This window comes from Diadema setosum, chromosome 9, assembly GCF_964275005.1.
Source record: "Diadema setosum chromosome 9, eeDiaSeto1, whole genome shotgun sequence".
Lineage (NCBI taxonomy): Eukaryota > Metazoa > Echinodermata > Echinoidea > Diadematoida > Diadematidae > Diadema > Diadema setosum.
Genome location: NC_092693.1, coordinates 28,693,678 through 28,765,766, shown reverse-complemented (window position 1 = coordinate 28,765,766; position 72,089 = coordinate 28,693,678). Strand labels below are relative to the sequence as shown.

Below are 72,089 nucleotides of genomic sequence, written 5' to 3'. Positions count from 1 at the left end.
GTTTACAACATCACATAATAGTTGATATATATGCACCGACATAGCAGTGCACCTGACTCATTGCATTAACCATTGAATCATCTTGTCTACTTATTTTGGAAGCCCCCCAGTTGTGGCAGGCATAAGTTACAGTATTCTAAACCCAAATAGGTCTGTACAGTCTAGCATATACTAGTAGTGTTTTATGACGCTGCCAGAGTCATCAGCACGTTTGCTGTAGAAGATTTTTGATCATAGGAAGCATCAGCTCTACCTGCCTGCATTGTAACTAATGAATACCAGGTACCACTTCCAATGGTGTTGTAATAGTAAATAGTATGCACCTTGCCATGCTGTGCAGTTGTGTGTGTGTGTGTGTGTTTGTGCGTTGCCAAGTATGTGTAAGAACCTTGGCCCAAATTCTCGAAGGTGGTACAATTGAAACCATGGTTTAAACTATGGGTAAATACGGTAGTTTTTTATGGGGCGCCAAGTGTCGCATGGCCTATTTCATTACAAAATCAGTTATTTCGTCGACAAAATGACCATTTCGTAACAAAATGTAGCTTTTCGTATCAAAATTAACATTTCATAGACGAAATGACTTATTTCATTACGAAATAGGCCTTGCGACACTTGGCGCCCCTTCAAAAAACTACGGTCTTTGTCCATGGTTTAAACCATGGTTTCAATTGTACCACCTTCGTGAATTCAGGCCCTAAAGTTCCATCAGAGATGACCCCTTTCAGAAGTCGACACCTGCCACCACTGGACAGACACTCGGCAGAGATGTCCACTAGTCAGATGTGACCCATTGTCATGTTACCGCAACAATGTCATCATATTTTTCAGCCGAGGATATATTGCAGAATGATGATGATTTGGCTGTAGAGTAAAGAGCTTAATATTCACTTTGATAGCATGAAAACAAGAGCGTGATACTGATTTATCTGTATCTTGACTACCTCTTGTTTGAATGTCAAAGTATAGTGATATATTGACAGTTGAAATTTGTCAGTTTCTTGTGAAGCACAATAATTACAGAGAGCTGAATAGACCTACTTTATATCATGTTTAACCTGTTGAGGACGGTTTGATTTTGCTACAACACACATTTCCCATAGACACCTGCCCGAGTAAACTCGGGACTCGTCCTCAACGGGTTAAAAACTTGAATAATCTACTGCTTCGGGCAAGATATTCTATAGATTTAAATCTGATTTCATATTTCTTTTTTCTCAAGTCTGTACACATTTTGCTATTTTCATGTATCAAAATCATCTGAAAATTTTGATTTCCTATTTTGTCAAAAAAACTCAATATCATCCGTGTGCTTACTGACTGACATCAAAGCTAATTTTTGTTGAAACAGTGCTCATACAGTTGATGGTTTCTTACCATTTCTGCGGGAGCTGTGTGAAAATAAAGCAACATTGTAAGATGGAGAGGTGTTATTAGCTCCAGAGTACCATGAAAGGCAGAAAAATGATATGAAGGGGTCAGCATGTTGAATTGATTACTGGTAGCTTGATCCATGCTGTGGGTAGTTTACCTTGCTTGCTGGAGTATGAAATTAACTTCCTGTTTTACACTGTGTGTTGCTGGGGCTTAACATTACCCCATATTTGATTGATTACAGGCAGGGTTCGTTGTGTGATTTGTGTTTACCTCTGTGTGTTATGTGCTGTGTGTGTGTGTGTGTGTGTGTATTGAAAGTTTTTATGTTCATGCATGCATATTGTGTGCAATATTGCAGTGTGGAAGTGGATGAGGGGAAACAATGTACTGTATACACCATATATTTCGCGAGTCTAAATTTTCGCTAATCGGGACTTCCCGACAATTTCGCGAGTGTTAGATTCGCGATAGAGTCCTGTACTGACGGAGAAATGTACACATTCATATTGGCATTAGAGTCAATATTTTCATGTGTTTTTAGTTCTGCGAATAGCGGCTGACTCGCGAAATTCGCAAAAATAAAAACCTTGCGAAATATTTGGCGTATACAGTAGTATGTTCACTTGCTTGTTTGAAGTTTTCCTGCTGCACTTATGAAATGATCAATGCACAATGTAATGTTTCTACATTCACTGAATATGAACATGAAATGAAGTAAAAGGACCTTGATGCATGTCTACATTCATATATTTTACATTTCCAAGAAATGAATGATTTATGTTAATAAAGAAATCAGCAACTAAAAGTGGCATATGATCTAATACAGATGATTAACTTTTGCAGTGTGTTTTCACAGACCTCTGTATACACTGTACATGAAAGAGTGTACCATGGTATGTTTGAGTATTGGTATGTACTTTATGTCTGTCCTTTGATATGATCAAACATTGTGGGAGTGAGTGGAAAGGAAGTGAGGACTTAAAGGGATGGTATAGTTTTGGTTGAGAAGGGGATTAAAAAGTTTTGGTACCTCAAAAGTTTCCCTGAATTTCCGTGTTTCGGGTTAAAGTACCTTTCAAATAACTAACACTGTGAGACTTACTCGCCCCAAAGTGCTCTCATTTCTTAGTAATCATGCAATTAACTGCGACCAGCAGCCCCATACGCATAGCGTAATGGGGCTTCGCATAGTAGCATTCAGGATCATGACAGATTTAGTATCGCGGGTAAATATCAACTTAAAATCCAATAAATTCTTCAATTTGAAGACTTACAAATTAAGTTGAAGTCTTGAAAACAGGCTTTGGGCAACGTTTGGTTCTGTCAATAGTCCCTTTCTGTTCGAATTGATGACTGAATGTGACTGTCGAGAGGACCTTGGGAGAGCTACATACACTGATTACTACGGCCAGCGCATACGCACACATCACATGCGAACAAATTTCAAATCCACGAACGGATAAGATGTTTGTGTGCGCATGTGCTGGCCGTCAATTCAGTGTAGCTCTCCCAAGGTCCTCTCGACCGAGTCACATTCAGTCATCAATTCGAACAGAAAGGGACTATTGGCAGAACCAAACGTTGCCCGAAGCCTGTTTTCAAGACTTCAACTTAATTGGTAAGTCTTCAAATTGAAGAATTTTTTGGATTTTAAGTTGATATTTACCCGTGATACTAAATCTGTCATGATCCTGTAAGCTACAATGCGAAGCCCCATTTAACTATGCGTATGGGGCTGCTGGTCGCAGTTAGCTACTCAGTATGCACATGGGGCTGCACGCTGCTGGTCGCAGTTATCATGCAATAATGGTTTCGTACAATACGTGTACTACCTCGCCGCCGTACGGCGGCGGCTCTGGTACGAAACCATTATTGCATGATTACTAAGACATGAGAGCACTTTGGGGCGAGTAAGTCTCACAGTGTTACTTATATGAAAGGTACTTTAACCTGAAACACAAACTAAGACAAGGAAATTCAGGGAAATTTTTTAGGTAATACCAAACCTTTATATTATCTTTAACTTTTGCAAGATAATGAAAAACCAAAAACCACTTTAATACTGGTATATGAAATATTAAAGGAGCATGCAATTTTCAGAGGAATTACTTTATTTGATGAAATGGGTTTTGAAATGGCTGAGATATCCATAAACAAAGTAAAACAAAGTGGTCCTAATAAAAGGTAGGACCCACCTGTGAGGAAAATTGATTTTGAAATGGCCAAGATTTTCATATCAACTTTTAATTCCTCTTAAAATTGTATGCTCTTTAATATTTCATAAAAGTGGTGTCTAATTATCTCGCAAAAAGTTTGAACCCGAGTCCCCATCCCAACCAAACCCATACCATCCCTTTAAAAGTGTAATGCTGCTCCAGGTTGATTGTACTAGACAGAGCAGAATGAGACAAACAGAAAGCTAGAAGTGTATGAAAGTCAAGACACGATGTGAGAAAGTCGATGGTGATATGAATTGCAACCAAATACAATGTATATACAAATTAAAGGTGATGATGTTCATTGCCTCAAATCTGTACTAAATTTTTTCGGTGATAATCTAATCAAGAATATAATATTGTGTTCATAATAAATCACTACTATGTTTTTCTTACCTAGTAAGGGACTCTTATACCTATCACACTCACACAGTGCAAACCCACATTTCCACTTGTGCTGTCAAAATCTCCAATTAAATTTCCCAGTTAGTTCCGACTACGACGTAGATGGGCCAAATGTGGCAATACTCTGCAAGCTCTTTGTGTGATCTCAACAGACATGACACACTCTATTCACTGAATATTTTACGAGTCGCGAATTTCGTGAATCGGGGGCTACTGTACGTGAATTTAAAAACATGCGAAAATATCAACTCTCGTCCCGACATGAATGTGATGTACACGCACACATCTCCGTTCAGTACTGTACTCACAATCACAAATTAAACCACTCGCAAATTTGTTGGGAAGTCGTAATTTGCAAAAAAAAAACAAAACAGTAAAAAACAAAAATCATTTAAAATGACTCGCTACAAATATGGCGTATACAGTATATCAGGCTGGATAAGGCTGCTTTTTTTTTGGGGGGGGGGGGGGTGTGCCTAAGACCCCGTTTACAGTGCGAGGCTCGGCCGCGGCTCGGCCGCGGCCGAGTCCAGCCCCGCTTCAGTGTAAACGCGCAAAAGGCCAAATGCGAGGCCAAAATTGGCCTCGCATTTGGCCTCGCTCTGGAGGTGGTCTCGGCCGCGGCCGAGCCGCGGCCGAGCCTGGCCTTTTCTTGGTGTAAACGCAAACTGGGCCAAATGCGCGGCCAATTGCGCGGCCAGTTTTAGTCTGGCTTCCAAACCCTCTGCCTGTATCTTTCGCTGTTCAGGATATTAACCCCCTCAATGTCGAAAACTAGTATAGTTTAAGATGGTTTTGTCCTGCAAAGGATTTTTTCCTTCGGCAAAGGCCTTTGCCCGAACGGCGACTTCGTCGCCACGGAATTCAGTTGGCAAAGGGTCTGAAACCAGACAATACCAAATTGCGTTAGTTTACAAGCAGAGCGCCACTACGACCAAATAATGAAAGGTTTGAATCGAAAGCGCGGCCGAGCCCAGCACTGTAAACGGACAAAATTGCGAGGCTCGGCCGCGCAATTGAGGCCGGGCTCGGCCGCGGCCGAGCCGCGGCCGAGCCCGGCCCCGCACTGTAAACGTGGTCTAAGTATCTGATTCAGCAGAATGGAGAATCCTGATAACTTTTTGTAATCTCATCAGGTCTAGATAAGAATATCTAAAAATCTCCCTGGTACAGGAATGATTTTGCCCATGCACTCAGACAAGTCGAGTCTCCATGATTGCTTTTGGGAATTTACCTGATTGAGAATTTACCTGATTATGATAGGTGAATGTTTGCAATCCTGAGGAATACTGTATACGCCATATTTTTCGCAAGTCTGAATTTTCGCGAATTGGGAATTCCCGAGTGGTTAAATTCGCGAGCGTGGAGTCCTGCAGTGAGCGGAGAAATGTACACGTGTAAGTAACATTCACATCAGGGATCAGAGTCAATATTTTTGGGTGTCTTTAATTTCGCGAATAGCACCCGACTTGCAAAATTCGCGAAAATAAAAACCTCGCGAAATATTGGCGTATAACTTGTACTCTGTTTCTAAGTCATTATGATATACTATTAATGTGCATTATTTTTTCCCCCACTTTTTAAATGGAATAAACTGGAAAAGAGAAAGACTGCCATAGGTGACTGTGGCCCCTAAAGTGGTATCAAGCATTCAATACAGTACTGTGACAGTACTTTTCAATTTTTTTTTTCTTTCTAGGGTATGTCTGTATTACAGAACACACCTACTACATGTAGGCCTATAGTGAAGTACAGTAGTCACAGACAAACTATGGGTGTTACTGTGCGGCACTAGTCTTCAAGGTTATTGGAGAACTGTTCATATTGATGAGAGCATCACACACGCAATGAATAACCTATGTAAACACGCAGACATATAATGTACAATTCATTCCAAACATATTATGTTTCTCTTCTTTGGTTATGGCATTGTTGTATCAATAAGTAATTCTGTGCAAACTTGAATGACAACCTATATCCAGCAACAAAACAAACATGTGATATTGATTGGAAGCAGGTGCAACCTAGACAAATATATTACATTACTATTGTACCATCAATTACTCTGCTACTCCGTCCTTCCTCCCTACACATTTAAACATAATTTTTTTAATTCATAATTAATCTACACACTTGAATGGAAAATTTCTCCACCAAATATATGTTTGAGTGAATGCAGCAGTATAAGTGGAACATAGTGAAGTATAAAGAAAATTGGACAATCAGTTCAAAACTGACAACTTTTTAAAGGAATTATGCTATGCAAATGCATGTTGACATCTATTGATCCATATCAATACCCTAATCATCACTTATGAAGCCAAAAGAATATCTAAATGTGCATGGTGTGTGACAAAGTGAGTGAACGCCGAGCAATTTCTATTTAAACACGTTGAAATGTGAAGCCACTGCCCATGCAGAGATGCTCTGTGACTGTTTGATCTGCTATGTATATTTTTGCAAGTAATCCACATTTCACTGTAACAGAGCATGTTTCTTTTGGTTGTTTTTGTCAATGGAGCTCAGAAATTAAACATTACGCTAAAACGGTGTTCGTTGTTACCAAATTATGTAGGCGTTAAAGGAACGCTAAAGTATTGGTGGAGATGAGGATTGGGCTTTTAACATTTTTTGTTTGTTTTTTTTTTTCTGTGTGAGATACAAAGAAATCACTTATGAAATAGTACAGAGCATACCATTCTAAGAGGAATTCAAAGTTTACTAGATGAAAATCGGTTTTGGAATGGCCAAGACAGCCAAAAACAAAGTAAAAGAAAACAATCGTAATAAAAGGTGGGTCCCACCATTCATTAGGATCACTCTACAACTATTTTGGATCTCTCGACCATTTCAAAACCAATTTTCATTAAATAAACATTGAATTCCTCTCGGAATTACATTCTCTTTCACATTTCGTCAGACATTTCTCATTACCTCACCAAAAATTTTAGAAACCTGAATGAAGGTCTTAACCAAAACTATAAAATCCCTTTAATAATTACTTATATTATGGATCAGCTAACTATTATATATTTCCAGAATAGTGTCTACCACACACCCCCTCACAAAAAACAAAACAAAAAAAAACAGACAAAACAAACACAATCAAAACACTGTGCTTTGAATGAAATAGTGAACATTTATTAATATAATCTATTTCAATATCACATATTGCTTGATTATCTTACATGTAGCTCTACATCAGTATGCACATAACATTACATTTGGTATGTTTCATAATCAATCAACCTATTTTAGACTACGTTTTGTAACATGTGCATCTCCAAACCACTCTAAAGACAACACCGGTGCAAAAATTTCAAAGACAGAGGCTCAATGGCATAAAGCCCGACAGGGTTGTAGCACATGTGAATAGTCATGTATGCTGTATATTCCCCATGTGCTTCTTGCTGCATTCGTTCACCATGTGTGCTGATGACGGGCCAGAACAACAAATTCATGTAGCGTGCGGGGTTCTGTATACAGATGTACAAAGTCAAATACAGATGTGCGTGCGGGGTTCTGTATACAGATGTACAAAGTCAAATATTTTTGTAAGAGCAGCCCTCATTGGCACAATATCTTACAAGTGGGCCACCTCAAGGAGGCAACATATAAATAATTAAGAGGAATAAACAGATAAGTAGATAAACCAAAAAAAAAAAAAAAAATTCATATCAACAAACAAAATAAACTAATAAATGAATAATAAGTATACACATGATTTTAAAAAATTGTAATTTGAACAGACAAAGAAATACACAATTAACAAACCATTTAAAAGTAATGCCTGGCATTGAAAATATCAATGGCACCTCAATTGGAAAATTAATTGATGTTTTCATACTCGGAATAAAATTGTTAGTAATCAGCAGACATCGAAGATCTTCGTGTCAAGTCAAAAACAATATGCCCTTTAAACAGATTTGGAACATGTAAAATGATACACAATATTTACTCCCTTTTCAATGAAGACATGCAAAAGTAGTTTTGTGTAGTCTGGAAATTTGACCGATCCTTTCTTGATTCTAGATGACATCATTCAGAAAGAATGTAGGAGAAGGCGCTATCACCTTTATTATTCGACACTCTGCAAAGCTTAGCTGGTGATGCAAATTTTTTCTTGCTTTCAAGATGCTGTCATCTGTACAACTACATTTTTCAAATATGTTTATTTAAAATGCAGATATATCACTTGTATATCTTTTGATCAAACAAACCAGGATGGTAGCATGTAAGTTAATCATCACACAAAAAGTGAACTTCTGAAGACATAATCACACAAGCTCACAACCCAGCCTTTCTTGAAATAAATCTAATTGTCACAGCATGGGTAAGGACTCGTCCACAATATTTAGTGTACCGCACTGGAAACCAGTGTGCTTACCCAGTATATTGTGCACTGGGTAAGCAGTTTCGGTGCTTAAGTCCATACTGTTTCTTGTACACCACTGACCACTGCTTTAAAAGTTCACAAATGGACAGAATGCACAAAATCTACACTGAAAATCCACCACCACGTTGATTTCTAATATAGCTTAACTCCACAGAACATGGCATTGCATCTTTTCAAATCAGAAAATTTTTGTATATTCTTCGCCAATTTTCATCATTTACATTTCACTCACAGTAGCCTATTCTTACGAACACTCAGTTAACTCATAGATGATATGATTGAACGCCTTTATTGCTTTCAATAGCAAAGGAGCCCAACACTTTGTCCTATCTCCATCATATTGCATGGGGTACCCTGTGATACACTTTACAAATGAAATTGGAAGCTGGACAATACATTCATAACTACATTTCATATTTTCCTTACCTGTACAGCTTCCTTCCATTTCCTCTTGACACATCTGGATTGAAGCATTTGATTGATGAAACAAGACACAATCCAACTTTTAAATGAATCGACTATCATACCTACATTTTCACCGAATTCAAGTGAATGGATCCTATGCTGCAATGAGCCTCAATTACAGTGAAAAAATTTTATCCAAAGTCAAATGCATTGATAATTCATGGCACATAGACATCCAAATTCAAAATGCAGTGAATGTACATGTAGTTGCAGTAGTAGTAGGACGTGTAACAGCAGTATGGGTATATGAGCAATCACTAGAGCTTTGCTTATGGTATCTCTGTCTCTTGGTGAGGGGAAACACCATTATCAGCAGCATGAATTTGGCACAAAATTACAGGAATGAGGCATATGTAGGGCAATGATTATCACCTATTGGTATAATGGAGAAAAAAAAAGCAATTTCTCTGGCTGAATGCAAGTAGTCTGCTGAAATCCTAAATCCATTGAATTTCATAATTCCACCATTTCTTTCCTTTTTATACTTTTGCTTTGTTTTGTGCAAGGAGAGAAGGGACTGATAGTTTCCAATGTCTGAGCATTCTCTCCTTTTTCTCTGAACCCTTCCATGGAGGCAATGAGATCTTTCTGATGTGATAAGACCAAAGTGAACAATCCCATATTATACCACAGGACAGTCTGTTGTTGTACATCTACTTATTGTCTGATTGTCCAACAGAAACCAAAACTATGGTGTCAAATTGATAAATGCCCTTCCAAACGTTCAAACACTATCTTATACAGAAGCTCAAAACAAACTCTTTAGAACTCCTCTTTCCTATAACTACGTGGTCATGGGCACACATCCTTATGCAGAAAAATGTGACCTTGAGCAATATGAATACCATTAATTGAGATCAATAATTCTGAAATACTAGTAATGCCACACAGTCAATATGCTGAAGCTCCACCGAATTCTTCATTTACAAAATCATATCATGTCATCGGTGTATTTGTACAGCCAGCATTCACATCAGCTTGGACGCAAGCTACAGCTCAAACACATTTTGCCCTGCTCTCTATATTGGCAAAGCATTTATGACAAATGTGAGTGACCATTTTTCTGATTTTTCAATTTACAGTACATGCTGATGATAAAATATAGTTGCATCTTCATATACATACATCTCAGTGTGAACAAACTTTCTAATCGTGTGAATCAATACAGAGGTAACATGATGAGTAAATAGTAAGGAAGAAAATAATGTACAGAGTTTGAATATGGAACATATAATTCGGCATCCTGTTGAATGCATGTACAATAAACATGCCGAAGTGGATATAACATGACTTGGTTTACCTCAACATTTATGCCATATCAAGTGTCGATAAAATTTGACAGTGAGTAAAATAAAGCGCAATAAAGAAGTTTAACTCACACAAACACTCACACAAATAAGGTGACATGGTCCAAATACTGAGAGTTGTTATGCCTAACCTACTTTATCCCCAGTATCTGACGGGCTGATTTCAGATTTACATTTCTAAATACAGTTTCTTACAAATCTACTCGCGATTCTGACATATATTGGCTAACCAGAACTAGAATTGATTCTCTGTGGTTTTAAGCAACTGTTCTGGTACAAGAACTTTGCAAAATATATATAAATATAAAAACAAAGGCCAAAAGAAAACCCCATATCACAATACAAAACCCACATCACACAAATTAAATGTATAATACATACTTCTCATTGCATGGCTGTAATGAAAGTAAAAATCATGATCACAATGAATGTAAATAAAAACTTAATATAACCTCATCTGATATGCATAATCAAGTCATTTCATTATCAATATATACACACACTGGTAGATAGATACTCAATGTCAATGGCAGATATGTCATCATTGGAGATGTAATGATCTCTGGCTATTTACAACTTCATTCACAAACAATACGAGGAAACTTAGTCGCACATTATTCAAATTTGCAGTTAGGTGTACTGTATAAGCTGTTATTTTCCGATGGTTTAACTTTAGCCAATTTCACAGAATCACTGACAGACCACAACTTAAATGAGCGAAAATATCGCCAGGTGCTGGGGTAGTAGTACACTTACGACAGCCTTGGTGTTAACTCACGAAAACAACATCTCGCGAAAATGTCCGAGACCTCCTCACTCATGAAAATATCTGTAAGCGAAAATAACAGCTTATACATCTGGTGGGTGGGGGGTTGGCAGAGAAAGACATCACATGAAATCTAATTTATGAGTTGTCCAACTGAACTCAGACAAACATGAGAGTGAGAGAGTAGAATAGGAGAACATGGGTTACATGCGGCAGTTGGAACAGCATGGCACTCCCATCTACTGTACAGTAAAAAGATCACTGTCTCGCTAGTAATGATGATGCATACTGTACAACATGAAATATAAATATATCAATGTGTGTTTGCTTGTTTGTTTTCTTTTTTTTTTTTCTTTCTCACAAGTTTCCTGCATCAGTAAACTCAATCAGGATATCATCAAAATGATCAGTATCATGAATGACCTTGGGACCAAATCCAGCATAACAAAGGTCATACATGTTTCTGCCCGTCCCTCACTGCATTGATCACTTGGCTTATAATTGTGTGCCACAGCCAACAGACAGACAGACAGACAGACAGACATGCAGACAGACAGACAGACAGGACGAATAACTTAAAAAATACAACACCTTTAACTCGGCCTCCAGGTTGAGGCACAGACATGAATACAATCTCACTTCACCATCACAACATCTTAAACATCTTAAACATCTTCAACATCATCAAATTTGAATAGATACACAAACTCACTACACAGTAATAAATTTCTGGATCACGTAGGAAGTTGCAGTATTTTCTCAGCATAAATTGTCCAATTTGATTAAATCCTCACTGTGTGATCTTAAGAGTCTTACAGAGAAACTAGTGAACCAAAAAATGACATCACAAGTCAACAACAGGATATCTTACCATTAAAGAGAGAGAGAGAGGTTTATGAAACAAGCAACAGAAAAAAGTCCTCACAATTTGATGCACACACTATCTCTCCTCCTTTCATTTTTCCATACAGCGTGCTAACATGCCTTCGCCGACTATCTTTGACTGTGTACATGTGGAGCACAGCCCAAACACAAACATATGTACCCCTGCATTTGACATTTATTTTGCATTTGATTGATGTGTAGTGCATAATTCACAACTATTCACTGATGCATATATAATACATATTTTTCTACATCAAATGCATAAAATTGAGCAGAACGTACGTCAGGAAAAAAGGAGCAACAACCCCAAAAACTCAAACAAACATACACAAAGAGTTTAGCAGTAGGTGTAAATTCGCAGCAAAGCACTCTGCAAATTGGCAATACTCCATTATGAATACATAATTGACTAGTACACATGAATCGGCCTTCATCTCAGGCAGGGTAGGAGTTGATCTCACAGAGAAGTGGTCGGGCCTTCAAGTCTGGTACTGAAGGTTCAACTACAGTGTGTGCAAGGACACACACACACATGTGATTGCAAGAATACGAATGTGCATATAGCTTTTAAAAAAATTATTCGAAAAGGAGCGAGGGGGGAGGGGGGAACCAGTAAATGGCTCTCCAAAGAGTCAAAGATCTATCTGGAATGTGACAGACACCAATGTATGAAGTTCCATTTTTACACACAGTACTACCATTGTATGAACATAAACAAAAGGGAGGGGGTGTGTACAGCAAAGGGAAGATCATTAATTCTGTACTTTTTTTTTATGGGGGGGGGGAGGGGAGAGGAGGAGGCATGTCACAGTATGAATATTATATGTTGCTCAGCTGGTTGCTTGGCAACCCTCAAACGACAACGGTTACACCATCACTGGCTCTGGGGCTCCTGTCTTGCTTGTTGGGGCTGGGGGTTCCATGCTCCTGGCTGGGTGGTTGACTCGCACCTTTAGCACTGGAGAAAAAAAAGAACCCAGGGATAAGGGAGCAATGAGGAACATGGCTTCAGTCACAGAGATAACAAAGCTGGGTACTCTTGCATGAAAAGATACAATCAAACGTAAGTCAGAAAATCAAACATAATTCAGGTATCAGCCAATCAGAATTGAGTATTCAGAGACTTAAGTTTGATTCTGACTTACCATGGTATGTCTGATCTCAACTTTTATGCAACAGTGCCCTGAAGTAATTAAGTCTAAAAGCAACTATACAAACAACTTAGGCTGGGAAATAGTATCTATTCTTTTCTTCCTTCGAAGAGACATCTCCACGAAAAGAAAGCACCAATATCATCAGCTGGCCCAGTCTCATTTTCCTGGTTTCTCTGACTGACTTTGTAATCCAAACAATCTGCCTTACATATTGCTAAATTTGCATAGATTAAGCTGTATTCCCTACCAAAGAAAGAACAAGAAGGGAAAAAACAACACACCTACCCATAACTAGGCTAAAAATATATACTCTCATAAACCTTTTGAATCTTTGAAAGTACACCTGGCTTGAGCGTACTCTTTTGGAAAAATAAAATTATTATCTCATCTTTATTAAATTGCTCCGAAATGTGCAACTATTACATTGCAATTTATTAATTTATGTCTTATCATTTTCCTGAAGGGGAACCCTGAACCAGTTAAAAGTAACTCTGAAAAAAAGAGTACTATTTTATAAGCACAGAAGTGAACATTTGATCCAAATCAGAAAAAGAAAAAATAGGAAAATTATGAAATTGTGAAGTTTTGCTAATGTTTGCCACACAGTTCTTAATTGATATGAATATGCATAAGAGTGAGCTGATGATGTTATCACCTGAGAATTTTCCTGTTTTGATTGTATCCAAAAAAATGACAAAAATTCAATTTCTCTACCATAAAAGTGTAAAAAATACATTATTTCTTGCTGATTAAGTTCAAAATAATCATCAGTCAGTCACATCAGGATCTGAGACTGGGACATAAAAAAGAAAAAAAAAACTAGAAATGTCGCTACGGCGACTGATGCCTCCGCCATAATGCATGATTCTCCCAATAGGTGTATAGTACAATGTCTTGACAATGTGTGATGACAGTTTCACATAACTGGCAAAATATCGAAATAACAGTTTTGTCAGAAATATCTTGAATGTTCACTTTCCACGAACTGGGTTTGCTATAATTGTCTATTAAAGAGTGCAGGTACACATATTTGGGGAATTGAAAATTTTTACTTGACTTCTGACCGACCTTATTATAAGTTTATGCATTGAGTATAATTTTCAAGGTATGACGAAAGAGTGTAATTACAGTACAAAATATTTTTTTTTCATTTAAACCTGACCTTTAACCCTTCACCTTTGACCTTTGACCTTCTGGCTGGAAATTTCCAAGAGAATCTCCATCAAGTAATACATGTACATATATTAAACACTTTTAAAACTAATAATGCAATCATTGCATATACTAGTATGCATGTATGAGGGAAATACAGTAGTAACATTTTGAGGAGTTGACCTTGACCTTTGAACCCCTGACTATTGACCCATGACCCCTAAATTCCCTAGATAATCCCTGCCAGTCAGTACATGCATATGTACCATGCTCCATGAAGATACATTGAACCATTTGCGAGAAAAGTGATATCTTGTATTGCAACATTTTCACCTAACCTTTGACCTTTTGACCTTTGACCTTATGACATGAAACTCTCTCTGGAGAATCCTTATGCAGTAGTACATGTCTACACTAAGTTTCAAGAAAATAACTGCGGGCATTGCATAGATATGGGGGAAATAGCAACATTTTTAGCATTTGACCTTGACCTTTTGACCTTTGACCTCTTGTCAATGTCACTAGAATCTACTCAACTAATTGTCCCATCATATATCATCCTTGGACCAAGTTTGGTGAAAGCTGCTTCATCCAGTTTTGAGTTATCACATAAACAGATAAATTTTAGGATTTGACCTTGATCTTTGACCTTTGACCTCTGTCCGATTTCACTGAAAAACTAATCAAGTAATTGTCCCATCATACATCATCCTCCAACAAAGTTTGGTGAAATTTGCTCCATACAGTCTTGAGTTATCGCGTAAACGGATACAATTTCATGATTTGACCTTGACCTTTGACCTTTGACCTTTAGCCGATTTCACCCAAAATCTTATCAAATCGTTGCCCCATCATACTTCATACTTGGACCAAGTTTGGTAAAATTCCAGTAAATATTACTCAAGTTATCGCGTAAACGAAAGCGGACGGACGTACGGACGTACGTACGGACGGACGGACAACCCGAAAACATAATGCCTCCGGCACCACTTCGTGGCGGAGGCATAAAAACCCTGAAATTTTAAGATTTTTAGTACAAAACTATATGGCAAGCTATATGGGGCAATCATATCATCAATTCATTCAATCGCATATTCATATTGAATTCTCAAGAAGTGTTTTGAATTCAAAATTTTGTCAGCTTTTGATCTAATGTTCATTGCTGTGCTTATAAAATTTTCCTCTTTCCTACCACATCAACTTTAAATTGGTCTGGAATTCTCCTTTCATACATGTACATCCTATCAATATTCCAATGATTAGTGATAGTTATCGATATAACCACAAGTTGTTATACTCTATGTTCTCATGCTCCGCAATGCAGCGAGTGTAAGTGATGCATGTTTGCTAATGGTAAAATGGCTGTCAGTAGAATTCTTCTCTCAATTCTTAGGCAGTTGCCGAGTAGCTATCCACTTATGTGTAAAGATGAAACTGAAAGGGATCATATTTCAGTTCTACGAAAAGAAACAATCCCACAAAAACTCATACTGGGCCACTTGAAGAGGGATTGGCTTGGCCTAACAATTAAATGAGCACATGCTCATCCTTGTAAAGTCTACAGAAATACTATTAAAAAAAAAAGGGAAAAAAAAGAAAGATTGACACTAACTCTAAGCATGACTAAAGAAACTATGCAATGAAAATGCATGTTGACTTGTGCTGATTCATGATAATATGGTCAGCATCACTTACGTGGCCAAATGAATATCTGGATTTGTGCCATATATTTAATTATATGTCTTCTACTATTTTTCTTCAGATTATTCCCACAAAACAAAAGCTTTCAAACCAAGATTCTGTGTATTACATCATCTGTCAAACATCGCTTTAGTACTAACATGATCCATAATAAAAGACATTGGAATGCATCTTTCCCTAAACTGTGTGTTTTGTGTGTTTCCATGTTACTAAGAATATGATTAACAAAATACAATGCTTAGCAACATGCAAATCATGCTCAGTCTAAGGCAAGAAGCAATCCAATGTCTTCCATTATTCGTATTAGTTCTTTACCAGTGATTGACAGATGACGTCATTGACAGAATCTTAGTTTGGAAGGGATTTTTTTTTTTTTTTTTTTTTTTTTTTTTGTCGTCATATCCGAGTAATTTGAAGTAAAATAGTACAGAAATTTATAAGACATATGGCACATACTTCGATATTGTTTTAGTCACATAAGTGAACATACCATGAATCAATACAAAAATCAAAATGCATTTGTATAGCATAGTCCCTTTAAGAGCCGCTATGCATACTTTCTTGAGAAGTAATGCTTCCTTGCATTAGACCCTGAATCTGAGAGCAAGACACTTGTCTCATTGGGAATGCTTTCTACTCCAAACTTGGCAAAACAAAATTTATCACCGGTAGAGAGTAGCAATGACGTGTTTTGCACAAAAGGATTGCGGAAACTGGACAAATGCTGTGAGAGCCACAAGACCGTGAATGCCAGGGACCGAGAAAAAACATTTTGGTCACATGAGCTTGAAATGACGTGCAAAGAATTTGAGTCCTCAGCCTCACGAATAAGGGCTCTGAATTTGTACACGCAAGCACAGGCTGCTTCTCAGGAGCCTTGGCCTTATATTGTCTATTCCTCTCGTCATGATTTGTATTGCATTAAATTTTGCCAAATAAATGAAATCAAAAATTACTTTTGCATTTATGTTCTGTAATGTAAATGGAAAAAAAAAAACCTGATTTGTCTTAAACTTGTACAACAGAACCAACATCTTCTGTCTTCGAGGATGACTAGCATGTGTCATAAAGTAAATATACATCTATGACAAATTTTGAAACCAACAACATCTTTGAAGAAAAAGAACAAGACTAGAAATGTCGCTATGGCAACTGATACGCCTCCACCATATCATATTATTCTCCCTTAGGTCTGTAGCACACATTGACTGTGTGAGACAACATCGGGTGATACTTCATGGTGGAGGCATTACAAAAAAAAAAAAAAAAATTAAACAAAGACAGAAATCAGTCATAAAACAAATATAGTCCAATGTTCCCATGGCATGCCATTTTTCAATGATTCATCTATTCTATATCAGCTATCAAATATCTTTGTCCAATTTCCTTCAATCCTTATATTGCTTCATTACTTTTGTTCCACTATGGAACACACAGGCTCTTTTAGCGTACACATTCTCCACTCAGCATGAAGTTATAATTATGTGAATAGATGCTTACATCTTTATTGCACTGCAATATCCTACCACACGGGTGGATTTTGAATAGCTTTAAAGGGGATGGCTAGTAACTGATCAGTGGGAATCAGTGGGAATGCTGGGGGATGATTGTTCCAATCCTTGTGGGATTCATTTAAGAGTACATTATATATCTATTGTTGTGTGAAAATTATCTGCTTCAGAATGGTCTCATATTCAAGTAATGGGCAGTTTAATGTTTCCAGGGCCCGTTAACGATCACCGTCACTGTACAGGCATGCTAACCTGGAAACATTGAACTGCACATTACTTGAATATGAGACCATTCTGAAGCAAATGATTTTCACGCAACAATAGATATATAATGTACTCTTAAATGAATCCCACAAGGATTGGAACAATCATCCCCCAGCATTCCCACTGATTCCCACTGATCAGTTACTAGCCATCCCCTTTAAAACTCTGTTGCACATAAGACTATATTCTACATTATGATAAGTGTCTACTGATACTACAAGTTAAAATACATGTATTAGTATACTAATAACAATGTATAGATATCATGTATCAAGTAATGCAGCACTAAATAGCTTGCAATCTATATGTAATGCAGTCAGCATATAATCAAAAACAGCATCACAGTCAACAGGCAATAAACAAAAAAAAGAAAGAAAAATGAAACGTGACAAACATACATGTACATGGAAATGACAGTAAAAAAACAAAACATGCACAACTTAAAATGCAGTACATTCTGAAGAAGGCAAACAATCATTGATGCATTAGCAAGATACTATGAGCATGCTAATATAAAAAACAAAACAAACACAAAACAAACCCAATAATTCACAAGGGAAGAAATCATTCCAAGGTTAAATCAACATGCAAAAAAAAAAAAGCTTCTTAAAGTGAATTATATAAATAATAAATAACCATAATAAATATATGGAAAAATTCTGTGATGGAATTTTGATACGCATCGATAAAAGTATACATTATAACTACTCAAGTAGCTTCATACGGCTGATAAGCATTGCATGAATGGTCAATGATCAACTGTTTCTTGGTGCCTCATTTGAAGAGAGGCCTGGAAGACACTTTTAACCTGCAAATAATATCTTTTCCTTAGTTCTTTTTTTTTTTTTCATTACCCTTACATCCAAATTTTAACCCAAAAGAATTCCAGTCTGAAATTTTATGCATGCTTGGCATACTTTTACATATACTCTATATGTGTGTATAAATTTTTAGTTCTTTCTGATACTTACAGACTCCACTGTCTTTACATCTTAATCAAGTGCAACATGGAAAGAGTGCATTGGAAGCCTCTAACTTGTATCACCAAAAGTTTGTATACATATCCTAAATCAGCCCCTACTTTTTGGAGTCATTATGCTGGACAAAGGGGGATAATAGCAAGAAGTGCAACCCAATTTACACTGTATGATTTTTTTTTTTCTTTAAGAAATATAAGTGCCAAACACTAAAGGTATTTGAGTGCTACTTGCTTATTCCTGTACATTCTCCTGCTGATCTATCAATAATGCAAGTCACCGCACAATGCTCATTTGTACAGCACTCCACACTTATTACAGTGTGTCTTTAAGTGTCCATTTTTACCAAAAGGCAATATCTTGTTTGTTTGCTTTTTCTAGTGTCATTCTATTTATGATATTGGTAATATCATGTGTTGTTTGAAAGTTTTTTAATCTCTGTAAATGAGAGAAGTATTTAGGGAGCTTTTTAAAAACCTCCGATATTCAGTACACATAATATGCAGACCATTATGACATGTACGCACGTCTCTGTTTGTTGTTGTTTTTTTTTCTTATCAGTGGCAGATCCAGGAGGAGGCGCAAGGAGCGCATGCCCCCCTTTTATCTTTTATTTTTTGTTGAAACAAAAAAATTAAAAGGAAAAAAGGGGGACATATGCGCCCTCTTTAATAAGGCACCCCACTTCACAGAATTCCTGGATCCACCCCTGCTAATGATTCCCACCAGGTTATCTCTCTATGTTGGTATATTATAAAGTTAATTTTGGATCAAGCATGGGTACAAATCACCAACAGGGGGAACTATTCCAACTCTATGGTTCCTACTTTAAAGGAAGGAGGGAAATCACAAAAATGAGGAAATTTCACTTTTAAATATGATGTACCCATACATCAGAACAACATTGAAGTCTACTTTATATCTGTTAACTTGTGCACATATAACTACAATCTATCAAACTACAGGAGAACACTGGGAATGTGTAACAGATGTGGTTTCAATATGGTCATAAATAACACAATATCAATAAAGCATGCCATGAAAGTTTCATTGGGTAAACTCAATGCAAAAAAAAAAAAAAAAAAAGTTAAGTTTTGTTTTTGTTTTCTTTTTGTTTTCTTTTAAATGCAAAAAGTTAAGTCAACTTAATCAACGGAGTGTTAAATAAGAGTGAAAGAAACAAAATAATAGCTGGCAAAGCCATTCAATGTCATGACAGAAATCAGGCAAAAATAAAGTGTTCACTTACGATCAACTACACAATACCACAATCAGTACCAACCATCAAGATTTTTTAAAACAAGGAAGAAAAAGAGAATGAGAGATGGCCAGAAGATTATTTGACTATGATCTACTAGATGTGAACATCATGTGATCTACATTCTCTCAAAGTTCATTCAGTCATGCTAGTTCTCTTGACAACATGCAAGAAGCCATGACTGTATCACTTCAAACAGTCTACAGACACAGAAAACTAAATACATGTTGTATCATCTTCCTGTCCTTTGCATTTGTTTCAGAACATCTTTCAGACATGTCCGTCATATCAAGTGACCTTTCAAAACTGTGAAAGTTTGCTTGGAAGATTCAGTGCACTCAGGCCATTTTAGTGTCTGCAAATACAAGTCTGCCACACCCATTTTTAAAATGTGCAGAGTGTTGCTGTAATTCATAGTCCCATATCAGCGTATTTGTGTATGGTAAACTCATATTTTTCACATACAGGTAAAATTAGCAGATATGAGTACAGATCAAAGAGATATTGGCAAAATTGAAATACTTTAGAAATGTGTAATTATTGCTTGTTCCTTTTTAACAATCTTGAGAGAAAATTTTAGACACCTATTTGTTTTTTCCTTCTTTTTGGTATATTCCACTGTTATGACGAAATGTTCCAATAATACAGATAAAACAATGATTTAGAAAGGATCTCAATCTTTAGTTACTTTACTAGAAGACATAAACATTCTTAATACTGATCTCCAACTGATTTATAAACATCATGAAATTTCATTACTGATGGAAAATGCACAGGAATAATGACACCAAATAGATGGAAGATGATTTTACATACAAAATATGAAGATAGAAAAAACAAATCCCACCTGAAATGCAGGATTTCTACTTTTGCCCACTGAATATATGATATATGTTGAGGGAATACGTCATTATTTTATCCCTTAAGGATACATCAAATGGTCTAGTTCAAGTCACATACTTTTTTTTTAAGCAAAAGCATGTATCAACCTAGCAACCTGTATGGGTCATGTGACCATCATAATTTTATGCAGCATTGTTCTGTGGCACACATATGACTAGACGTGTTTACACAACAGACAGACATTATTGTACAAACATGGCACAAACAAGAAAGAAGCGTTTCACATAATGGCAGACACAAACAGACAGTGAAAGAGAAAGTTTAAAAAATCACAATTTTCATACAAAGAATTCTAGTATTGAACAGAGATAAAAGTGAAGGAACTTCTGATTTGAAGAGTAATTTCTACCGCTGCAAAATGCACATGAAATCTCAACTAAAACTTTAATGGCAACAAAATATCTGTATGCACGTGTTTGACATATTCACACATTCTATAGTATCAGGTGCCTAATATTGTCTTGTTTAGTTGTGTCTTTTCTTTTTTGTAAAACTTTTGTTGAAGAAGTGCTTGACACATCTCACTAGAGTGCTATATGTATCCATGGAGGGTGTGGTAGGTCTATTCCAACTGGTTCAGGACTACACTGTACAAATTGTAGGTGACAGCTAATGATTGTAAAAGGGATAATCATATTACTCTCACTTTCCATAAAAGGAAATGTGCATAAATCAATATTCATACGCACAGTTCTGTTTGTTTGTTGTTGGTTGGTTTTTTTTTTTTGTTTTTTTTTTTTTTTTGGGGGGGGGTGTCAAAAAGTAGTATTTGTTGCATCCTTGAAATTTTCATCTGATTGGAAAACTAATGCATTGTGAGGAATTCTTTAATATCATTCAACAATTACAAATTTGATGCACATGATAGATACTGACAAGAAAGTTTTAGCCAGAAAGATACAGCTTTCAGAAGATGCCTCAACAGGAAACACAAAAAAAACAAAGGTTAATAGTCCTGAACAGTTTGATATGACTTCTGAATGACATATGTGATGCAGTTTGTATGTGCAGAGGAGTATATTTTTGGGGAATATAACAAGGAATTCATATGTCCTTGACTCCTGAACTTACCAGAGGAGATAACTTAAATCAATGAAAGTCGGCCGGTGAATGAATATTGGGTACTGTATGTGATGTCACATGTGAATTGTCGTAAAAGGAAGTGCAGTTAAGTGACAAAAAGGGGTGATAACTACATTTGATATTCATTTCATATGGAATTTATAGACCACACTAATACTCAGTAGGTATTAGGGTCAGGTATGTATTTGCAGAACACTATTACAGTCTGTTTTTTTTTGTTTTTTGTTTTGTTGTTGTTGCATTTTTCGGGGTATAAAGTATAATCAACTAAAGGAAAGGATATCAAGCTACAATCAACCTCTAATTTCATTCCATTCTGCTAAAGAAAAAAAAAGTGGAAAAAAAAATGCATGCAAGTTGGATTTTTTTATCTCCAGCTAGACTATTGGAAAAGTATACATATAGATATGATGATGATGACGTATTTACGATTTCACCCAAGGCACTGTTTAAACAGATCCCATGCATTCCGAGAGAGAGGCCGTGAACGTAAAAAGAGATGACATGATTTCATGAATAAAAGTCTGAATGGCGGGGGATAAAGCTAGATGGGGAGGGAATTTGAAGATGCTGCAATTCAAAAGGACAACTGAACATGTTAAAGTACTCTCTTCTAAAGCATCTACTACTGAAGACAGCTGGCAACAGAAACCTTTGAATTCACCTCCTACAAAACCACCAAGAAGTCACTCAGCTAAAATATTGGCCAATGTATTAATTTAAGAATGAAAGAGAAAGAGAGATACACAAAATATTCTTATGTTTAAAAATATCTTATTATTTCCATGAATGCAGAACATTTGCTTTGGGTTTGACTATTTTTTTCTATCATTTTTGTTTTGTTTTATTTTGTTTTTGTTTAATGAAACTTCTCAACATTCCATCACATTTTGAGATTGTCTCATTAATCCAGTCTTGCATATTGCCGTAATTCTCTTCAATATTTTTGTCAACATTTTTTTTTTCATACCATAACAAAGAAAGTTAAAGGCTTCAATACACAAGCAGCATCATGCTGCATTGCAGAGCTAACACCTTTTCAAACTGATTTAACAGTGAAGAAAACACTCTCTGGAGGGACTTCTTGGCAGTTTTGAGGCAGGTAGTCATACATGTTAGTAAAGTGGGAAGAGAATCATGAGGAAAGACACACAGACAACCCTAAGTCTACATGGTTCCAAATATTTGGTGCAGAATTTCATGAGAGTGCAATTGTTTCATGATTTCATGATGTTTTTTCCCCCATACCTTCCAGCATGATGGATGGCCCCACACAAAGATCAAGACACACATTTCTTCACAGATAACAGCATTTATAATATGAGCATATAGCATTTACAATATATATTTCACAGCCAGCCTTAACTGAGCCCCCTGAGAATAAATTCCTTGTTTTCCTCCGTTTGGAACATGCATATGTGCCAAACTCATTTCACAACAACACTGTCAAACAAAACTCTTTTCTTTTCATTTACTGCCCAAAACCCATTTAAAATTCAAAACTCATGCCAAATATCACATCTGCCTTGGACTGTGTTTCTGCTTTTCTTGTCTTGAAATATCAAGATTTAGCAGATAATTTTTACCATACCACCATAAACAATCCTCCACTGTTTTTGATTATCATTGTTATTATTATAATGTTCTCTTTTTTTAAGGGGGGGGGCGTTCTATTTTCAAGATAGAACATTTGGGTGCATCATAACCCCACAGCAGACATAATGGGGAGAAAAAGGGCTGGGCTAACATGTACGCTTTGGGCATGAATGATGCATTTACACAAACAGCTGAGAAACATACTTTGAAAAGCAAAGCATACACTCCTTTTTTTAAAGAAAAAAGGGCTTTATGAGGTCCCAATAACACAAAATTTTTGTGCACACCAAACTACATTGAAAAAATGCTGTGTACTATACTACAGTATGAAAGTAGCCAGATGTTTGTTGCCATTTTTTTTTTTCTTTGCTGTTGTGACACAAAAACAATTCAATAAAGATATTAATGAGAATAATATCAATAAAAAAAGATTGATTGATTAATATAACCAAAGGTATGCATATCTTGGGGCAAGTTATAATATTGTAATATAGATCAATAACCTCATATGTATGACAGCGGTGGATATGCATGATTAGCACATAAATCAAAAGACAGATAAATGGTACTAGACAGGTAGCTTCCTCCCCACACTGCTACAACTTCTCCCAATTCTGTGAGCCACTTGTGGTACAATGCTCATTTAGATATGGCATTTCAGTATCACAAATGTAACATTTACTCGATCAGTTCTACATTCTTTTACACGTGCATACCAGATGATCAGAGAAAATGAAAAGAAATGTGTTTCCTCACTGCTTACTCAAGAGTTAGAACTACAACATTGTTGTTGTTGCTGTTTTGATTAAAGATCAGTTTAAAAAAAGGAAATTGCTACATATATAGCAAAGGCTTAGAAAGACTTTTACCCCCATAGTTTAAAGAATATGTTAGATGTTTGTTCAAAGAAGGAGATGTCCCAATTACAATACCTTCCTGTACAATTTTGTTTGACAATCAAAAATTCTTTCATTTCCAGATAAGCTGCTAAGAACAGGAACCATTCACAATAACATGTGCATTTAGCAAAAGAAACATTGCACGCCAGTTTGTTGTGCTCTTTATGAAACAATAATTGCTATGCTCTTTTATAAGTGATAATGATTTGATTATCTCAGTACAAGGCTTTGTTCTCAAAGTCTTATTATTGTTATTATTCTTATTTCTACACCTTAATTTCCCAGAGTTTGCCTGCATCTCCTATGACAGAATTGTACATCAAACACGAAAATCTCTTGTATCCCTTTTCAGCAGTACTTACAGAGTACTTGAAATGGTTTGAAATTCCCTAAGGCACTCATTCATAGAATACTCCTGCAAACCAAAATTTCATCTCCCCTACCCTCCCTCGTCCCCCTCCCCCAACCCTATCACTATCGTATTCCCCGCAGAGTGTTACAGCCCACATGCCTGCTTGCTACAGACAACTAAATCTTATTCTCTGGCACAAGTAAAATGATTGGGCACTTGCTTGCTCTATAGGTATGGGCACAATGTTTCTTTTATAATACAGGACTCTTGACACCCCCCCCCCCCCAAAAAAAAAAAAATAGATATATTTGCTTGCTTTAGGAGGTACGGGCAACAACGTCTGTTTTAGTATTTTATGTACAGGGCTCTTGCCCCCCCCCCCCCCCCCAAAAAAAAAAAAATGGAAAAAAAAAACTGGGTAGGCAAGTGAAAAATTTTCTGGTCTACCCCGCCTCTTGCTTGGCATGACAAAGACACAGGACCCGGGTCTCCAGGGTTGACTTACCATATCCCTGTCCCTGGAGGAAGAGTCTGATGGACTCGGCCAGCTTGGCAGGCTGCTCCTCTAGGATCATTCCTCCACAGTCGGCTACCTTCATCCACTGGGTGCGGCTGGGGTCCATTCGACCATTCATCTCAACCTGCCGGGGGGGGGGGGGGGGGGGGGGGGGGGAATACAGGAGAAATTACTCTCTCTCTCATTTGAATGTGTCTCTGTGAGAGGCAGATGACAAAATATGCAGATTGTGTAATGATATCAAAAAGTCTATGAATAATTCAAATATTATTACATTATCATTAACAATGATGATTATAATTACGATTAATATCACTGTTTATTGAATTATGAGTTTATATCTTTATCATTACAACTGCTGACAGTAATTCAGATGTATATCAGTAATAGTATTGTTCATAATCACATTAATCACAATAATGACATTGAAGGAAGAAATAGCTCCTGCAAAACACATTCACTTCTCATTTTGATAAAAGCCCAGTACATCCTTCAAATTTCAGTCTAAATAGTTAAAGCCGCTTATATAATGAATATGAATATGCAGCAGTATGTGGCCCCTGTATGTTTTCCATTGCCATCTATGGCAAAGTTCTAGCAGAGATAGACACTTGGCTATTTTGCTACAGCCTCTCATGGCAGAAGAATGGCATGACGTTGTTTTTTTCTTCTCAACTTTCAGTTAATCTACTCTCTTCACCCCATGACTCTACGATTCCTTTCAGAATTCTCTGCTACAAAGCTCTATACCACTTTCTCTAAATCTGTTCTGCTTACAGCTACTCTACAGCCATAAAAATGTTCCTTTTTCTCCACCTTATCATTTATCACTTTTCACCTCTCACTTTTTCTCTCAGAAGCTCTCGGCTACTTTTTCTTGTCGTTCAATTTGGAACTAATCTACAGCAAAAGAATCCCCCTTTCCCCTCTACTTCCTACCCACCTTCCCTGTTATTCTTATACTCCTTTTAAGGACTATACCACAAAGTGTTGCGTAACACCCTCCATCTGCAGAACGTCTTCTTTGTACTCACCGAATCATTGACATGCGGTGAATTTGCCCCTACTATGAGAATGGAGTGGGCCTTGATGAAGCGAGTGTTCTTCTGCTTGTTCTTGTCCAGTTCGCGCTTGATGTTCAGATCTGATCGTCTACATTGTTCATTGAAAAAAGAAAAGAAAAGAACAAGGAGTCAGAGGCTACCTGTTTGGAAATCTTTGTTTCTTGTCACACAAATTCAAATTCTCCATCAAACAAGAAGTAGCTGTTTGGTTTTGGGCTTTGTTTGTTTTTGCTGGCTTTTTATCGTTTATTTCATTTTTTTTCTTTAGTCACATACTAATTCCTTGTACCGAGGGAAATCTCTTGGTTAAAATGACTTCTTTCCCACTGGCTCTTCCAGCAATACACCTGCCTCGTTCACCCAACACTTTTTAATAATCAAAGAAGGCAGATGGTGTCATAAATGTTTACTGAAATGACCGTGCACACATTTCCTTCCATACATATGTATATTCAGCAGAACAAATGGGTGAGCCCCCTCCCCCCCGGCATTCCTACAAAACAGAACTAAAAGTGTTTTAGCGTGGTCACGCAGTAGTGTGGTCATTTAGATTCCCTTTTACAATTTTACCACACTGTCTTCGACATTTTCTACTGCAGCAATTCTACAGAAAACTAGACCAGAATGCCCAGAACTAAAACCTGCCTGAGGCTGTATCGGAATGAGAAATAAGCCTCATTCAAGCACTAACAAGCATACTGAACTAAATCAAACCATACCGCACCATACATCATCTATACAGGACATTTTAGCGGCGCATTAAAAACGCGTACTGTCTGCTCAATTTTTACCGTTCAATATCAGAGCATTTTGAACGAAACGCATTAGGCCAACATATTAAAGATAATAAAAAGTTTTGGTACCTCAAAAGTTTCCCTGAATTTCCGTGTTTAAGGTTAAAGTATCTATCATATAACTAACACTGTGAGACTTACTCGCCCCAAAGTGCTCTCATTTCTTAGTAATCATGTAATTAACTGCGACCAGCAGCCCCATACGCATAGCGTAATGGGGCTTCGCATTGTAGCATTCAGGATCATGACAGATTTAGTATCGCGGGTAAATATCAACTTAAAATCCACAAAATTCTTCAATTTGAAGACTTACCAATTAAGTTGAAGTCTTGAAAACAGGCTTCGAGCAACGTTTGGTTCTGCCAATAGTCCCTTTCTGTTCGAATTGATGACTGAATGTGACTCTGTCGAGAGGACCTTGGGAGAGCTGCATACACTGATTACTACGGCCAGCGCATACGCACACATCACATGCGAACAAATTTCAAATCCATGAACGGATAAGATGTTTGTGTGCGCATGCGCTGGCCTTCAATTCAGTGTAGCTCTCCCAAGGTCCTCACATTCAGTCATCAATTCGAACAGAAAGGGACTATTGGCAAAACCAAACGTTGCCCAAAGCCTGTTTTCAATACTTCAACTTAACTGGTAAGTCTTCAAATTGAAGAAATTTTTGGATTTTAAGTTGATATTTACCCGCGATACTAAATCTGTCATGATCCTGAAAGCTACAATGCGAAGCCCCATTTAGCTATGCATATGGGGCTGCTGGTCGCAGTTAGCTACACAGTATGCGTATGGGGCTGCACGCTGCTGGTCGCAGTTATCATGCAATAATGGTTTCGCACAATACGTGTACTACCTGTACGGTGGCGGCTCTGGTACAAAACCATTATTGCATGATTACTAAGACATGAGAGCACTTTGGGGCGAGTAAGTCTCACAGTGTTAGTTATATGAAAGGTACTTTAACCTGAAACACAAACTAAGACAAGGAAATTCAGGGAAACTTTTGAGGTAATACCAAAACTTTATATTATCTTTAATTCCCCATAGGCTACCGTTCTTACTTGCCGTTCAAGATCACACCATATTCAATTCTGTCTCATCTGTTGCGCGAGCGTTTGCTGAGTGTGCAAACGCTTGATACTACTAGTGCACGTCATTTTGTTGCAATTCACAAACGCGCAAACATCTTGCTAGTAGTTGCTTGCTTCATACGCAGTTTTAGGGGCTTCCCCTTTTCAGCGCTGGGATGTGACTGCCGAGTCAACTTCAAAGCCAAGTAGAAGCCCGGTATTTTGGGGCAGTTTATGCTTGCTCTACTTTGATTGTAGATGATAATAATTACATTGGATGACATTGATTCATGGAATACCAGGGAATATTGCACTCGTTAGGGTCAATATTGCACTCATCTTCGATTCGTGCAATATTGGCCTAACTTGTGCAATATTCCCTGGAATCCCATTCATAGCCATCCAATATAATATACATGTAATACCACGCCAGATTGGGAGTGTTTGAGTGCTCTGTGGAAATAGCGAACCACGACTGTGAGCAATTTTTTGAGTCAAGTCAATGGCTTCACACTTTTTGCAGCAACCAACACATTCACCACATGTGCCTATGCCAGATATAGGTTTTCCTAACAAAAGAGAATCAACTTTTTGCATTATGCTGTAGGGCTTGTTATGCACATTCTTCTAATGTCAACAGGTATTTTTTTATCACTTTGTGTTTGAGCCCTCTATAGGCCAGCATGGTACAGTGTGACATGCTTTTGGAGCACAGTGGGAGGAGGTTCACTTTTGGCTCAGTGCGGTACCGTACACCCTTTAGGAGAGCAAGCGCTTGAATGCACCCATACTTACTTGATGTAGGAGTTGACAAAGAGTGAGAGATTGAAGGCGTTGACATTCTTGGCCAGGTTTTCTCTGAACAGAGACACCAGCTCATGATGTGTTTCCATCGTCCGCTGACATACAAAGAAAAAGAGAAGGCAACAATTTCAAACTTACTATCATTAGCTGATTGTAACTTAAACACTGTAAGCCCCCTGGGACTGGTTAAACATTTCTTCCTCCTTTAAATTCATTCCTGTCTTGGAAATAAACCCTGATAGTAAAAAGAAAAAAAAATGAAAGACAAGGACCCTGTTTTCATTGTGAACAAGTGCTGCCCACATATTAGGATACAAAAAATGTATACACTGCAGCTCTCTTCAGTAGTAAAATCAAGGAAGACATTTACTTGGGGTTGTGGGCCAGGATATGAAAGGATTCCATTACTAAACTGAACAAAAAAGTACCCACAACACAAAAAACATACAACAAAACAAACTTTATTGCACAATATGAACATACCTTCCCAAAGTAGTGCCAGAGAAGGTATTCCTGTGTGTAGCTGGTCATTCCATTCTTCTTGAGATAGTATGCTGATACCTGCAGATAGAGACAGCAAGCAAACAAAAGAATTATCTACACTGAAGTCTTCACCTCAACATATCATACATACTTTTCATTGTACTTACTTGCCACTGGAATGTTTTGAAGAAATCAATGCCATGGCAATCAGAACTCAACAAAAACTATAGAGCAGTCTGTCCAGAGATTCATGGAAATGAGACAGGCTTAATCAATAGTTACGTTCAGACGACAAGCCCTAACCTCGAGGTTAAGCACTTGCCCCCTAACTTCAACGTGCGTCCACACAACGAAGCTTAACCTCAAGGTTACGAAACCTTGAGGTTAAATTCCTGCCCCTTTGAGTGCGTTGATTTTTGTGTCCACACGGTGCTTAACTACGAGTGGGGACCTCCCATGGCTTGTGGTTAGAGCGCTAACCCTAAGATATCACGTGGCTCTTAACATCGAGCTAACCTCGAGGTTAGCTAACTACAAGTGCATCTACACGGTCCCTGACTACAAGCTTAACCTCGAGGTTAAGGCTTGTTGTCTGAACGTAACTAATGACACACAATTCACAAAACTGTGTGACTAGATAAATTTGTGATAAAAATTGTGATAAAAAAACAAAACAAAACAACATTGCGACAGAATGAGAAGTGATTATCAACCCTCATAAGGAAGTAAAGGCAATGATAATCTATCTTGGAGAGGAACTACATTTTATTTACACTTAGGAAGGTAATATTTCTGCTTTGCTGATAATTTGCAAGTACTGCCACTGAAGCCAGCAAGGGAAATCAGCTCATTTGTAAGGAAAGCCCTCAAAAGGGTTAATTATTCTTTGTGTGTCTATGTTGTGTATGTGTTTGTGTATGTTTATATGTGTTTGTACTGACATCCTAACAATGCTGAAAACTTTTTTTTTTTTTTTTTTTTTTTTTTAGCGGGACAGAAATACATGTACTTACCTTTTGCTGAAACCATTCTGACCATGTTGACTGAGTTGACACACAGTTTACTAGAATGAGGGCCTCAACGTACTCTGGGTGACTCAGCTGGAAAATTACAGATGAAGAACAACACATATATTGCTGATTAAATTCCACAGGAAATCCACGGCAAACAAGTCATTTCGCTGGCATATGCTTGAGAATAGCAAACCTTGCTTTATTAATTCTTACAAGAAAATAGTGGAACTAACAAAATAATATCTCTAGAAACCTACGGTAGGACATAACTACTTATTGCTACCAGAGGGTGTTTCATAAAGCTGTTCTGAAGTTACGAATGACTGAAGAACAACTGGTGATCAGATATTGTGCTGAATTATTGAAATTCTGATAAGTATAGCACATCAGAACTGATCACCAGTTGTTTGAAAGTCGTTTGTAACTTTAAAAACAGCTTTATGAAACACACACCCCCTGGAGTCATTCCTTATTGCTTTGCTCACCAAGAGCACATTTTGGATCATCCACTCATCCATCCAGGTGTAACTTTAAAGGGATGGTACAGTATTGGTGGAGATGAGAATTGGGATTTTAACTTTTTTTGAGATACCAAGAAAACACTTATGATATAGTACAGAGCATACCATTTTAAGAGGAATTCAAAGTTTACTTGATGAAAATCGGGTTTGGAATGACTGAAACATCCAAAAACAAAGTAAGACAAAACAATCATAATAAAGTGTGGGTCCCACACTTTATTAGAATCGCTCTTTTTTGGATATCTCAGCCATGTCAAAACCAATTTTCATCAAATAAATGTTGAATTTCTCATAGAATTATATGCTCTTTCATATTTCATAAGAGAATTCTCATTACCTTACCAAAAAATGTTAGAAACCTGAAATTAGGCCCCAACCAAAACTATACAATCCCTTTAACGCATGAATTGGAGAACAAGGCAAAAATACCAGGTAGAGTTTTCTTCTGCTACATTGTAAACACACAAATGAAGCACAGGATAAGTCCACCTTCATATACATGTGGATTGAGCGAATGCAGCAATATTAGTAGAACACATCAGTGAAAGTTTGGGGAAAATCAGACAATCTGTTCAACAGAAATGAATTTTTGAAGTTTCCGCTCAGTCACTGCTGGATGAGAAGACTACTACAACCTGTGATGTCATATGCGTAGAACGATATAAGGAAAATATAAAGAAAATTCAACATATTTTCACTTTTCTTGCATGATAAAAGAACACCTGACTTGCCTCTTTCACAAAGGGGAATATTACCCTCAACATCCGACAGTGACAAATCAAGGAAATGTGCACTTTTTTTCAAGAAATAAAATTTTGTGAAATTCCCTTTACATTTTCCTTATATCGTTCTACGTAGTGACATCATACACTGTGGTAGTTTTCTCAACCAGCAGTGACTGCCCAGATACTACTTAAACAAGAGACCCGGGGGTCACGCGCTCACCTGAGTATCGCAAGTTCACCTTCCATGCATTCTTGCAGACTCTTACCTGAGAACACTGGAAACTTATGGTAGGGGTAGCTTTGAGAATGAGGGCATGGTGTCCATTTACATATTCTATCACACTGGTAAAAATACCTGCCAAGTACACTGTACTTTATAGAACGTTGGATTATGCAGCTCAGAAAAAAAGACTTTAAGCCCTATCACTTTTGATTAGAACTAGAGAAAAATATTATTTAATATTCATTAATTTAGGAGGTTTGGACCCCCTGGGGCCCACAAGGAAGCATGGTGCCCATTCAAACACTTTGAGATCTTATCCCTATGGGAATGCTACTTGACAAGTTTGGTGAAAATCCATTATTTTGTTTTCAGCAAGAAGATGAAAATTTAGGCATGCATTTAGACCCCCCCCCCCCCCCATCCCATCCTGCTTCCTTGGGTCCCAAGGGGATGGGGGGGGGGGAGGGCACCCCTGATTCTCCCATGAACAAACTTGAAACAACAGTCATCAATATACTGACTCATTGTATTAACTTAGCTCAATCACTTCCAGTTCTAGAGAAAATCTGTAAAGATTCCTTACAGGAGGGGGGGGGGGTGGGTGGGACCCCTTGGGCCCCCAGGTGGGGCATGGTGCCCATTTGATGAAATTGAGATTCTATCCGCCTAGGGATGTTACCTGCCAAGTTTGGTGAAAATTAGTGATAGGGTGCTAAAAAGATGAAAATTTACAATTTCGGTCCAAATTTAGGCCCCCTGGGGCCCCCCAGGTGGGACATGGTGCCCATTTGATGGGAGTGAGATTCTTTCCCCCTAGGGATGCTACCTGCCAACTTTGGTGAAAATTCATAATGGCATTTTCAGGAAAAAGATGAAAATGTACAATTTGGGCCCCATTAGGAACCCTCCCCACCCCCCTCCTCTGGGTCCCAAGGGGGGCACCCCTGATTCTGCCATGAACAAACTTGAAACTACCATCATCAATGTACTAATTCATAGTATTAACTTAGCTCTATCACTTCTGGTTCTAGAGAAGAAGATTCTTTAAGATTCCTTAATTTTTTTTATTTATTTATTTTATTTTTTTTTGGGGGGGGGGGGGTTGGGGCCCCTCTGGGGGCCCCCCAGGCGGGGTATGGTGCCCACTTGAACAAATTGAGATCCTATCCACCTAGGGATGCTACCTGCCAAGTTTGGTGAAAATCGGTCAAGGGGTTCTCAAGAAGAAGATGAAAATGTAAAAGTTTACGCACGACGGACGACGCACGCCGGACGCCGGACGGCTCAGGTGAGCTAAAAATGTACAACTTTACAATGGAATGTCAGATTTTCCCCACACTTTCACTGATGTATTCTACTAATAATGCTGCATTCACTCAATGAGCATGTATATGAAGGTGGACTTGTCCTCTAATGGCCTAGCCAGCCTTTGAATGGGCTATTGTTTTCTCCACTCAATAAGTTTTGAGAAAGCATAGCACTCCAGAAGGATCCCCCCCCCCCTTTTAGTACATCCACAATACTCTGTAACTGAAGAGTTTGTTTGGAAAAACCGATAAGTCCATATTTGCCAAACAGAGATATTTGCGATTAAAGGTCAAGAAAAATACAGAGAATAATAAGAAAATTTTTGCTTCTTTTGACCATAACTTCAAAAATGTACCTTTATATGCAGTGACCAATATATCATTTTAAAGGTATTATTTTGTACTTTATGACAGAGACCGTACTTCAAAATCTTCAAAAATGGACTTATCGGTTTTTGCAAACAAACTCTTACAAACTATACATAATCTCATGCTATACCCTTGAGAGAGTCCAGATATTGGAAACCCACCTACCACTGACCTAGAAACTTCAAAACAGCACACAAAGAGATGCTTTGTGTTGCATTATATGTTTGCTGATGCCTATGAAGTTTAATCTGGTAGTCTTGGGATAGCAGTGTTCAGCGTGCATCGTTTGACAGGAATTTTCACTCACTTCAAATCTTCCGAGAATATTTGCACCAGCTCCAACTCCAAAGCCAATGAACTTTTTAATTCTATTGAGCAAACACAAATAAGAAGAATTCAATGAATCAATTATTTCAACCTTTATTAAAGATAGAATACTAACAATTGGGATATTATGAAGTGCAGGCATTTTTTTTTTTGAATTATGACTTTTAATTTGAAATGGAAAAAACAAATGAATTTGAGTGTCTGGGTAAAGACTAAATAGAAAGAAAGTTTCTTTAAATGCACAAGTTAACCTGTATCACATTTATTTCATAGCAAAAGAGGGTCCTGTATAAATCTGCATACCTATCAGATTTCTCAGGTAAATTTCTTCAAGGAAAGTTGCACTATGTGTTCAAGTTGATCACAGAATCACAGTACAATCAAATAAATAGATCAGCAAATCTTTGTAAAATCAAACAAAATTGAGGTCAATTTCAAAGTTACGCATATCAACAACAAACAGAACAAAACAAAACAATGCAGTGATGCTGGTCATGCTCTGCAATATAAATCACATTTAAGGTAATGACGTTACTCCTTCACATTTCTTCAGAAAGTGTAAATATCTCTACAAATATTCTTATCACCCACTTCAGCTATCTGTTCACAAAAACATTCACTGCTATACAAATTATACGCCATATATTTAGCAAGTCTAAATTTTCGCGATTCGGGACTGCCTGACAATTTCGCGAGTGGTTAAATTCGCGATAATCAAGTACTGAACGGAGAAATGTATATGTGTGCGTCACATTCATATCGGGATCAGAGCTATTATTTCTTAGTGTCTTTAATTTCGCAAAATTCACAAAAATAAAAACATCGCGAAATATTCGGCAAACACAGTACTCTGCAATAATTTGAGAAGAGGGGTATTTCTGCTTCTTGTAATTCATTACACAGAAATTAACTGCTGACAACATATCTGCCCTATAGCCATCAATACTAAATTACGGGCCTTCACTGAATGGAGAAACTGTCTCTGAATGGAGTATTATTCACTGCATGCATTTACCATAAACTCAATTAAGCATGTGATACTGAGCAGCTCACCTGAAGTGGTTCAACACACTGATGAGGGTTTCTGCTAAGCAATCCATGTCAGGGTACTCAAACCTGGAATGAGAGGGTAGTGCAACATATTGATAAAACAATCATGTCAATATCCAACTTTAAAAAGTAACAGAGTAGCTAAACATATCCAGTGAAATACCTTTTATAGGATTACTTGTTGATAATAATATCCCTTCAATACCTCTGAAAGGGAAAGAGGGGTGAAAAAGGTTTGCAGCAGGGCCCCATTTCATAAAAGATGTTAGGATAGCAACTTATGCTGGAATGGCAACTTCCAATAGCAACAGCCAATCAGGAAGCTGGATTCTTGTCGTTATCATGATAATTGCCACTCTAGTAGGAGTTGCTATCATATCAAATTTTTATGAAATGGGGCCCAGGTGTCTTGTACTGATGAGGGATATTTGATAGCTAGTTTGTACATGCTGGTACGTCTAAGTAGACATTCACACCACTAACATGCACCTGGTGTGTAATCCTCTTCTCTAGTTCTATGTAAGAAAAGTCACTCAGTGCACTCCTGTTTTAACTCACACATTTATAATAAATTCTCATTACAACAAAGTAAAAATTCAGGTCCCAAAATCATCATCTATACCTCTTTACATACTTTAATATTTGGACATAGTCAAATTTCAAAATAATGAAAGAAAACTGCCGGTCCTCTGGCTTTGTTATAACGGGAGTTGCCTGTCTGTGTTTATTAATCACATACTGCTCTCCATACCTCAGTATCATCATAAATGTAATTACCTCCGCCAAGGGAGGAGGTTATGTTTTCGTTACCGTTGGTTTGTGTGTTTGTTCGTTAGTTAGTTTGTTTGTTTGTTTGTATGTGTGCAAAATAACTCAAAAAGTAGTGAACGGATTTATATGAAACCTGCAAGAAAGGTTTAGAATGACACAAGTAACAAACGATTAACTTTTGGTAGTGATCCGAGAATATTTGGGGAATTTATGAAGGTTTTTTTATATTTTGGTAGGTAGGGTCATTGAACTTGGGAGTTCAGGCTGCGCGTATTTGAGGTTTGCATGCGCGCACTAAAGTGTGTGCTCTAGTTTCTGTTGGGGCAAGGCGCGCCTTGCAGCTGAGGGTTTACGACGTAACAAAGGCTTCTATATTGGGAAATCGGGGGACTTTCAGCACACAATGCTATAAGTACGTATGGGTGGAAATCACTGATATCTCTATCGAAGAACAAGTTCAGTGAAGGAAAATCAGCTGCATGCTTGGCGGAGGTCTGCGCTCTCAGAGTGCTTTTCTAGTTTCAATATGATATACTAAATGCCAAGATGAATGTCAGTGTGTCAACAGGTGCACAGACTCCCCCCCCCAAAAGGGGAAAACTGAGGTAACACCAAGTAACCATGGAGATGATCTTGGTAATGATGCAAACATTTCTCACCCTTCAGGGAGCTGAGCAGCCCCCTGCTCCTGGCCAGGGGCGTTGATGTGAAAAACACAGAAGTGCTTGAGGATCGGCTGCATGTCTGGGAAGTTGAAGAAGCCCTGGAAGCAGGACACGTCTGCAGCGATGCAATGCAAACAGAACAAAACATGGAACGAACTATTTCATATGGTAAATACGGCACACTGATAATGACAAATAAGGCTTAAAATCAGGAACATCGTGATATTACTGATAGCTGTACATATGTACAATGTAGCACTACAGTGTACTCCTATCATAATGAACATGGTTATAAAGAAATTCTCGTTACACCAAAGTAAAAATTCAGGTCCCAAAACTATCATCTATTATATCTATACTATACTGTTCAGCTAAGACAACTTCTGGATATACATGTAACAAAAGAAAACTGCTGGTCGTGAGGACTTTGTTATGACAGGAGTCGCCTGTACTGGGAGCATTAACCCCAGACCTTGATGATGCGTAGCTGTACAATGTAGTTCTCATTGGTAAATCACAAATGGGGATTTAATATTACACAGAAGGCCAATACTGCATCCTAAAATTGAAACATTCTTTAGCTGTTGCTACATGATATCAAGAACTCACTGAAGATGCATTTCTTCCTACACACAAAGGAGTGGTGCCATGGAAAGTTTTTATGCATTTATGTTCCTATATGTATAGGGTGCCAGAAGCATAGTCTTTTAGGATCATCCGTCAGTCGTTCGTCCCAGCTCTTGTTATCATGACTGCGACATGAAATGTGGCTGTGCCAATCAGATTTGAGGCAACATCCTTCACAGTCGCATGTCAAAAATCATTCGCTAAAATGACATTTTTCACCAGGCAATAATTTTGGCATGATTAATTGCACCTTGGGTGCTTTGAATACAACTACTACTACCCTAGAATAGATGCATCAATACACCTGGTGATTCCTACTTTGCACCAGAAAGCCACATTCATTCTTCTTCTTTCTTTTTTATTCTACAACTACATGGTACACCAAAACATCACAACCTTCATTTCGTAAGCATTAAATGAAGTCAGACAAGCTTTTGGAAAAACCTCTAAGTACCCTAGCATGGTATAAAGCATCAGCTCAGCACATTATGAAGGCCATGTTGAGTCGAAATAGCTCCGATTACCTTTTCTTGGAAGCATTATTTGAAAATACCAGACTCTCTCTAGACTGGATAGTAATGCCCATCATAGCTCCAATTACCTTTTTCATGGAAGAGCTACCATGGGTATTTGAAAAATACAATGGACTCTCTCTAGATTGGATAGTAATGCCCATCACAGACAGGTGACCACAACAAACAGGATTCTCATTTGCACAAACTATCTTGGGTATGTACAAGTACGTACATACAATGTACAGGGGCAGATCCAGGAATTCTGTAAAGGGGGAGCAACTAATATTTCTGGTGCCACTTCTGGGTTTCATTTCATTTTTTTTCTTTTCTTTTTAACGAAAAATGAAGGGGGGGGGGCGTGCACCGGTTGCGCCCCCTCTGGATCTGCCACTGACGTATTACCTCAGTGGTCATAAGGGCAGGTGGGTGTCATAAACATTATATGACCACTTACACATACAACTTTGTAGGACATTGTATTAAGTTTGACTGCATTCAGGAATGATCTCATTTTCATATGTTTATTGGCCCGAATTCACGAAGGTGGTACAAATGAAACCATGGTTTAAACCATGGACAAAAACCATGGAGCGCCGAGTGTCGCATGGAATATTTCGTTGATGATATGATTCTTTTGTAACAAAATGACAACATTTTGTAACTTAATGAACATTTCGTTAACACAACAGTCATTGTGTCAATGAAATGACCAATTTCGTAACGAAATATTCCGTGCGACACTTGGCGCTCCATGGTTTTTGTCCATGGTTTAAACCATGGTTTCATTTGTACCACCTTCGTGAATTTGGGCCATTATGTCTGGCATATCATCACTGAGTCTGATGTTTGCATAGAGATCATCTCAGATTTTGAGATATTACATGCAGACCATACAGAATACAGCTTGTATTTTGCTTTATTTGCTCCTCTTAGACAAAACCTTATTATTACAATGCCATTTAGAGTAAACAATTGAAGGAATTCTTAAAAGCCTATCATTTTACTTGAAGCACAATTGTATGGTACATTAATACCTGCACTTCATAGTATATTGGAACTGTTCACTAAAGTGAGCAACACAGCATTTTCACATAGGATGCCATCAATTTCAAAATGTTAAAAATTATATGATCATTTATTTAACATGTCACCTACCAATACATTTGTAAACATTTGTGGAATCCTACATTGTATCATTACAGTGATACATTGTAAAATAATATTGCCTGGTTTTCAAAACACTTGTTATTCTGAGAACTGGCATGCATGTTCATTTACTGCCCATTTTCAGCATATTAAATGTTTTCAGCACAGAGAACCTACACTACATTACAGGTAAGCTTTGCTCACATTGACAAATAATAACACTATCAGACTTGCTACCAAGATGATTTTCTTTTTGTGCCAATACATCTATTAGAATATTGAAAGGGATCATGAAGTACATCATGTCAAAAGTTATTATGCACTGTCTGAAAATGTCAGTTTGGGTCTTTGCCTAGTACCTTAAGTTAATAACATCATACATGTACATTGTATATACCAGCTCTTCAAAAAATTCACTCGAAGCAACATGAGTCATACATGGTGTATTACATATGAGTGAAGCCAATACAACAAGAGTACCACAAAGGACTAGTGTTCTATGGCTTGCAGCTTACAGTGAAATGGGAAAACAAAAAGTGTCTGCTGAAACAATTACTGCCTGATAGAGCTGAACATCCTCTAAGTTGTAATAGATCCATCCTGGCTTATCAGTTTATGACACTGCATGTAATTAGCACATTACATCACCCTGTTCACACTTGCTTCATACACAGCAGAAGCACGCTATTGGTTGTTCTTTAATAGTTGATTGCACAATTTCAATCTGATTCTTGTCGAAAGGCAACTTGAATTTGTTTCGAAAAATACAGAGAAATAGAATAACCAGGCCTGCAGCGATATACAACTGCACCATTATACATTCTACATGTACACATCAGATGAACACAATTCATAACCAAACAGGATAGATAACATAAATACTTCCAATCATTATGAACTTATATTGTATCTCAACAATTGCTTTTCGTATAGTGGTAGAAAGGTCATGACCCATGGTTCTTTGAGAGGCATGAAGGTAAATTTATTGAGGGAAAGTTGAGAAGCATTTTCACTAAATACTGCCAAACACAACCCTACAATGTAGGTCCCTAGTTCCCACTTGGGTTTGAAAAAATGGAATCATGAAAGTGAATGCCATATATTCACTGTAATGAATCATGGCAGAAAACTGAAGCGCCTTCTCACATGACAGTTACATCCATCTTGAAAGGCAAGGTAGTGTTACAAGATTCTTGGGGGCTACGGCTGGGGTACTCACGATTTAGTCCAATGTCATGGTATGTGAGGATGGCGGGCTTCGTGCGATCTCCCTGGATGGCTACCAGAATGTTGCCCCATTCTGTCTCCACAAAGTCGAGCTAGGCACGTGCACAGACAAAATACAACAATCATGTTTATTGACATAGAGATGTTACATTAAAGGACAACTCTTCATGTGTAAATGTCATGTGTTGTGAATAAAGAGTAACATAAGTTTATGATGATGCATTTATAGTGTCTTGTTTTGTTTATTTCAGAGGGACTTTGTAACAACATCCAAGAGCAAAATGCATCAGGAGCACAATACTGCATGTACATGTATCACTACTCACAGGCATTTAATAATAGCTATGTAAACTCCAGTAGCTCTAACAGGAGGAACAATTGTCTATAAAGCATCGAGTATTGTATCACACATTTTGCAACTTTTGTTTTTTTTTCTTTCTTTTTTTAAATAATGGAATTGCAAACCAGTAAACAAAACGTGAAATCATAACACTGACAAAAGCAGAATTATATTCCCCTAATGTTAAATTATATAAATCCATAAGAGAGTGACAAATTATGTCAGTCATATTCAGGTATTTCACACAAAAAGCATCATAAATCTTGACTACAACCTTGTACCACAGGCTGAACAACAGGATTACAAATATGTGGTCAACCAGAGTATCAAATCTGTGTCTCTCACACTCTGGTGCAAAACGTGTCACTGCATACAATGTAAACCCATCTTTTCAAGCGCACCACACAGCTCTAACAGAAATACACAGTACAAATTTGGGGGCGATGAGGGAGGAATAGACTTAAAATTGCAGACCTTTAAAGGGTGTGTACAATTCTGGTCGAGGTGAGGATTTAGCATTTTACGTTTTGCGAGATTTTCAGAAACCACTCTATGAGATGTCAAAGAGCATGCAATTCTAAGGGGTATCAAAAGTTTACTTAGTATTTGATGAAAATCGGTTTTGGAATGGCCGAGATATCCAAAAACAAGGTGAAACAAAGAGATCCTAATAAAAGGTGTGGCCTGTCGCCTTTTATTATTATCACTTTTTTTGATATCTCAGCCATTTGAAAACCAATTTTCATAAAATAAATGTTGAATCCTTCTTGAAATTACATGCTCTTTCATATTTCTTATTAAAGAGGTTTCTCATTATCTCACTTAGGAATGTTCAAAACATGAATCCCCATCTCAACCAGTACTGTACAGTCCCTTTATGCATTTATTCATCAATTTGTCTGCAGACAGCAAGATTTGACAAATTTAAGCTGTGGAATGTCTAGGCAATCACAGAGAGGGATTGAATTATGAGTCTTGCTGTATATGCATAGCTACTTTGTAAATACATTGTACAGTGTACAGTCAAACCTTTCTTATGTGAGCTTAAAAGCAAGCCACTGATTTTTCCTTACACTACTCAGTCCTTCATAATGCTTGGAGATAGTAAATTCCTGGGAATTCACCTTTTAAGTGGCAAGTAATCTCTATTATTTTCTTATACACTAAGGTAGCTTTTTGGCACTTTACTGGTAATGCTCAATAAGTTCAAGTTTTGTACAATACCTTGTGCTTTGGGGAATTAATAATCTACACACAGAATGCATACACAGACATTTATACATGTTGATATACAGTTGCAAGCTGGATTTCAAAACTACAAGCAATTAACAGGTTTATAAAGGTTTTCTGCAGATGGAGAGTGTGCATCTTGGAAAATTTACATTGTAAGGTCCCCTAAAATGACATCAACATCATTTACATGTACATACTGAAATCTGAACAATGGTATAATTTAAATCAATGGATTGTTATTGTCCTTTTTATTTAAATCTGAAGAAAGCTGAATTCAATTCTTGAATAACATTTGTATTCCTGTGTTACTTTCATATTATTTTGGGGCCGACAGATAAATCTACACAATCACACAATATTTCATTCATCAATATTGTAATCCATCCCCCCTCCAAAAAAAGGAATAAAAGGCAACATACAAACATTTATATGATGTGTAAACAATAAATACTTCAACACTGTCTCTACTGCATGATGATACATGTATGAGCTCATTTTTTATTTCCTCATCAGGACTAGATGAGGTGTCACTGGATAAATACCCCTGATTGACTGCGTTTTAATACAGTTTGATAGCAGATTGCCATCATTTGGAATGGCACCACACATCCTTGAATTCTAATGTTCATTGTGTGAAACACAGGTGTCTCATCATTGAAGCCTGCCAATGATAAAAAAAAAAAAAAACTTCCTTCGGAGTGCTGTACATAATGTATGCACTGCACAAATGATGCACTCAGCAAGGAATGGTGCGGGGGATGTGCACAACAACATGATCCATCTGCTGTAGTCTCCTTACCAGCAGCAACATCGGATTATCAATATGTACTCATCAAAACTATCGGAACCAAATATGTGAAACAAGAAAGAGAATCAGCATCAGGAAAAGGATCACGGATGTGATGCCACTGTGCATCTACGATTACGAATTCAGAAGAGACAAGCAAAGCTGCTGATTTCAACACCTAGACGGAGTAACATCGCCAAAAGGGATGGCTGTGATTTGTGATTCAAAGAGGACAGTTGACGATACATAAAATGTCCAAAGCCAGACACTGAGTCTGTACACCAGATGCAACCTAGCCCTGGGGGGCACTGTTGCGGGTCTGTAAAGAAAACACGTCTGATGGGGCTTGCTGACGGTGATACATGCCAGGCTTAGTGGACATACTAGCGAAGAATGATCCACGATAGTTACACAGAAATATTTCAATCAGCTAATGGCAGGGCTTTACTGTCATTAAAGCATATTGTTCTTATCCAACAAAGCAGCAGTTCTACATTATGAATTGAATCTTGTCTGCAAACTTGTACAATAATTGTTTTTACAGAATATACATGTTGTTTAATTTGTTCCATCAGACCATCAGACATGACAATTTATATATTTTCCCCTGTATTTCATGATGTACACAGTGGTATCTCATGAATGTCTTCATATTCTTCTCTACAAGAAGGTAGGCATGGCAATGACAAAGACAGCTAAGCAAACAACATAAATAATCCAGGAGACAGTTTAATAACTTATTCACACAAACCAAGGAGCTTCAAACACAAACCATGCTGTCTTTTTCTGTTTTTGTGGCAGGCTGGAAGTTCCCATGACTCTACAAGTCCGTCTGTAGACATCAACCTCCCTCTCTTTCTTTCTGTTATTCTCTTTTCCTTTTTCTTTTCTCCTCTTCTCTCTCTCACTTCTTCTTTTTTTTTTCTTTTTTTTTTTTTTTTTTGGGGGGGGGGGGGGAATGTGGCGTTATGAAAATTATATGCAATGTTGCCAAGGAAGTTGTCATTACATTGTATTATATTCTGATTATACCAATACTTCACCCACAGAAAAGGGCAGTTTCAATGACAAATCTCTACTCATTATAATATCAGCAAGGCACAGTCATTTGATATTAATCTGGCAGGGAAGACTCATATCTCATTGCTAGAGCATTCCAGGAAAAGTCCATGAAGTAGGGATGGGCTCGCATACTAACAATCTGAAATATTTTGCTGTCCAGCAATAAGGACTAAAAAGGTCAGGGTAAAATTGTAATCTGCCAAATCAAGCTGGAAAGAAATTTTTTCATCATTGGTGTCAGAAAAACTATTAGAAATATAAACACATTTGGCATTTGATCCTCAAGGTCTTTCTTCTCCATATACTTTTACCAGGAAATAGTGCTTCAGTAAGATTAACATATAATCATGCCACTTAGGTCGCTACTACATTGAATAGGAATATTCCTCACTTGCACTGTAACCCAATAGGTATAGACATACAGTACTGTAGTGCCCATGTTGACAAGAGGCATTTAACAAACACTGAACACATGACAATTATGAAATTTACGATCTACGAAATCTACGATGTACGTTGATGCTTTTAAAGGCATAATTCACCAATTGCAAAAGAACCAAAAACTCAGCATTAGTGCTTTAAAATAGTTCTAAAATGTGAGTTAGGGACAGAAACAACCACTGTAAAAATCTGAATCCGTATAATCGATGTGAAGTATTGTTAAATACACAAAATGTGAACAACAGTTATAATAAGAATGCTTCCAGACTAAACCGTCTACAGTTATGGTTAATTGAGAAAAATGCTGATATCTGGTCTCCTTATATTTTAGGCTCTATTGCAAAAATTTTATGTGGTAGGGCGTTTTGTGATACAACAGACCTACACATATGCATCAAATGTGATATCTTAAACATTTTTTAAATCGCTGTTCCCAAAGGTAAACAGGACCTGTAATGACATAGCACACTGCATCTGCTGTTACACACTTGTTAAAATCAGCAACATACCCTCCACATGTTTAGGCCCTGCCACTGTAAACCCAGAAGTTGGGACAGATTTTGTCTGTGCCTTCTCACTCTAAAAATGGGCCAATGTATTCGTGTCTACAGATTTATCTCTTTCCCTACTCCCCAACCTTGTCACTAGCTGTTCAATTCACCCGCTCATACCAAACCAAATCAAACACAGATGCCAGTTCGCTTGCACACAACTCATTCACCTTTCTAGGTGGAATTACAGCAAAGTAAATCCTAACTGCTGCTCATCATCATCATCATCATCATACATGTAGGTTGTTACGACGATGACGGACAACTCATGAACATGCTTTTAGCCATCACAGAAGACAAAGAAAAACTCTTCTGAAGGTATGCATCCGGGTATATACATGTAAATGTCTGAGTACATTGCAAGATTGGTACACTCATCCATCCCATCATTTCATTAGTTTCTAGCATTAACCCTTTATGTGCTATTAGTGTGGATTGGCACAAGAAACCACATAGTCTTGCACACACTGTCCAAAGACAATGGCATAGAAAGTGTTACGTGATGCCTTGTCTGGCAAGTCTCCATCCACGCTTTCTGACTCAGAGGTATATGCATATGATATGAAAATTTTATAAAATTATGCACAAAATTTTAGTACGACAGAAAAGCATTTATAAAATTTCAATAGGATTGGTCTACTGCCTAATGCAGACTGGGTACCAAAGTTAGATTTTCGGCCTAACCTTGTTTTACAAAGAAACAAAGAAAAACTGTTTTGATGGTATGCATCCTGGTATATAAATGTCCGAGAACATGGCAAGGATTTGTACACTCATTCATCCCATCATTTCATTAGTTTCTAGCATTAACCCTTCCTGTGCTATACTCCCAATGTTTTTGATGGTTTTACCCCATTCTGAGAGTGCTGAATCTGAATCTGGATGATGCCTCTCCTGCATCCCTGAGGTTTTGAGATATACATGTATATCCAAAATGTCCACCAAAAATTAAAATCCCAATACAACTGATTGATGATAATTTGATGGTTTTACCCTCTTTTGGGGGGAGATTGCTGAATACGGATCTGGTAGAGGCAACTTTTGAATTCTCAAGGGTTCCAAGGAATTCTTGACAGCTGCCAAAATGGCCACACAAAAAAAAGTGAATATCTCAAAACCCTCTGAGATGCAAGAGTTGCATCTGCCAGATTTAGATTCAGTACCCTCAAAATAGAGTAAAACCATCAAGAAACATTGGGCGGACAGTAAAACAAGGTTCAGCTTCTGGCACCCAGAATGATCGCAGACTGAAGACTCACCTCGTAGTTGACAGCAACATTGTTCCCAGACAGCAGGAGGGGCTGGCTGGGGTCCTCGAAGCCATCAAAGCTCTTGGCCCGCATCCCTTTCAGGTCCTTCTGGTCACCTCCGCCGCCACCGTCCACCTCGTCCAGCTTGGAGTAGGACATCTTCTCTGTCGCCTCCACATTGTCCAGCTCCACGTCATCTGCGTCCAGCTTGCTGTACGACATCCCGTCTAGCTCCCTCTCGCTGCTCCATGCCGAGAGGCAAGCGGAATGACAAGACAGTATGAGTCTCTTGCTCTCATACATGTGACAATACCCTTCTGAGATGTCACACAGTACATTCAATACAATTATTAGATTCAATTCCATTAAAAAAAAAATCTTGTATCTTCCAAAAAATTCTTTTATCTTCCCAAAAACATTACAGGGGAAAATTACACAAAATCATGAAAACAAAAAAGTTGACTGTACAATGAAATTACAGGTAATTAAAGAAATGAAAGCAAACCAAACTTGTTTCATTGTTCATGCTCTGAGAAAAAAAAACAAAAACATGAGGAGTCCACTAAAAAGCAGAGCATGTTCATGTTCTGCAGGCATTGAATTTAATACCCTACCCATAATAAACACACAAATGGTTTCAACAAAACATGAGATGTCAGTATGGATTAAAAAGCAATCAAACAAACAAACAAACAAACAAACATCTCTGCAGTTGCATACAATGTATACATGTAAGCCGGTCAAAGTCCATTCCAGTGACAAAACAATATGTTAACTGTATGCAAAGTAACATGCAAATTGCACCATCATGCTTATGTCAGATTTAGCTAAGGTAACATTACAATAAATCAAAAGTTATGTCCAAATGTTTTAGCAAGTACATTCATGCAACAAATGCTAACTTTATGTCGCAGTATTTCCTTCAAAGGGATATTTGAACGGGTAAAAATGGACAAAGTCTGTTCTGAAGAGATGACAGAGTGATGTCACAGACTCCTGCCATCATAGAGCACCTGCTGAAGTAAATAAAAGAATATGCCAGGGTGTGTTCTGCAAAGTACATCAGACTCGTGCACACGTGTGTATATATTAATTTTTATATAACTTTTTTTGAACAACAATGTATCAAAATTTCAGCAGGCAAGTGTAGCACTTATTTTGACAGTTGTGCAGGGGTTCTTTCATCCTACTGTATGATGGGAAAAAGGGAGATTTAGATAATTTAGTTCTTTCCACTTATCTCCAAAATTTTCCATGAGCTTATTCATCATGGCTTTGTACCAAAGGTCTGAGTCATCCTAATCTGTGTATAGAACTATGGGTTAGCAGAGTAATTCCATTTGTTCATTCCACAACGACTTTTTGTTGTATTTGGTCAGTGAATAAGAAAATACGCAAACAAGTTTACCAGAGAGTGTAATATGAGGCCTACATGTACATGTGTGTGTATGCATGCCACTGGTGAAATACATGAGGAATTATGGCCATCAAAGATATTATTTTGCTTTGAACATTCTACAGGGTAAGAGAACTACACAGTGTACATTTGTTGTTTTCTTTTTGAAAAAAAAAAAAAAAAAACTTTCATCAAATCAATGCTATACCTACTAAAAGAACAAGAATCCACAATAATTCACTACAGACCTACAATATGCATACAGGTATTGAACAGAGTGCAGTCCTTTTGTACAAATGTATTCAGCAAGTTGACTGTAATGATGTTCACCCTCTATCAATAATTTATTTTCATAATTACTACCACAGTAATAATAATCACATGCCTACAATTAGTCATTTTCTTTCACGTCCACTTTATCTAAACCTATATGAAGCCCAGTTGAACAGAATTGCCTTCAAGATGTGCATAATACTGAAAAGAAATACATAATGTATGTGAACTGACAATATGTAGAATTTGTAGCACATGAACCCTCTCAGATCTATATGACATTTTCAAATTACTCCAGATAAGTGGCACAGGGGATGCCACAAAGTGCAAATCTCAATTTGGCTGCTACATTTGCAGTGCAACTCTTGCCATTTATCAGCAGTTTATAGATCAGCCGAGGTATCAACCAGGCAGAAGACCTCCTGCTTTTCCAATCCCCAGGATTAGTTTACCCAGGGAGGTCTCACCTCCCTGGTTTACCCCTGATGAACTACGTAAATGTTCATCTGTTACCATGGCAATTTTCTAACTACAGTACAGTCAGCTAAGACAAAGTGCAAGTGTATACCCTTTGTGTACATGTAATGTAATCTCATTATATCAATTACAATGAGAGCAGTTCAGTACTATGCACCAATCACTTTATTATTAGTAGTAAAAGTAGTTTTTTTGTGTGTTTTTTTTTTACAGCAAACTGTACATGTACAATGTACATGTATATATTACACTGTACATGTACAATGTACATGTATATATTACAGAGTATCACAGCAGGATTTCATTTCATGCTTTATCTCATAAAATGATAAACAACGAGTCAGAACTGTCAACACTTGGCTTTAACAACAATTCAACAGGATAACGAGTAAGTGAGAGTAAAGGGGAAATGTCCTTACATAATACATAATATGCATATTTGCATCATATCACATTTGAAAAAGAAAAAATGCTATCTCTGAATACATTTTCATGTCTCTTTGAAATATGTGCATGAACAGTTTACTCTCACACAGCAATTCTACTGAATTGAATGTTAAAGGAATGCATGTACTCTGTTTTTTCTCCAGACAAGTTGATTTAATTATTTTGATTACCTCCTAATGTGGTGGAAGACGTAATCAGTTAACTAAAATACAACACCCTTGGCAGACGAGATCCCAGTTGCATGACAGCCTATATTTATCATGATTACAGGAAACCCAAGTACAAGCCAATCAGCGTTCTTTTTCTTTCTTTCTTTCTTTATTTTTTATTTTTTGATCTCTCCCTGCTGCAATACTAATTGCACCAGTGGCACTTTACAGCCCTGTATCACCTTTATGCAACTGTGTAATTTGCATTACTTGGCTGCACTCAAAGTACATCTGTTTTATCTTGGCACTAAATTAACTATCAAATAAAAAGATACAGTAAACACATCTTTGACAAAAATACAGAATGAAGAAACATGTATGCTTTCATGTCGAGATTTGAGTTGATATATTTGCATGTATTTTTTATATTTATGAATAGTATCCTCTCTTCCATCGTTATGATTACTTTTTTTGTGTTACCATTACAAAGTGTGCATTACTTTTTTTTTTTTTCTTGTTATATCATTTGTGCACATACAGTAATCTATATTGTGTTCAATGAACTATCCTTATCAGTTGAATGAAAACCAAATTGACACATGCTGCTTTGAATCATGTTTTGGTTTTTCTTTATGGAAATAAATAAACTATAAAAATTGAACAAACTGAAACTGAAAACCATCTGGTATTCTCTTCATCCAGAAGACTAATACATTGTCCGCATCAGTCCAGCCTTCATCCGTAGGCACACAATACATTGTAAATGTCTCAGGGCTATGCTGGCCATCTTGAGCATATCTTTGATCAGCTCTACTACCTCCTCTGTCAGCCGATCCCCAATACACAATAAATATTGACACTGTGACGTCGAGTTTTCCCCATACAGACTGATCCATCTCCCTTCTACTATCTTTTGACAATCTTTGCAGAGATATACCGTAGTCATCATCATTGAGGTGGTATGCAGCTGAGGTAAACCTGCTTGCTTGTATTGGCAACAAAGGTCAGATTGTCACAGCGACATCTGAATCAAACCCGATGTTCAATGTCTTATCGTCAGTGATTCATGATACATTGTAGGTTAATGAATTTGAACAAAAGGGCAATAAAAGCACACATCATAGCAGAAAATTTGCCTTTATTCATTAGATAGATCTTGCTCTCTCCCCTCCTCCCCCCCCCCCATTTTTTTTTCCTTTTTTTGACAATGCAAACTTGAGCATTAAACTACTGTATTTCACTAATGTTAATGTCATCCCATAATAGAACAGAGTCATTGCTTTTACAATTTTTCCCTGTCTCATGACAGATCTTACAAGAATTTAGTTTACTGGTATTTGCAAATTCAATATACATGTACATTTGTACTGTAGATACATGTATATGGGCAGATCCATGAAATGTGAAGAAAAATTATCGTAAGATAAAATATATTAACATCAAATACATGAAGTTGGATATTATTTTTGTGAAATATACGTATATGGATAGTATAAATGTATGGCATGCAACATGCATGTGTACAAACTTGTATAATTCACAAACTAAACACACACACAAAACACCTAGCCTGTATGATCTACTTGATACTGTACAATGTATCCTCCATTGCCTATCAAGCTTCAGATGTAATTGAAACATACACTTGTACAGTGCATCATTCATAACAACAAACAAAAGACTGGCAATAATATTACTTCACATTTAGCATTTTGATTTCAGTGAAAATGTTAGCTTTTGAATATCCACAGGATTTGATCAAAGCAATACGAACATGTGGTTACAACTTCGGACAGGAGAGAGCATAAATTTGTTTTCTCTTGCCTTTTCTGAAACAAAGACACCAGTCCATCACACTAACATCATTTCGAACCATGAAATGGAATAGTAACACAATAATATTTACAACAGGAACTACAATCAAGGTGACAGCAGTAAAACCCTTAAACTTCAGGTAAACATTAATCTTAGGACAAAATGAAACAATACTTGTATTTCTTCCTACATAGCAATGTATGAAGATACTTCAATAGAAGGTAAGAAAATGTGAAGGACCTACAATTTGTACAGTATTAATGCAATGCAAATGCATACTTGTGTTGGTTTACAATACCCTGATCATCACTTAAGGTTTTTTGTATGTCACAAAACGAATATCCAACTTCATGTATTTAATGTGAATATATTTCATCTTACGATAATTTTTCTTCACATTTCATGGATCTGCCCACAGAAAAAAAAAAAGCTTCCAAACATTCCATCAGTGATACCATTGTATCAATCATTACGATTAAAATCACTGATATGAAATAATAAAAGACAATGGAATGCACCTTCCTCTAAACCCAGGCTAACTTGCATGTTTCCATATGATGTCTTTTGTCAATCATATTTGTAATATCCAAAAGATTTCTTAGAATTTGAATCAGATTTCTTAGAATTTGAATATTTCATATAAAGTCCATCATAAAGTCTATTGATGGAGGTCTATGATTTTAACAATGCACTTACATGTTGTAAGGGAGAGAAAGTTTTAATACAAGAAAAAACAAAGTTCTGATAATAGCAAGGTGGTAGTTGAGTTATAGAGTGAAACTGCTACTTTCACTGCTGCTGACACTACGGAGGGAACTTACAGAAAAGAGGGGGTCCACGAAATATTTCTCCAAGGTGTGTGGATCCTCATTACTGCACTACATAGGCAACTCAGAGTACATAAGCAGCATCAATACAGTATCCAGCCTCCCTGATCGCCAATTTGCTCGATACCGTCTTGTCAACTTTCTTGACATTTCCTCCACCGTGCAGCCCTGCTCGCGGCACCTCTTCCATCATGGGAGGTATTGATTCATCCACCAAATGCAATTACATTTGCATGTGGCGCTTCAGCAGCACACGGCCTTAACCCTTAGATGGCCGCCTGAAAGGCACTCTGATATGAGTAGACCCCCAGGGATACTAATATCATATCAGGTGACAGTATCTGGATGATGCGTTCAGACGCTTTATTAGATCTACGTACCCTAGCCTGGGCACGGTAAACACAGATTGAGAATCCATATTACATTTAATCTTGAGATTTGCTCTGATGGGCAAACATCTCCTTGATGTACTGTAACACATTTCTGCTCCACAAAATAAAAGGAAAGAGCATGCAAAAAATATTCAATAATCATGTGTCAACACATCAAAGAACAGTATTGCAACTTCATATTCAATATTTACAGTACACTGTAGATTTTTAAAACAACGTTCATGATCAGGCAAGCCCGATATGCAGTGACTGTATTAATTTCACATTGTACACATATCTGGCACTGCAGGGACAACTGAGTTGGGAACATTGCGCCATTATTATAAAATACACAATCATAATATACATGTACTTGTACACTGTAATATACAAATGTAATCCTTTACATTTCTTTCACGCAAAGTCAAATTTATGTTATTATAATTCAAACGTAGTCAATGGAACATTAAAAAAAAATATCGGATGAGTACTCACAAATGATTACTCAAATCATAATCTCAAATCAGGACATATTTATATATTACAAGATGATCTCACAGTCAAAAACCTTCAAATTCCCAATGCAAAAATAAAAGGTTGAAGATGATGCTCAATTCAGAAACTTGTGTAACACAAAAATATAATGCAAACAATAAACGTATCTGTCAAACATAAAAAAATTACCAAAATGAAATGCAACCCTATATGGTCAAAAGGATTATCACAGATTGCATATTGTTACAACTTCTGTAAGCATCACCAACACAGCAGGTTTCGAAAGTGGGGGTTACATTACTGTCTGAATACAGTTAGGTTGGTTATACGGTAATCATGACAGCATTACAGTCACATGCAGGGCATACACATAGCACATGCATACATTCTTCATACTAGGACTGAATCAAGGATAAACTGGCATTGTAGAAAGCCTCATTTACCCTTTAAAGGTACTTTTTACCATTGAGAGTGCTCAGTGATTTAAAAAATGTTCGAGTATTGATGCATAAATGTATGTGTACGTCAGTCGTATCATGAAACATCCAACCATACATTGTATTTAATTTTGCAATAGAGCCTGAAAGGAGATATACACTGTATCAATATTTTTCCCAGTAAACCATAACTGTAGACAGTTTACTCTATAACTATCGTTCACATTTTGTGAATTGAACAATGGATTACATATTGTATACTGATTGACATTTTTACTTTGGCTGTTTCTATCCTTAACTCACATTTTAGAACTATTTTGAAGTGCTCACTAAAGCTGGATTTTTGTTTCATCCGCAAAAGGTAAATCATTCCTTTAATGTTGGAGTAGCCTTGAGCAGGATAGCACTCTTGTATAATTTTTTTCTTAGCTAGGCTACTGTACCACTTTCTACCACCAAAATATTAAAATGGACAGAGTACAGGTATAAGACTGAATGGGGGGATGTTTGAATGGGAGAACTTGTCAGCAAAAAAAAAAAAGAAAGAAAAAGAAAAAAAAGGGGGGTAGATGGAACCATAAACAATCAGCACTAACAAAGACTATGAACTCATAAGATATTGATAAAACACAAAGAACAGTATTACACAATCCAAAAATAAAAGCTTAAAGATGTTAATTCTGCATGCATGAACATCTATATTTATCCAGATGTACATGTAAGGCCATTCCTTACATGAGCAATGCCATGCATATGATTGAATTATAACTTACTTCTGGACCTGAAGTTCCATGGCTCTTTTCTTTGTGCTACTCATGAATGCAAGATGGAAACAAATGTAATCAACATTTGATCAGTAAATTATGCATTAATTCCTTCATACTATGAATGACACACTGGCATTCTTGAACTTCTACTCTATACAACAACAATATTTATAGTAGTGATGATGGTGATGATGACAATGACAATAAAATTATATTTAAGTGCATTAATACTGAACTGAAAAGTTTAATCTAAGATACAGAATATACATGTACACTGTAAACTACAGTCACTGATTGTTAGAATGCCTTTGATGATAACTCTAAATAAAAGGAAATGTAGCAATGAGGACACTGTAGAAAAAAAAAAAAGACAAAGGAATTTACACTGTAGATGTGGTATTCCAGAGGGCGGCATAAACATACAAATACATACAAGTGTACATGTACATGTATCACTGTCTCAACTGATTTACAGTTAAAAACAAAGTAGCTGCAAACCAAAACACATTAAAATGCACACACACAGACACACACACACACACACTCCATAAGCACAACCTTAAACAATGGGCTTCTAACAAAGCTCGCAACTAAATCATGTCTACAGCTCATATTACATACATAGCAAGTTAGCCACAGGCTGAAATGGTCTACTGAATTACTGTAACTGATCCCCTCAGCTTATACACTGTAGGTACAGTCCTTGTATGGTAGTTGTGTGCCGACTCTTATACTGGAAAGAGAACCATACAGTTCTTATTACCAAACATACAAAATGCAAATATGTTTATGTGTACAGTTAACATTGCCATCCCTTCTGCCTTTGGTATGGTATGTGATTCCCATCACCTGGGTTATACACCGTGTATGTATTCCAGTGCAATACACAAAAGAGGTTGCTCACCTCATATCTTTTATGCTGACTCAGGGCTAACGGTGATTGAAGTTTTTCTGTCATATAATGTACATGTGTATTATTTACTGAGACTAGCAGGAAACTTTCCCATGCAAATATCCAAATGAATAACAGAATGATTTTTTTTTTTTTTTTTTTTTTTGGGGGGGGGGGGGTAAGGTCTGGGATTTTGCCTTGCTTACTGCAAGAAAAAACTATGCTAAGCATGAAAAGTGGCCACTGATGCTAGTGACAATCTACTGAACATACAATCTGTATGTAATTCTACAATTGTACATGGAAGCTGAGGTAAGGCTACTTTTTTACAGCAATAAACTTGCCATTCTTTGTCTCACCATAAAAGTGAACCAGAGTTCCCCTAATCTATCTGAGCCTGCACGGATCATTAATTCTACAACTCATGTTTGATAAAAGACGCTTTTAAAAATGGATGGGAAATGTGAGGTTTGTACTGTTGGGTTCCATTCACATCCACCTATAAATCAAAGTACTCTGCACTAATGTGTCTCAGATGTGATCAATACTGATCAAAATACAGTATGTATGCTACAATCGGCACTTTCACATCAATAAGCAACAGTTACTGCAGTGAGTAATAGACGAGTGGTCTGTTGTGCAGTGCGCACAAGGATTGGCAAGTGCACTACAATGCGACAAACTTATACTTTCCAGCGTGGCACACGTGTTCAACTAACGGTAATTACCCTTAATGTATGGGCAGCCACCATGTGCACTACAATGTACATGCTGCATGAGGTGTGAGTACATAATATGACTACATCCTGTGCTGCAACCTTGCAAGCTACAATGTATGTAGCACACCATTGGGACCTGCTGGAGTTACTGGATGACCCTAATTACCTATTTCTCCTGAATCTACTTGAATGGGAATACCTACCCTAATATGAAGTTCACAGATCACTGTTCTAAAACCATGTGATCCACATCTAGTGGGGAAATGTTGTCAGCTTGCAGGGGGCCAAAAAACAAAGTCAAGTTATTGCAAGCCGAAGTGAAGCCATTGATACACAAAAGCTGTTGGCCTTATAAGAACCATTGCATTACTATATTATGAATATTCAAAGAAAGTTGTACCATGTATGGGTGGTACTGGTAGGTGGACACTTGGAAAACATAGGAAGTTTGCAAACAACAGCGTGTCACACATTTACGACTCTGTGTAGAATCTAGAAATGAGCAGATCACTAGAATCTATCACTCATCTATCTTGTACGATTAATGATGGTAAAGCTACAATTGTACATTACAAGGTTTAGGTCATTGTACTGCGATAGTGTACACTGTAGTTTTGCACCAGCTTGCATGATATTGAATTCAAACATGTACAAACTCACCCTAAATGATATTTACAAGTACATTCAACCTAAAATACATACTTTACTTGCATGTGGATCTCTATCTGAGGTAGTTTTCTAGAAATATTTGAATCTAATTCTACACCGGGTCATAGAAAATACTAGAAGTAGAACACCATTGTTCTTTTACTTCTAATCATGTTCTACTTTCTAGATCTACTAGACTAGACCTAGTTAAGTTCTATATCTAAAATAAGTTACGTTTATTAAATATTTCTTGTGGCTGTGCCTTTTTGATACACCTTCATTTATTGTGTTATCCAGACCTATATTAGGCTGAGTGAAAAAATAAAGTACTTTCTCGTCTGCACGCACATCCGATTTTGGCACCACATCCATTCGTGTTTTTTGTTTTTTTTTAGTATTTAGACAGGTCAAATGTTTTTCAAAATGCTAATGAAAATTTGTGTTTTATGTCCCCATTCACATCTTTTTGAAGTTGCTTTTTTGGTTTCAAACAGTGATTATGAGTATAAGTAAAGCAAAGCACTCATTGCGCTGCTATCTATCGTAACAATGTATGCTAGTGCCACTACACACAGCGAATGATTTTTAAACATGTACAAACGTTAACTCACCCTAGATCTCAAAATTTCACCACCCAAACACAAAGTTTGCAGTTGATTCTCCATACACCTTGAGACACTTTTACACATCCTGCTGCATCCAGTGCAGAGAGCGTGCAAGCCATGCAAGCTGTCTGTGAGATTGTAATTTTCAAAAAAAATAAAAGACTCCTCCGGACAGATGGATTTTTATGTATAGGCCCTATAAGCACAAGATCAGGTTAGTTCTGATTTTATTTTTCTCTTAAGGAGTATTTGTAAAATGTCAGACTTTACTTTCATGGGGCTGATTCATGCGTGGAGAGGTGAGAGCCGCAGAAAAAAGTATAGAAAATTTCAAGTCAGATCAGGACAATGGGTGCGGCAGCCCTGCATTGAGCGAACTCGCTGGCACCCATGTTTCTGTGGGTCACTGCACGTCAGTTGATGAAAACTCGATTTTTGTCCAAAGTGCAGACAAATTTTTTTTTTCTTCTTTTCATCATGGATGGAGAGTGGACATGTGATGAAGTGCATGTAACAAACAATCACCATGCAAACTTGCAACAATTGTATGACGGATGCGAGATGGATAATAAGTGAACAGGGAGCCTCATGTCAAACATTTGACCGACAAGTATGTCTAATTCCGTGTTTGAAAAATGACCGCACGAACGTCTATGGCAAGCTAAATGCTCCATACAATCACTATATCGGTACACTTACGTTTATTGACTAAAGTACTAGTAAGTTGTTCGGGCGCTAAATTTAACTTCGTAATATTGTGAATGAGCATTTGGTTTGCCATAGATGTTCGTGCGGTCATTTTTCAAACGAAGGTGGCGATGAATTGGGGAGCGCTGCAAAGAAGTGGAGGAAACAACCAGAAAACAGAAGGAAACAGTGGAAGAGGTGAGTCAAAATGTTTACTGATTAATCCTGTATATATTTTTTCCAGATTGGTTTGAAAACCAAGCTGGAAAAAATAATAATAACCATTTTTATGTGGGGGGAACTAGGTCGAAGTTGCGTTCAATCAAAACGATTGAAACCGTCGCAATAGCGTATAATTAATGTATCAGTGGTGTCTGTCTAAGAAGCGAAAAACTGACCCAGTAAATGTCATTGCTATAAATGAGAAGTTTTTCGCGGATTTAGACATACTTGTCGGTCAAGTCAAACATCTCACCCCGAGCCAGCCAGCCGAGGGCCTCATAAGCACCCCAGCCATGTTCACAAGGAGGAGGGGTCCTTACTTATTAGTTACTAAGTACAGTATGAGCCGGAGCCCCCCACATGAGGTTTCCCGGACTGTATGTCATGGCTATAGCCAGCATTATCGCGAAATAGGTCCCCACCACTCCATGCAGCTCCATTCACCGCCATTCATTTTGTCATAGCCGGGGACTTCTTTCAACCTCCATAGACTCTGCACATAGTGGAGACGCACACACAAAAAGAGAGGGGACCAATAGGCCTATCAGTATTTGGCCCTATATAGATCTAACGTTAGCCCATGCCAGATTTCAGATGCCAGTAGTAGAATCTAGCAGTACTTACTACGTTAGGAGCCTGTACTAGTGCTATACTTGGGTGACCCGCACCTCGTCATAATTAATGTTTGCGCATATTTGAATCACATTTCGCCCCTGAAATTCTTTGAAATTCAACTCACGTACAGGAAAAATGCTGAAAATTCCAATGGAATCACAAGCTCACTGATCGGTATCGAAAATTTGCAGCTACTTGTATCATCGTCAAACGCGAACGATGCGAAAAAGTTGCACGCTAAGGAAGGGGCCCGCAACTCGTCACCCGCGCTCGCGCTCCCATAGACAAAGCACGTAAAAGACGTGTGCGGGTGACCGTGATGCTCCCATAGACATACACGTAAAAGATGCGTGCGGGGACAGTGGTGATACTTAAACACGTAGGGTCCTATTCCGATTAAAATTTCAGATTTTCGCGAAAAACTGTTCGGTTTTCACCAAAATTTGCTTGGTTGTGGTAGCCCTGCCCTGCCAAGTTTCAAGCGTATTATATTGAACACAGTCCCGGGCATAATGCACTTGTCAATGAAATGACTCACCCCACTACCCCCGGACATGGGTGCGTCATTTCCTCGTTTGGTCCGTCAAATTTGTGACCCAGGTGTTCGTCATTTTACCAGCTTTGTCCGTCAAATTTTTGACCGAGGGGTGCGTCAAAATCCCATCATTGTCGGTCAAAATTTTGACCGAGGGGTGCGTCATGGTACGTCACTTGGCTATGGAAAATAACACACATTTTTTGCACGCTACCGGATACACGTACCGCGAGTGAAATTACAGTGAGCGCTTTCTCGCGGCAAGTGAAAATCAAAGTCGGGAAGCGTTTTGGAATAAGAGGGAAAAATGCTTGCCAGAATCTGGCAAGCAAATAATTTAAAAGCCACCCTTTCTCCTTACATTTTCCCTCCAACAAACCCATGAAATCATGTATACTCAATCTCAAACCAGGGACTGTTCAGCGATGTAACAACTTAGTTCAACGCTGTTAGCTGTGCGAATCTCTACGTACAGTTACAGCGACTGGGCTGTTATGTAGTTACTCGACTCGCAGGAATGCCGTGGCGTGGTGTGTACCTGCGCTGCAGCAGTATGCATCCACCGGACTAGCAATGGCCGCGCACACACAGCGCATCTGCACACACGTGATTGTCATGTATGGATTGCATGCACAGAATACATATTACTGTACGGAATATCACCGTAGCAGCAGCGTGATGTATGGTGAATGACGGTACGGTGCTTACAGGGCCATGGTAAGGGAAACTTGCCGAAACTTTTTCAAATTATGTTTACGAACCAAAAGAAAATGAAATTGCTTGAATAAAACGTATGCAAAAATCGTTTCAGTATTTGCGGGGGTGCGTCAAATGTACCGAGGATGTCCGTCAAAAAAGTGACCGAGGTGTGCGTCACTTTCAACGTGTTGTCCGTCAAAAAAGTGACTGTGGTGTTCGTCACTTGCAGCGTTTTGTCCGTCAAAGAAGTGACTGTGGTGTCCGTCAAAAACCCCGTGTGGTCAGTCAAAAAATGACCATGACGCACCCATGTCCGGGGGTAGTGGGGTGCGTCATTACATTGACAAGTGCATAAATTTTTGTTTACGTTAGTGCGCTTAAAACAATTTTAAGCGGGGTGACGGTATTCGGGCCCCTGACGAGGTGCGGGCACCTCACTATACTACCTTACTGTTAGAACTTTCATTTCTACACACCATCGGCATCAAAACCAAAACAACAACAACATTCGTACGTACAATGCGTACATATCTTGTCACAACAGAAATTGCCTGGCATGGATGGCATGCATACCGCCACCGCTTCCCATTCTGTTGTGTATCAAAATGTGAACAACGTGATCGTGTTGATAACGAACATAGCGTAGGTTCAACACGTAAACACGTATAAACTCTACTATAGATCTAGGCCCTAACTCTATCTAACGTTAGAGACTACTGATATGACTAACAAATACATACCTAAATTGTTGTAAATGCGATGGAAATATTTTTGTTTCCTCACAGTAGGTCTGTAATCACACGTTCGTCAGTTAGGCTTCTAGTTCTGGGGTCTATCCGTGGATTGTCCCGTAGGCCGTGCTGTAAGATCAACGCTGTAATTACGCAGGCATTTGTACAACACTTCACTTGTCTCTAAGCTCTTACACTTTGCCGTTGGAAGATATGACTCATTTACAGCCAGAAGTTTGTTCACTTCCATGGAACAGCTGACGCTGTGCCAGTGCGCTGTGCACGCTGAAGGCTGTTATATAGCAACCCAACACACGTTTGCTTGATTAATTTTCATCGACAGACGCAGGTTGCATGCTCATGGAGAAAAGTTGACCTGCATGCATGCATGAAGGACACTTCTAATTCTGCTATTGAAGTGACCCATTGAGCTGTTATTGAGGAGCGCCATCTATCGATAAAGTGGTGAAAACATGGCAGGTACGGTACTCGTAGTCCACAACTTGTATACACAAAAAAGTCACATGGAATGTCAAATTTCTTTGGATATACTTATTAACTGTATGTAGACTACTAGTACATGACGACGTGATAAAGTGCTGCAATAGCAGCAAAAAGAACAATTAAAATACAAGAAGACAAATCAAAACAGTATGGCGCATTTGGTACTGCAGTTTTATACAACTGAATAGGCCAACTGCCAGCAGGATAATTATAAAGAAAACAAAGAAATGCCTAAATTCAATGTTCACCCACCCTTTCACTTGAGAACACAGAGGAGTGAGATATTTCAGATAGGCCTATTGATGTGGCAACATGATTTTCTCTTCTTGCAAGTGATTTTTCTTGCAAGTGACATGATTTTTTTCTTCTTGCAACTTATGCCACTTGATTCTTTCAAACAAGGGGCAATGCTCATTCGATTTTCTTCAAATGTCATCAACTATTAGTTCTTGAACAAAATAGTTTCAAACTGAATTTGAAAATGTAAAGTTTTTATCTGTGGAGAAGGAACAGTGCTATGTACAATAATTATAGTAGCATTAACGCCGAAACATGTACCACGTGATTTGAAAAAGTCACCGATAATGTAAACATACTTCTCTACGTGAATGACGCCTATAGTTTCAATGAACAACTTAATCTACATAAAATGATGCAGATGCAACAAGCTGAAATCGTTGGTGGAAAGATTATAAATTACATCCAATCAGAAAGGAAATGGAATTGAAGCACAATGTTATTATTGAAAGAAGTGAAAATAAAACCTTTGAATTGAATTATAATCATCAAATAAATCCAGAAATTCCAGGTCGCATTGTTGCCAAAGAGTCCTAAATTTCAAATTCATTGTTTTGGTATAACTTAAAATATAATGGTTTTGATTACTTCAGATAAGATTTACAATACCTTTTATCTACTTTTTCTTAAGTGTTATACTAAATTACAATATTTCATGAATTTGTCCAATAATACATTTCAGAAGGCCTATAGCTACTGTGCCTGCTGCCCCGCCACAACCCTCGTCCATACACCTAAACAGAATATTGTGATGATGGGTTTGATGTCATGACGATGAATGCTTTCTGTCAAGAAAGTGGTTTATATATTATTATTAAGATGGAAAAACAAAACACGAATTTTGTTTCACGAATAACTTAATGATATCATCTTGCCTTCGGGAGTAGAATTGATGTCTACATCTAAAAACAGGAGAGGTTAAGGTCACTGTTGAACCCCCTCCCCCACGCAATCTTTGGTTTTGTAGTAAACTTGAGTTGCTGGATTCTTTTTTTCTTCTTCCAGATTTGACAGCTCAGGAAAGATCCGGGCGTAAGGATTAAAAATTGCCGTGAATGATAGAGACGTTTGGGTTAGAAGGCACACTGATGAGGGCTACTGGGGTTGACAACCCTGAAAACATTGTTGTTGCTGTTCCATGCAACAAAACTCATATATTAGTGTAAACTGTCAAGCAGACTTATGACGCTCCTCGAAGGTTGAGGATTGAGCTGCGGATGTCGTTGTGAATCAAAGATGGTTGCCCAGCTGGGAACCAAATCTGTTATCATGGTTGTCGGTCGCGTGATGGGTTGTATTAATACAGTTCGTTATTCCGAAGGTTCGTTAATCCAAAATCGAATTACTAATGCGAAAATTCGCTTTTCCGAAGGTTCGCAATTCCAAAGATGAAGTAAGGTTCATTATCCAACGGCATGGTTCGTTAATCGGGAAGTGCATGAAATGAGGTTCGTTAATTATGATTCCGAAGATTCGTTAATTGGAAAAAAAAGTTTGTTATTCTGAAGGTTCGATAATCCGAAATCGAAGTAACTTTTGTAATTTCGAAGGTTCGTTAGAGCGCACACTCTTTTCATTTTCGGATTAACGAATTGAGCCTTCCGAACCTTCATTTCATATTCGAATCAACGATCGGAATAACGAAACTTTTGCTTTGTTTTCAGGATCCCTTTATTATAGTATACTAACCTTAGAAATAATGATCCTCCGGATTAACGCCACAAGTGCTCTGAATAAAGAATCCTCTTCTTCTTCTTCTTTTTATTTTCGGATCAACGAACATTTTTCGTAGGTGCTGCTGCATGGGGTGTTTCGGAATAACGGACCTTCGGAATAAGAACATCACCCGTGAAAACAGATGATCGCTCTATATCAGGTTTGAATCTTATACTTTTCCAATCTTTTCATTATGCTGATATTGCCATTCATCAATTTGTTTATTTTTACTCATTCTTTCTTTGTCTATGTATTTGTATTTTCTCATTTTTGGCATAGACTGGCATGCTTCGCTGCATGCCCCTCGGACAAGACAATAATAATGGAGCTTTAGATTATTTGCGATGCGAACATTATGTAAGACGACGATTGCGTTGGCCGTTTCTCCCTGCGTCGTGTTGCAAAGTGCAAAGGTAGGTTTAGATTACGTGAGGAGGCAGCCCAAAGAGCTTATACAAATAATGAGTACTGTATGAGGAGTAAAATATCTTTGAGGCAGCCTGATATGTAAATATGAATGGCGCCCCCATAGAATCCTCACACCGTTAAGTAGCTCTGCATAATTCTCTTTGCCCAGAACCGACCGTGCGAAGTCAGACGACGCAATTACATTTTTAAAGCAAATGCGCAGACCAGGACTTTGTTGTTGTTTTTTAGCTGAACTTCCGCTGTGCGAAAAATCTAAATTTCCCTATCAAATATCAATACATTACACATACTAGCCGAAAAAAAGAAAGAAAGAAGAGATGTTAAAAATGTGTTTGTTTTTGGTGTTGACTAATAAAGGACATAACGAGACTAAACTATAACATTGGTAGTTTAATTTCATTTTTTTTATATCTTTCAATTTTTATTAAACAACATCAAACAAAATTACAGAGATCAAAAACATGATTATACAAATGAAAATAAACAAGAAAAGAAAAAAAAAAGATAAGGCAGCATACAAAAACCAATAATGTCGATTATAACTCACTAAACAATATACATTGTATCAAGTAAAACAGTGTTTGTAACGAGGTTTTTAGGAACATATATAATTTTACAAATAACCCTTTACTTCATCAGGTCTGTAGTCTATCAAGACACAGAAACAAACAATAAAAAAGGAACAACAAAATATGTGATACATCCGGGACTCCGGATTCAACTACATGAATAAATTAAAAATCCAGACTCCATTTTCGAAAATGTAAAGCAAGCTTACCCTTTTTCTTTGCCAAAAAATACTCTAAATCCTTGTTAGTCTTAAGACAAGCTTTCAATCCCATGAACTCTGGGGTGGTACCCTGAAATTTACAAGTATAAATATAATATTTTACAAGAAGAAAAATATAAGTTAAGAATTTATCCTCATTTATACCAAACATTTTTTCAAACTCTGAAACAATTCTATTTGTACCTTCCTTCTGATTAATAATACTAATAACCTCATTCCAAATTGATTTTACTTTATCACAGTGAAGAAATAAATGAACAATCGTAATTTCTTTTGTTAAGATTATGTTCTCTCCTGTTTCTAATCTTTTTTCTCTCTCTTATTTCTGTCTGTATACCTACGCCAACTTGCAGGATGTGTTTACAATGAAGTGAGAAAGAAACGGTTTAACTTAGGGCGTCATGAGGTCAAAAATAAAAGGTCATATTAGGAGTCATTATTTAGGACATAAAATAAGCTTAATCTCCCATGCAGTAACTCAGTAACGGATGATCAGATTTTCACCAAACTTGACGGCTGTGTTCATGATAAAGTACGAAAGAAGTAACTAAATTTGGGGTCATGAGATCAAAGGTCAAATGTTATGGGATCATATAAAGGACGTAAGATATCTTTCATCTCCCAATATAACTCAACAATGAGTGATCAGATTTTCACCAAATATAATATTGTGTATAGATGCCTCTATACCGTTCGATGTTTGTGACGAAGATATTGCCTACGGCTGTTTGACTGCTGCTCTCTGCACTTTACTGTTCCGGAACGATGCTGTAGGTCAGATCAAGATTGTATCCTCGGCTACTCTTGATCCTTCCAATTAATATAGCCTGATGGGCTGATTTCATTCAAACATGACCACGTATATTATCTTCACATTCTAAATATCTGTGGGACACCACTCATGGCGGGGAGGGGTTAAAACTTTTTTTCCCACTTGGATATACTATTTTACATCAGACTTATTCCTCTGAACACATATTCACAATACTTTGAAAAACAAAGCAATCAATAAAATATCGTGATTCAGGGGTGAAAACTGCTTGAGATCGAGGACCTATACGTTTACCAACATTCAAATGTTATACACAATATCATCTTCCAATGTTCGTCCAGCTTATTGAACAGAGCACGCCGAGACCACATCTTCTGGAAGAGAATTCTACATAGAAACAATCTACAATTTTGTTGGCAAAAAGTAGGCCCTGTTTCCTCACATCCAATCTTGCATACCGTTTTCCAAGCTTCGCAGAGTGACCTCGAATACTCCCACCACTGTTTCGACTCAACATGTCAAACTTAGTGTGACGATGACCATGCAAATATTCTGTACACTCCTATCAATCATGTCCCCTCTTTTTCGCCTGAAACTGAGAGATCCATGTTAGGGACATGTGACAGGGATATTATAGGTGGCAAAAACAGACAGACAGACAGACAAACAAACAAACAAAAACGAACTTGCAACTACAATCATACAACTTAGCTATATCATTTCCCAGTTTTTGTTCTGAAGAAGAAGATTAAAAAATCCATAGTAGTTTAGGGACTTGCTCTCTGCCAAGTTTGGTGAAAATTCGTTTACGGGTGATCAAGAAAAGGAAAACGGTAAACAGGTTCATGCGCAGTATCAGATCGAGTTCATCTACCATCGGTATACATATAGGTCTATACTGCACATTTTGCTGGATGCGGGTGTTTGTACATTTCCCGTTAAATTGAACGTTTGCAGTACATTTCCCGTTGGTGCAGTTTAATATTTGTATAGATTTCCCGGCTCCACAGCCCCTCCAAACAGTAACAACAACATACTTTAGGCCTAAATACTTGTGGCGAGACGTATATGGCAGTAGTGTATGATAGGCAGTAGTGTATGATACCCATGGCCATAATAATTATAGCAAGAAAATGAAGCTGTCTAGCTAAAAGTGCAGTGAATGAAAGAGACGCTTGGTACGCATATTGATAGGCATTTACAGTGGAATTTGTAGAATATGTAGATAGGCCTAGTACAACTATTTCAAGTAATAATTTCAAAGAGCATATATTTTATATAAACTTAAATACTATTCATCGTTATCTACCCTTCTTAATTTGTATACATAATTCTTTTGGATTATATCTTATACATAGGCCTATACGTTTATCAGCTTGATGGGGCAACTGTAATCAGTCAAAGATGAATTCATTGCTGAAACTACGAAAATGAAAGGAGTAGACCTACGCATATGTATAAAAACAGGTAGTCACTGTATCTTGCTCACTCTGCACCACTGTTTTTAAAATGTATATTTTGAAGATTCAAACTCAAACTATCTTTCGTCCTGCAAAACTTTTTTTATTAAGTTTCAAAACTTATTACACGTTAATATATCAGAAATGTTGAATAAACAGTAGTGCTTACCATTATAAAACCCGCATATGTAATGATTTTCATTTGTTCCACGTTAATTCGGCTTACACAAAAAGATATCCTCGCTTCAGCTTTCCCATTGTTTGGAATTCTATACCAGGTGAGTCTATACGTTCATGCTCAAACTTATGGTTATTCAAAAATCTCTCAAATATTCTGTCTTGCTTAATATATTGATTGTCAATGTTTTTACCATTTCCTCTAGCAGTGTGTGATATGATGTGTTTTCTGTATAATTGCGCATGTGACAGTGCAATTTGTTGATCGTGGATACCCATACATTGTATGCTGTCTACAGGACCCCCCCCCCAAAAAAAAAAAAAAAAAAAGCCTCTCACATTTCACGCAAAGCGACTTTAAACAATTAAAAGACTTAATTTCAGATTGTACAGGTGATTAAGTGTATTGTACGCATTGTATTAATTTTGTTGTTTGTTTTTTATTTGAAATGGAAATAAATCAACAAAAATAAACTAAACGAAACGAAAGATTCAATATCTCACTGCTACTGAGTACTATAATCGCTCGTGTTTTGTCCATCAGACCACGGCGAGACAACATTACTAGTAAATCGATCATGTCACATGATCCGATTCCACACGAAGTGCGCTTTGAAATCGCCCATCCACTTCATGTATCGTAGTAGCACACTTCCCGTATGAAAAACACTTCCCGTATGAAAAACACTGACCAATCAAATTTCACCGTTACGCGTCTCAACGAGAGCGCTGGATACAACATTGAATATGGCCGCTGTATAGTCTGCGATGCCAACAGCCTTTAGGTCGTTGGTTTGAACTTTGGTGTGTGTTTACCTGCTGCAGACGAAATGACTTCAGTTGAAACAGTTTAAATGTATGACACCTATACAATTTCTATAGATTGAAGTTGTTTATTCATTGAATAATGGCCGAATCAAGCAGTGGACGTTCACGATCTGCAGCATCGTCTTCTGTGGCAAGACACGGGCAAGTGATTGCTGGATCTCGGGAGTGGACAGACGGCAGCATTCGACGCCAAGCCTCTCGGGAGGCAAACACCTCGCTGAACCGTTTGTCAACAGACAGCACGTCGCGGATGCAAGCTGGATCGAGAAGCTCTGTTCGAAGTCTGAGCATAGCTAACGAGAGCATGCAAAGTTTACTCTCTGACATCAAAGACGTGTACACTGAAAGACTACGAAAGCTTGAGGTGTCCGCGGTTCCTGGAGAAGACACGAGTCGGGTGAGTTTAATTCCTAGAAATCAGAGCTTACAAAACAGGTGGGTGTTCCCATACACAGTAGCCTATGGCATATGCATGTAGAGTATGGTTGAGGGGTCTAGATATCGCGCACGAAAATTTGAAATGCTCTTATAATAGAAGTTATTCCATAATCGTACCTGAATTTCTCAATGAATATCACGAAAATGCAGAAAAATCACCTCCCAAAATCTCCTGATGATACGATGACGGAGTAGTGTGCTGTCGCCGTTTGTATGTCGGACTTTTTTTTATGCGTTCAATTTCTCGGGGTATGTAAAGATCGCGCAGCTGCCCTCTGTAGTTTTATGCGTGAAAGTGTCTGCCCCTCTGCGGCTGTAACGAGCCTCCGGCTTTCGTAGAATATTTTTTCACTTGATATTAAATTTGTCCCTGTTAAGCAACAGCAGTATTATTATTGTTATTATTATTATTATCATTATTACTATTATCACCACCACCATCATCGATCATAATCATCATCTTTTTTTCTTTTTTTTATGAAGCAATGTCATGCTGAAAGTACAGCTCGATTCTTTTTTTTTTTTCTTATAAATGCACTGTCATGCTAAAAGGACAGCTCCATTTGATTTTAATGAAAGTAAGTAAGCAGTGTATGTTTTTTTTTTTTTCGGTGCATTGTATATTCTTTACGAATGCACTGTTTCTGCTGAAAGTACAGCTTGGTTTGATTTCATTATAATTGTGTTTTGTTGAATCGTGGATTCTATGATACATGTGATTTGATTTATCATGACACTGTATTGAATATGGAATCAATAAAAGATTATGGAAAAAAAATCATCATCATTATCATTTGCATTATTATTATTATCACTTCCACCACCATCATCATTTTATCATTCTTATTATCATTATTTTTATCATTGATATTTTCATAATCGTTAATGATTTTCATTTATAAAGTTTTCTTACAATATTTCTAATCACTTTAACCAGTAACATACACGTAATATAAAATGGAAAAAAGTAAAATATGAACATATATTTTGTGTGTGTGTGTGTGTTTGTGTGTGTGCTTACCCATTCGTCACCCTCTCATTTTCGTCACCCATTTGTCACATTCTCATCTAATTTTTCTTCAGTACGGTATCACATGACCCTCCCCTGTCACAAATAATCACAAGTTAGCGCAAGAAATCACAAGCAAATTCAAATTGAAATCACACTTCAACTTCGATACACTGAAATATTTATTCGTTTGTAATATTATAATCGTTGTGTTAAAATTTGACTTAAAACAACATTTATTAACAGTATTTCAGCATAGCTGGCAGCATACACTGTTCTTGTGTATGATGACGTCACGTGGTAAACGATCGATCGAACAAATTACGAATTCTATCGACTACGAACGAGACAAGCGAGACGACACGTCTAGGCTACAACATCCTTGGAACAGATTTTAAGGTTAGGTAGGTAAATTACAAGGTAAAAAATTGGAAATTTAGTGGAAAATTTGTTGGAAATAAAAATTTCTTACCTGCTTCCTTCTCATGTTGGGCGGTAAGTCATGTATGTTTATTCCATGGGCGTATCGGCAAATTTTGCGCTTATTCCTACGCGTAATATCGCTTGCTATACGCAGTTACGCTATGCGCGATCATTAGGTCCCTGCGCGAGACCTAGTACCCTTACTATACAATATAGTAGGGTTGGACCTACTACTAATCGACCGCCTAATGTTTATTTGCTTGATAAGAATATTTAACACTGAAATTCACGTAAAAAACTTGACCTACGTGATTGAAAAAATCCAGCTCTATCAAATGCCGTTGTTCCCTTTTCGATTCAAAGTTTCAGTGCAAAAATATCACCGACGAACTTGCGTGGCCTCGTTTCAGCTCCCCGCAGTAAATCGCGTTTTTAGGATCGACCGCTGATTTTGCATTGACAATGCACGTAAACCGAGTTGTATTGAACACCGTGTTGTACGAAGCTTTTTAGAAGCCTTTTAGAAACTTCCATAGACATTACATTGTGCTGTCATTACGATTCGGTGAAAATATTCATTCGAAATTTTGTCCTTGATTAAAACCATTAATAAACAGTGAATTATCGCGTTTTCCCACACCATCCTAATCTACATTCAAAGCCAATCCATTTTTATGTGCTTTGCGCGCAGAGAAGTGCGTACTAAGTTTTTCAGTGCGCGAATTATACGCGGTCGGTTTCAATAAGGGTGGTCGATATGTAGTAGGGCTACCATACGTGTTGGGGTCGCTGGTGTGGTTACTTTCTGTCTTAGGGGTCAACAAATTAGAACCTCGCATCCTAACTACAACCCTCTCTAGATTTAGGAATCTAAATGTAAAATTTGGAGCAAACTGGCTTGGAAGTGTACATGTAGGATGTTTGCCTTGGTTACTATATATCCCTAAATCTGTAATTAGATTCTAGTAGGGTCTAGATGTCTATATTTATGAATCAAATAATCACAGGAAAAAAGTGGATAGGTTAAATAGGGAAAACAGGTGTCTGGCTGTCACAGGTTAGTAGACCTACAGGGACAGCCACAGGGGAATCCCGTTAAAGGGACATTCCAGACGATTTTCATAATTTCACATCATGTAGTACATAAATCGACAACTCCATGTATAGATTTGTGGAATTTATTGTGGTTCTTGAGCAGAGAAACAATACTTTGAAAAACCTTAAACAAATTACACTGAACAAGGATGATGACATAGGAGGTTCACATATTTCAGAAATGTAGCAGTGTAATTCCATTACAATACCGCTTGCTTGCGAGTTCACCTGTGTATAATCTATGCATGCCTTCTTCTTTTGTTCTGCTTCCTTGAGCCCCAACTCATGCATTCTTCTAGTGACTCTGCCATGTCATCATCCTTGTTCATTGCAATTTGTTCAAAATTTTGAAAATATTCTTATTCTTCATCCCAATTATTAAAAATTCTGAAACTCTGTCCTCAGTACAACTAATTTATAGCTGTTCAAATGTAAAAATCTGAAAATTATCCGGAGGTCTCCTTTAAAACGAGATCGTTGGTTCCTGGTGATTTTTCTCGTTATATCCGGATTCTCATTGTATTCTAACTCTTGGGGAAAAGTACACTGAATATAGATCTAAACTCACATGCTCTCGTAAGATTGTGTTGCATACATTGTATGACAACACCATTTTGATGAACAGAAAAACAGGAAATGGGATTGGAAAGTGCGACAGCATTCTTGCGATAATAATAATACATTGTAGTCTGCAATCTTACACTACTGACGTACTGTATAATCTCATAAAAAAACATGTCGACGATTGCATTTATTTGAGGTTTCTCACACTACTTACAAATAAAATATTCTAGATCCTTATTAAAGGACAAGTTCACCTTCATAAACATAAGGATTGAGAGAATGTAGCAATATTAGTAGAACACATCAGTGAAAGTTTGAGGAAAATTGGACAATCGATGCAAAAGTTATGAATTTTTAAAGTTTTTGTGTTGATACTGCTGGATGAGGAGACTACTAAGGCTTGTGATGTCATATGAGTACAACATTATAAAGAAAATGTAAAGAAATTTCAACATATTTTCACTTTTTTCGCATAATAAAAGAGCACTTGACTTGCCTCTTTCTAAAGGCAATGGGAATAATATTACCCATAACATATGTCAGTAACGAGTCAAGGGAATGTGTACTTTTTTCAAAAGATGAAATTTTGTGAAATTCTCTTTATATTTTCCTTATATTGTTGTACGCATGTGACATCATACACTGCAGTTGTCTTCTCATCCAGCGGTGACTGCACAAAAACAAAAATTCATAACTTTTGAACGAATTGGCCCGATTTTCCTCAAACTTTCAATGATGTGTTCTACTAATATTGCTACATGCTCTCAATCCTTATGTTAATGAAGGTGAACTTGTCCTTTAATATTATTGAATGTTTTGGATTTGACAATGCCTACGTACATTACATGCCTCAGAAAATTTCGAGTCGGATCAGGCCAAGTGCGGCAGCCCTGTATTGAGCGAATCCACTGGTAGCCGTGCTTCCATGGGTCACTGCACATCGGTTGATTAAAACATGATTTTTGTCAAAAAGTGGGGCCAGAATTTGTTCTTGTTATAAAATCATCAGGGAAAGTGGACATGTGTATGTAAACTCACTGTGTGAACTTGCAACAATTTATACCGGTACATGTATGTCAAATGTGAGATGGGTGAAAAGTGAACAGTGCTCAGGCCTCTGTATGGTGTATATCTTGGGGTGAAGGCCCTGGAAGTGCTCATGATGGGGAGAGTAAATATTGTACACACACAGGACCTTTTATGAGCAGGAGCCCCCGTCATGAGTGAGTTTCACTGACTGCAACTTGGTGGTATTACATGTACAATATTGTATGTAAGGGTAATTATGCTTGGTGTCAATATTCTAGGGGGAAAAAATCCAATAAATCAATACATTATGACTACCTCCACCATTACAAAAGGACAATCTTTGAAAGAAATTTTTTTTTTTTTTTAATTTTGCTGTAGAAACAAAGAAATCTCATTATTTCTAAAGCAAAAGGGGCATGTTATCAAGGGTCAAAGGTCATGTTAAAATGCTTAAAAATGTTACACTTAATTCTGAAATATACTTTTTCTCCGTACCTTAGAAATTACTCTATGCGTTTAAACTTATAAAAGGGTCAGAGGTCAAGTAGATATCCTCAAATCCCAAAATATTATGCTCTCTTAGACAATATAGCCATTCATCCAATCAAACCTAGATCAGGGAAAGTGAAGACTCAGCACATTTGTGACAAACAGGTCATTTTAATATTTTGCCAATTATGTGAAACTGTTGTTACACAGTGTCAAGACGTACTGTAAGGCCTACAATGTATTGGGAGAACCATGCATTATAGTGGAGGCATACCAGTCATCGTAGCAACATTTCTATTTTTTTTTTCATTTTCATGCTGAAAGAAATCAATATGATACAATGTTCAATGATTAGAGATCACCAGAGCTTATTCTTGTGTATTATCACAAGGTTTATAAGAAAGCATGGAAAGAACGGTACTACTACTAGGTTATTCATCACTGATACACGTAATGGGGATAAAGAGGGATGACAGCGGGACTGAGCTTTATCTAGCATGTTTGTTTCCTCTGCCCGCTTCAGATGATTTTTGGAGAGAGACGACATTGGGATCACTATACAATGTACTACATCTACAATGCACATACCCGCGTATGTGTATGCACATTTCTATGTTCAGCACAGACTCGGCAGAACAAGAAAGAGAATACAAAGCATGTATACTATAGAATGAATTCAGTTGTCATTGTTTTATTTGTCGTGT

At 37.4% G+C, this 72,089-nt stretch overlaps 2 protein-coding genes across 2 annotated transcripts in view; one reads left to right on the top strand and one right to left on the bottom strand.

The window, feature by feature from the left end:
* Positions 1 to 11,588: 11,588 nt before the first annotated feature.
* On the bottom strand, positions 11,589 to 59,408 carry LOC140232958 (protein NDRG3-like). The gene is made up of 14 exons (XM_072313068.1): positions 59,375 to 59,408; positions 53,019 to 53,054; positions 45,568 to 45,799; positions 39,887 to 39,986; positions 36,374 to 36,494; positions 34,947 to 35,009; positions 33,874 to 33,934; positions 30,422 to 30,508; positions 29,409 to 29,486; positions 28,917 to 29,020; positions 26,219 to 26,336; positions 25,173 to 25,308; positions 22,250 to 22,265; positions 11,589 to 12,775 (listed from the first exon to the last, which is right to left on the bottom strand). The coding sequence occupies exons 2-14, from the start codon at positions 53,036 to 53,038 to the stop codon at positions 12,670 to 12,672; spliced, it is 1,242 nt and encodes a 413-aa protein (XP_072169169.1). The 5' UTR covers positions 53,039 to 53,054; positions 59,375 to 59,408; the 3' UTR covers positions 11,589 to 12,669.
* A 6,857-nt stretch (positions 59,409 to 66,265) lies between these two features.
* The window catches only part of LOC140233507 (uncharacterized), a 95,441-nt gene continuing 89,617 nt past the window's right edge, over positions 66,266 to 72,089 (top strand). The window contains exon 1 of the mRNA XM_072313626.1: positions 66,266 to 66,735. Within this exon, the coding sequence (XP_072169727.1) occupies positions 66,418 to 66,735 (318 nt within the window). The 5' untranslated portion in view covers positions 66,266 to 66,417. The remainder of the gene's footprint in view (positions 66,736 to 72,089) is intronic.

What these genes read in the sequence shown, in the direction of transcription:
- LOC140232958 (XM_072313068.1), bottom strand. Translation starts at nt 53,038, where the DNA reads ATGGAACTTCAGGTCCAGAA. An exon ending in ATGTTGCTGTCAACTACGAG is followed by an intron (nt 39,987 to 45,567) that starts GTGAGTCTTCAG and finishes GCACGTGCCTAG; the next exon opens with CTCGACTTTGTGGAGACAGA. An exon ending in AGTGTGTTGAACCACTTCAG is followed by an intron (nt 33,935 to 34,946) that starts GTGAGCTGCTCA and finishes TTTGCTCAATAG; the next exon opens with AATTAAAAAGTTCATTGGCT.